Source organism: Salvelinus fontinalis, chromosome 14, assembly GCF_029448725.1.
Source record: "Salvelinus fontinalis isolate EN_2023a chromosome 14, ASM2944872v1, whole genome shotgun sequence".
Taxonomy (NCBI): Eukaryota; Metazoa; Chordata; class Actinopteri; order Salmoniformes; family Salmonidae; genus Salvelinus; species Salvelinus fontinalis.
Window position 1 is genome coordinate 14,839,758 of NC_074678.1, and position 72,089 is coordinate 14,911,846.

Sequence of the window (72,089 nt, forward strand, 5' to 3'; positions counted from 1 at the left end):
TGTGCATTCGCTATACTTGTACTGTTTTGTCAGTATATGTAATGACATTATTATATGATTGAGTATATGAGGGACATAGAGGGTAGCCTACTGATGGTATTTGAAGTCTTCTCAGTTATAAAACTGAGGTTAAGCCTGCACTATATGTTTCTTTTTGACCTCTGACCTGTTGCTTTCCAGACAACATACTTCTCCACCATCAGTCAGGTGTACACCACTGGATATGCCACCTCCCTCGTCTCCCTCATATCAGCCATCTTTGTCTTCACTGTGTTCAGGTAACACTAGGACATACTCAGTCCAATATTCATTCCTTAGATACACACAGATACATGATAAAGCTGTGATGATAAATAGATAACACTGGAAGACTGGATTGCGGTCATATAGGCATTATAGTTCAATATGGACCATCTAACATGACAGGAAATGAGGTCAGTCTAACAGGAAGTTGACTCTCCTGTACAGGAAGTTCCACTGTACCAGGAACTACATCCACATCAACCTGTTTTCCTCATTCATCCTGAGAGCCAGTGCCGTCTTCATCAAGGACGGAGTTCTGTTCGCTGATGAGAACCTGGACCACTGCTTCATGTCCACCGTGAGTGTCATGCTGTCATCAACAAGCGGCACAAACTATACTGGACTTACTGTCTTAATACTGTTTATAATTCCCCATCACACTTTCACCTGTTATGCCACCATATATTTAGATATTCTATACCATATCTATATTACTGTCATATGTTCATATAGTGTATACCACCGATTTCTCCTAAGTTCCTGTGGTTTTATAGGTCTGTCTTCATCTGTGCACTTTCCTCTTTTGAATGTCATTGCCTTCAGATGTATGACTCATCTTGTTGTATGGGAAAAGCATCAGAGGGTGCTGTGAACGCTATCTGACTAGAGCACATTTTAGCTCATTGAAATGAATCTGTGAGAGACAGCGAGTCGAGACTTTCTCCTCCAAATACTTTTATGCTAAAACATTGGCCTGCTTCTAAAAAGAGTGAGTCGTCCAGTCGACTTTGGTCCTTTTCTGTGGCAGTGAGGCCATTGGATCAGAAGATCAGTGGTGACTCATTAAGAGTGATGGGAGAGAGAGAGAGAGAGAGAGAGAGACTGATAAGAGAGAGAGAATGATGAGAGGGACAAAGAGAGAGGGGAGAAAGAGAGGGGGGGAGAGAGACAGATAAGAGAAGACAGATAAAGAGAGAGAGAGAAATAGAAAGGAAGAGAGAGAGAGAGAGAGAGAGAGAGAGAGAGGAAGAGGGAGAGAGAGAGAGAGAGAGAGAGAGAGAGAGAGAGAGAGAAAGAGAGAGAGGGAGAGAGGTCTCTTGCACCCCAACAGGACACCAGGTTCTATATTTAGAAGCTAAATCCACAGCACAGAGAGGAGATAGGGGATTACAGAGACTACTGCAGAAGTAGAGAAGGGTGGTAGTGTGATTGTGGCTCAGGGAGTCACCAGAGGGGTACAGGGGAGGGGTGGAGGTGGCAGTGTGATTGTGGCTCAGGGAGTCACCAGAGGGGTACAGGGGAGGGGTGGAGGTGGCAGTGTGATTGTGGCTCAGGGAGTCACCAGAGGGGTACAGGGGAGGGGTGGAGGTGGCAGTGTGATTGTGGCTCAGGGAGTCACCAGAGGGGTACAGGGGAGGGGTGGAGGTGGCAGTGTGATTGTGGCTCAGGGAGTCACCAGAGGGGTACCGGGGAGGGGTGGAGGTGGCAGTGTGATTGGGGTTCAGGGAGTCACCAGAGGGGTACCGGGGAGGGGTGGAGGTGGCAGTGTGATTGGGGTTCAGGGAGTCACCAGAGGGGTACAGGGGAGGAGTGGAGGTGGCAGTGTGTGTGTGTGTTTGGGGGTGATGCGGGGTTAAATAATTGAGGAGTGGTGCTCCTGGCTGATAGCTGTCCCTCCTGACCCTCACCCCCATATCGACCGAAACCTGAATGGGCCCAACCTCACACAAGAGGACATATTGAGTCTGACCCTGATTAGAGTGTAATTACAACTCTCATAGACAAGCACACACACACACACACACATACACACACAATTTTAGGCAAAAAAAATGATTGTTGTCTATCAACAATGACAAGCCACCGTGGTCTAACAACTTGGATGGAAAATTACTGAGGATAATAGTGGATGATATTGGCACTCCTATTTACCATGTTTTCAATTTAAGCCCACTAGAAAGTGTATGCCCCCAGGCTTGGAGGGAAGTAAAAGTCATTCCGATACCTAAGAATAGTAAAGCCCCCTTTACTGGCTCAAATCAGCCTGTTACCAATCAGCCTGTTACCAACACTTAGTAAACTATTGAAAAAATGGTGTTTGACCAAATGCAATAATATTTTACAGTAAACACATTGACAACAGACTTTCAGCACACTTATAGGGAAGGACATTCAACAAGCACAGCACTTACACACATGACTGATGTTTGGCTGAGAGAAATGGATGATAAAAAGATTGTGGGGGCTGTTTTGTTCGACATCAGTGAGGCTTTTGACATTATTGATCAGTCTGCTGCTGGAAAAGCATATTTATTATGGCTTTACACCCCCTGCTATATTGTGGATAAAGAGTTACCTGTCTAACAGAACACAGAGGGTGTTCTTTAATGGAAGCCTCTCCAACATAATTGTAACGGCTGTCTAATTCCTCCTCCTCGGATGAGTAGAAGGAGTAAGGGTCGGACCAAAACGCAGCGTTGTATGATGACATACTGATTTATTTAAATAAAGACGAAACACGATGACGAAGCACACTTTAGAAATTACAAAATAACAAAACGAACTAAACAGACCTGAACATGAGAACTTACATAACACGAAGAACGCACGAACAGGAACAGACTAAACAAACAAAACAGTCCCGTGTGGTGACGAACACAAACAGGGAAGACAATCACCCACAAACAAACAGTGAGAACAGCCTACCTTAATATGGTTCTCAATCAGAGGAAACGTCAAACACCTGCCTCTAATTGAGAACCATATCAGGCAACACATTAAACCCAACATAGAAACACATAACATAGAATGCCCACCCAACTCACGCCCTGACCAACTCAACACATACAAAAACAATGGAAAACAGGTCAGGAACGTGACAGATCCCCCCCTCAAGGTGCGAACTCCGGGCGCACAACCAAAGTCTAGGGGAGGGTCTGGGTGGGCATCTGTCCACGGTGGCGGCTCCGGCTCCGGACGTGGTCCCCACCCCACCATAGTCAATCCCCGCTTCCGTAGCCTCCTCCCAATGGCCACCCTCCAAATTAACCCCACTGGATTAAGGGGCAGCACCGGACCAAGGGGCAACACCGGAATGAGGGGCAGCTCCGGACTGAGGGGCAGCTCCGGACTGAGTGGCAGCTCCGGACTGGCTGGCGGATCCTGGCTGGCTGGCGGATCCTGGCTGGCTGGCGGATCCTGGTTGGCTGGCTCTGGCGGATCCTGGCTGGCTGGCTCTGGCAGATCCTGGCTGGCTGGCGGCTCTTGCTGCTCATGGCTGGCTGGCGGCTCTTGCTGCTCATGGCTGGCTGGCGGCTCTTGCTGCTCATGGCTGGCTGGCGGCTCTGGCTGCTCATGGCTGGCTGGCGGCTCTGGCTGCTCCTGTCTGGCGGACGGCTCTAGCGGCTCCTGTCTGGCAGATGGCTCTGAAGGCTCATGACAGACGGGCGGCTTTGAAGGCTCAGTACAGACGGGCGGCTTTGAAGGCTCAGTACAGACGGGCAGTTCATGCGGCGCTTGGCAGACGGACAGTTCAGACTGCGTTGGACAGACGGGCAGTTCAGGCGCCGTTGGGCAGACGGGCAGTTCAGACGGCGTTGGGCAGACGGGCAGTTCAAGCGCTGCTGGGCAGACGGCAGACTCTGGCCGGCTGAGACGCACTGTAGGCCTGGTGCGTGGTGCCGGAACTGGAGGTACCGGGCTAAGGACACGCACCTTCAGGCTAGTGCGGGGAGCAGCAACAGGACGCACAGGACTCTGGAGACGCACAGGAGGCTTGGTGCGTGGTGTAGGCACTGGTGGTAATGGGCAGGAGACACGCACCATAGGGCTAGTGCGTGGAGGAGGAACAGGGCTCTGGAGACGCACAGGAGGCTTGGTGCGTGGTGCCGGAACTGGTGGTATCGGGCTGAAGACACGCACCATAGGGCTAGTGCGTGGAGGAGGAACAGGGCTCTGGAGACGCACAGGAAGCCTTGGTGCGTGGTGTAAGCACTGGTGGTACTGGGCTGGGGCGGGGAGGTGGCGCCGGATATACCGGACCATGCAGGCGTACTGGCTCCCTTGAGCACTGAGCCTGCCCAACCTTACCTGGTTGTATGCTCCCCGTAGCCCGACCAGTGCGGGGAGGTGGAATAACCCGCACTGGGCTATGTAGGCGAACCGGGGACACCATGCGTAAGGCTGGTGCCATGTATGCCGGCCCGAGGAGACGCACTGGTGGCCAGATGCGTTGGGCCGGCTTCATGACATCCGGCTCAATACTCAATCTAGCCCTGCCAGTGCGGGGAGGTGGAATAACCCGCACCGGGCTATGCACACGTACAGGAGACACCGTGCGCTCTACCGCATAACACGGTGTCTGCCCGTACTCTCGCTCTCCACGGTAAGATCGGGAAGTTGGCGCAGGTCTCCTACCTGACTTCGCCACACTACCCTTTGCCCCCCCCCCCCCCCCCCCCCCCCCAAAACACATTTGGGCTTGACTAACAGGCTCCCTACCGCGTCGTCGTGCTGCCTCCATTCGCCGGTATCCCTCCTCACACTGCGCCAGAGAATCCCAGGCGGGCTCCGGCGCTCTCCTTGGGTCGATCGCCCACCTGTCGATCTCCTCCCACGTAGTGTAGCCCAGATCCTTCTCCTGCTTCCGAGCTAGCTCCTCAAAACGCCGCCTCTCTGCTTTTGCTGCCTCCAGCTCAGCTTTGGGGCGGCGATATTCTCCTGGCTGTGCCCATGGACCTTTACCGTCCAATATTTCCTCCCATGTCCAGAAATCCTGCGATCGCTGTTGCTTTCTCCCACGCCGCTTGGTCCTTGGTTGGTGGGTGATTCTGTAACGGCTGTCTAATTCCTCCTCCTCGGATGAGTAGAAGGAGTAAGGGTCGGACCAAAACGCAGCGTTGTATGATGACATACTGATTTATTTAAATAAAGACGAAACACGATGACGAAGCACACTTTAGAAATGACAAAATAACAAAACGAACTAAACAGACCTGAACATGAGAACTTACATAACACGAAGAACGCACGAACAGGAACAGAGTAAACAAACGAAACAGTCCCGTGTGGTGACGAACACAAACACGGAAGACAATCACCCACAAACAAACAGTGAGAACAGCCTACCTTAATATGGTTCTCAATCAGAGGAAACGTCAAACACCTGCTTCTAATTGAGAACCATATCAGGCAACACATTATACCCAACATAGAAACACATAACATAGAATGCCCACCCCAACTCACGCCCTGACCAACTCAACACATACAAAAACAATGGAAAACAGGTCAGGAACGTGACAATAATCCAGATAGAATCAGGAATTCCCCAGGGCAGCTGTCTAGGCCTTTTTTCAATCTTTACTAATGAGATGCCACTGGCTTTGACTAAAGTGTCTAAGTATGTGGAATAAGTTAGTCCTAACTGCAACTCTTAACAAAGAACTGCAGTTAGTTTCAGAGTGGGCAGCAAGGAATAAGTCAGTCCTAAGTATTTCTAAAACTAAAAGCATTGTATTTGGGACAAATCATTCACTAAACCCTAAACCTCAACTAAATCTTGAAACAAATCATATGTAAATTGAGCAAGTTGAGGTGACTAAACTGCTTGGAGTTGGCTGGATTGCCTGGATTGTAAAATGTCATGCTCAAAACATGTTGATACAACAGTAGCTAAGATGGGGAGAAGTATGTCCATAATAAAGCACTGCTCTGCCTTCTTAACAACACTATAACCAAGGCAGGTCCTACAGGCCCTAGTTTTGTCACACCTGGACTACTGTTCAGTCATGTGGTCAGGTTCCACAAAAAGTGACTTAGGAAAATTGCAATTGGCTCAGAACAGGGCAGCACAGCTGGCCCTTGGATGTACACAGAGAGCTAATATTAATAATATGCATGTCAATCTCTCCTGGCTAAAAGTGGAGGAGAGATTGACTTCATTACTACTTGTATTTATGAGAAGTATACCATGAAATGCTTACTTACAAGACCTTAACCAACAGTGCAGTTCGAGAAGAGTTAAGAAAATATTTACCAAATAAAATAAAATAAAAAATAATAAAAAGTAACTCAATAAAATAACAACAAAGAGGCTATATACTTTCTCCTCCAAATACTTTTATGCTAAAACATTGGCCTGCTTCTAGAGTACTGGTACCGAGGCAACGTGCGGGGGTACAGGTTAGTTGAGGTAATTTATACATGTAGGTAAGTGACTATGAATAGATGATAAACAGCGAGTAGCAGCAAAACAAACACATGGAGGGTGGGGGGGGGGGGGGGTCAATGTGAATATTCCGGTGGCCATTTGATTAATTGTTCAGCAGTCTTATGGCTTGGGGGTAGAAGCTGTTAAGGAGCCTTTTGGTCCTAGACTTGTCGCTCCGGTACCGCTTGCCGTGCGGTAGCAGAGATAACAGTCTATGACTTGGGTGATTGGAGTCTCTGACAATGTTATGGGCTTTCCTCTGACACCACCTATTATATAGGTCCTGGATGGCAGGAAGCTTGGCCCCAGTGATGTACTGAGCCGTACGCACTACCCTCTGTAACACCTTACGGTCCGATGCTGAGCAGTTGCCATACCAGCGTTGATACACCAGTACATCAGGATGCGCTCGATGGTGCAGCTGTAGAACTTTTCACAGTAATGACAAGAGGAAAAGGAGAGAAGTTACCTCGACATCACCTTACAGATTAACATTAGTTGATGTACATTAGTGATGTAATTCACACTGTACATTAGTGATGTAATTCACACTGTACATTAGTGATGTAATTCACAATGTACATTAGTGATGTAATTCAGACTGTACCTTAGTGATGTAATTCAGACTGTACATTAGTGATGTAATTCACACTGTACATTAGTGATGTAATTCACAATGTACATTAGTGATGTAATTTACACTGTACATTAGTGATGTAATTTACACTGTACATTAGTGATGTAATTTACACTGTACATTGGTGATGTAATTCACACTGTACATTAGTGATGTAATTTACACTGTACATTAGTGATGTAATTTACACTGTACATTAGTGATGAAATTACACTGTACATTAGTGATGTAATTTACACTGTACATTAGTGATGTAATTTACACTGTACATTGGTGATGTAATTTACACTGTACTTAACACTGTACATTAGTGATGTAATTTACACTGTACATTAGTGATGTAATTCACAATGTACATTAGTGATGTAATTCACACTTAACATTAGTGATGTAATTCACAATGTACATTAGTGATGTAATTTACACTGTACATTAGTGATGTAATTCACACTGTACATTAGTGATGTAATTTACACTGTACATTAGTGATGTAATTCACACTGTACATTAGTGATGTAATTCACACTGTACATTAGTGGTGTAATTCAGAGAAACTTGCAATCAATGCATAAGGTGAGCTTTTATTTCCGATGGGACGTTAAATGGGTGTCCTGACTCTCTGTGGTCACTAAAGATCCCATGGCACTTATCGTAAGAGTAGGGGTGTTAACCTTTCACGAGTATCTACCCCGGGTCCGGGAGCACACCCCACCCCCCCAACACTGAGTAGCATAGCCTAGCATAGCATCACAATTAAATAGTAGCATCGAAATATCATTAAATCACAAGTCCAAGACACCTAATGAAAGATACAGATCTTGTGAATAAAGCCACCATTTCAGATTTTTAAAATGTTTTACAGGGAAGACAAAATATGTAAATCTATTAGCTAACCACGTTAGCAAAAGACACCACTTTTCTAACTCCATCAGTTTCTTACTCCATCAGGTGCTATCACCAATTCGGCTAAACTAAGATATTGATAGCCACTAACCAAGAAAAAACCTCATCAGATGACAGTCTGATAACATATTTATGGTATAGGATAGGTTTTGTTAGAAAAATGTGCATATTTCAGGTAGATATCATAGTTTACAATTGCACCCACCGTCACAAATGGACTAGAATAAATACATAGAGCAACGTGTTTACCTAATTACTAATCATCAAACATTTCGTAAAAATACACAGCATACACTAATCGAAAGACACAGATCCTGTGAATACAGACAATATTTCAGATTTTCTAAGTGTCTTACAGCGAAAACACAATAAATCGTTAAATTAGCATACCACATATGCAAACGTTACCAGAGCATTGATTCTAGCCAAAGAGAGCGATAACGTAAACATCGCCAAAATATATTAATTTTTTCACTAACCTTCTCAGAATTCTTCAGATGACACTCCTGTAACATCACATTACAACATACATATACAGTTTGTTCGAAAATGTGCATATTTAGCCACCAAAATCATGGTTAGACAATGACAAAAGTTGCCCAGCTGGTCAGACAATGTCGTGCGCCATATTAGACAGTGATCTAGTCGTATACATAAATACTCATAAACGTGACTAAAAAATATAGGGTGGACAGTGATTGATAGACAATTTAATTCTTAATACAATCGCTGATTTACATTTTTTAAATTATCCTTACTTTTCAATACAGTTTGCGCCAAGCGAAGCTACGTCTAAAAAGATGGCGTCATAAGCGATTAACATTTCTCGACAGAAACACGATTTATCATAATAAATTGTTCCTACTTTGAGCTGTTCTTCCATCAGAATCTTGGGCAAAGAATCCTTTCTTGGGTCTAATCGTCTTTTGGTCGAAAGCTGTCCTCTTGCCATGTGGAAATGCCAACTGCGTTCGGCATGAACTGGAAACCTGCCCGGCGCTTCAAAGTGTCTCAGAAATAAATGTCCCAAAATGCGCACTAAACGGATATAAATTGCTATAAAACAGTTTAAATTAACTACCTTATGATGTTTTTAACTCCTATAACGAGTAAAAACATGACCTGAGAAATATTACTGGCTACACTAATGCTTGGAAAAAGAGCAGGTCGGTGTCCACCGCGCGCCCGACGCATCTGGAAAAGAGTTCCTACCTACAGGTTTTTTTCATTTATAGTGGCTGTGATTGTGCAATCGATACCATTCAAAGCGTCATCACGTAAAGGCATCCAGGGGAAGACGTAAGCAGTGTCCGTATCCTGATAGCGTTCACAGTGGCCTTTAAACTGACTCCAGATCAGGGGCCAAAATGTGTGAAATCTGACTCCATGTCAGGGAAATTGCTGTAGAATGAGTTCTGTTCCACTCAGAGACAAAATTCCAACGCCTATAGAAACTAGAGACTGTTTTCTATCCAATAATAGTAATAATATGCATATTGTACGATAAAGAATTTAGTAGGAAGCCGTTTAATCTGTAATGCAATTATGCTAATGAGAAAACAGCACCCCCTGTAGTCGCAAGAAGTTAACCCCAGTGTCCTGGCGAAATTCCCAACCTGGCCCTCATACCATCATGGCTACCTAAACATCCTCAGCTTCCAATTTGCTCACTCATCCCCCCTCCTCTCCCATGTAACTATTCCCCAGGTCGTTGCTGTAAATGAGAATGTGTTCTTCGTCAACTTGCCTGGTAAAATAAGTGTAAAATAAAAAATAAAAGAGCTGAGAAAGCTCTGATATTGATGTTGCTATATGGTGTGTGTGTGTGTACTGTAGATGGCGTGTAAGTCAGCGGTGGCCTTCTTCCAGTTTAGTATCCTGGCTAACTACTTCTGGTTGCTGGTGGAGGGCATGTACCTCCAGACCCTCCTGGCCCTCACCTTCGTCTCACACAAAAAGTACTTCTGGTGGTACACACTCATCGGCTGGGGTAGGTGGCCTTCTCTTTTTATCTCTCTCCATGTCCTCGTCTCACTCCTTCTTTTCTCCTTCCCTTTGTCCTTCTCTTTTTACGTCTTTCCCTCTGTACTTCTCTTGTTACTTCCTTCTCTCTTCTCAGCAACTCAAAGAGGAATGGTTTAGTAAGGACACCTGGCTGATATTGTCCTCTGCATCTGTTAGGTCTCCCAACTACAATACTGTTGGTGTGGGTTCTGACACGCAACTTCTATGATGACCGGGGGTAAGGATAGAAACTTATGTTTACTATAATCTTACTCTGAATTGATATTGTCATGTGGCCTATATACATGAATACTAATGTATTGTTGGCGGTTGGAATACTACTGTACTGTATAATATCATGTGGTTCTGTCCTGATGTAGTTGCTGGGACGACACTGATGTGGCCTTCATCTGGTGGATCATCAAAGGGCCAATAACAGCATCACTACTGGTGATTGGCCTAACCCTAACCTAACCCTAACCCTGGTTTCATGTCCACATCCCAGTTCTTCCAACCCAAATCCTAACTCCACTCTAACCCTAATCCACCCAGTGTTGTAAAGTATCCAGCCCTAACTCCTCCTCTTCCTCCTCTTCCTCCACTGCTCCAGGTCAACTTCATCATCTTCATCAATGTGATCCGTATTCTGGTACAGAAGCTCAAGTCTCCAGGCGTGGGGGGCCACGACACTGGCCACTTCATGTGAGTCTCAGAGAAACACACACACACACACACACACACACACACACACACACACACACACACACACACACACACACACACTCACACACACACACACACACACACACACACACACACACACACACACACACACACACACACACACACACACACACACACACACACACACACACACACACACACACATGTAAAGGTGGTTTGGGGAGCCAGACACAAAGACATTATTGTGACTCTTATCTGTGTGTGTGTGTGTGTGTGTGTGTGTGTGTGTGTGTGTGTGTGTGTGTGTGTGTGTGTGTGTGTGTGTGTGTGTGTGTGTAGGAGGCTGGCTAAATCCACTCTGTTCCTGATCCCTCTGTTTGGGATGCACTACATGGTGTTTGCCTTCCTACCAGAGAACACAGGAGAGGAGGCCCGTATCTTCATAGAGCTGGGCCTGGGATCCTTTCAGGTAGGGGCGTGGTAGGGGCGTGGTGGGGGCGTGGTAGGGGTGTGGCTGTGTGCCTGCGTGCCTGCATACTACTGCATAGGGGAATGTGTGTTACAAAGTAAGGTACATTTGACATCCAGTAGTATATTATTTTGTAATAATGTAGCTCGTTAATATAACTGGAAAACTCACTTTCTATTCCTTCTTCTTCCTCAGGGCTTTGTGGTGGCTCTGCTCTACTGTTTCCTAAATGGAGAAGTAAGCAGTAACCAACAAAATTATAATGACAGAATTAGAATCTAGAATTACAGTGATTTTGATTGAATAACTCGCAGTGTTCTTACTGCAGAGACAAAGATGAAAATCCATAATCGTTTCTGATTGACTGCTATCTCAAGTCTCTGATGTCAAGATTATTTCATGTACTGAACACTGTGTACAGACCTCTCAATGTGCTTTCAAATGACAGAGTGCTCTCTCTCTTTCTCTCTCTCTCTGTGTGTATGTTTGTGCCTGTGTGCGTGCATGCGTATGCGCGTGTGTGTGTGCGTGCATATGCATGGGTGTGCGTGCATTCGTGTGTCAAGGTGCAGGCAGAGCTGAAGAAGCATCTATGGAAGTGGCAGATCCAAGGTTATCTGAGCTACAGTAGGAGAAGACGTACCCTCTTCACAGAGAGCTCCACCGTCACACAGATCTCTGTTCTGGAGAAGTCCTCCCCCAAGGAGCTACCCTGCATCAGCGACACACACACACTCACGCACATCGACAAACACACACTCACACACACTTCTGTCCCGAGCTACACTGACACAAAAACACTCACACACACTGACACACAAACACTCACACACAGCTCTGTCTCAATCTGTGACGACACAAACACCCTCACACACAACACCGACTCACTCACACACAACTCAACAGTCTGAGAGAACAAAAAATCCCGCTATCTTTCTCTATTCCCAATCCTCCCTCTTCTTTTCTTCCTCCCCTCTCTCAAGGATGGACTACACCTTGACTCTGCAGTGCCCAAATCTCAGAAAGGCCTCTCAGTCTAGAGAGATCTAAATGTGGTTCTATAGACTGAGCTGTCTGTTGTGTTGACTCACTGGCTTGGCTGTGGGGTTTCATAGACTGAGCTGTCTGTTGTGTTGACTCACTGGCTTGACTGTGGGGTTTCATAGACTGAGCTGTCTGTTGTGTTGACTCACTGGCTTGGCTGTGGGGTTTCATAGACTGAGCTGTCTGTTGTGTTGACTCACTGGCTTGACTGTGGGGTTTCATAGACTGAGCTGTCTGTTGTGTTGACTCACTGGCTTGGCTGTGTGGTTTCATAGACTGAGCTGTCGGTTGTGTTGACTCACTGGCTTGACTGTGGGGTTTCATAGACTGAGCTGTCTGTTGTGTTGACTCACTGGCTTGGCTGTGTGGTTTCATAGACTGAGCTGTCGGTTGTGTTGACTCACTGGCTTGGCTGTGGGGTTTCATAGACTGAGCTGTCTGTTGTGTTGACTCACTGGCTTGGCTGTGGGGTTTCATAGACTGAGCTGTCTGTTGTGTTGACTCACTGGCTTGACTGTGGGGTTTCATAGACTGAGCTGTCTGTTGTGTTGACTCACTGGCTTGGCTGTGTGGTTTCATAGACTGAGCTGTCTGTTGTGTTGACTCACTGGCTTGGCTGTGGGGTTTCATAGACTGAGCTGTCTGTTGTGTTGACTCACTGGCTTGGCTGTGGGGTTTCATAGACTGAGCTGTCGGTTGTGTTGACTCACTGGCTTGACTGTGGGGTTTCATAGACTGAGCTGTCTGTTGTGTTGACTCACTGGCTTGACTGTGTGGTTTCATAGACTGAGCTGTCTGTTGTGTTGACTCACTGGCTTGGCTGTGGGGTTTCATAGACTGAGCTGTCTGTTGTGTTGACTCACTGGCTTGGCTGTGGGGTTTCATAGACTGAGCTGTCTGTTGTGTTGACTCACTGGCTTGGCTGTGGGGTTTCATAGACTGAGCTGTCTGTTGTGTTGACTCACTGGCTTGGCTGTGTGGTTTCATAGACTGAGCTGTCTGTTGTGTTGACTCACTGGCTTGACTGTGGGGTTTCATAGACTGAGCTGTCGGTTGTGTTGACTCACTGGCTTGGCTGTGTGGCTCCATAGACTGAGGAAGAGTTATACAGAAAAAATAGCAAATTATCGCAATGGCCACAGATTGACCAGATTCCCAAATGAAGCAAACTTTATAGTGTCTACAATATACTGTATCTTCCATAGTACAAGTAAATACACAGCCTTGTCTGTCAGGGCTTTCTAAATGGACTGTGCTGTGTTTGGGTGGGTTGCTGTTATTGTTGCCAGACATGGACTTGCTGGCTGTGTGGTCTGGTCACTAGACACTAGCGGACTCTAGTGGATGCTAGTGGACTCCAGTGGACTGCACTTGTGTCCAGAGTAGAAATGGACTGGACCCGGTGTGTTAGAAATGCAGAGCAGTGATAAATTGAACATATTGGTTGAGAGGAACAGGTTCAACTGAACTCTCTCATAAACCTGAAGGAAGAGGTTCAACTGACCTCTCTCCCCTCATCAACCTGAAGGAAGAGGTTCAACTGACCTCTCTCCCCTCATCAACCTGAAGGAAGAGGTTCAACTGACCTCTCTCCCCTCATCAACCTGAAGGAAGAGGTTCAACTGATCTCTCTCCCCTCATCAACCTGAAGGAAGAGGTTCAACTGACCTCTCTCCCCTCATCAACCTGAAGGAAGAGGTTCAACTGATCTCTCTCCCCTCATCAACCTGAAGGAAGAGGTTCAACTGACCTCTCTCCCCTCATCAACCTGAAGGAAGAGGTTCAACTGATCTCTCTCCCCTCATCAACCTGAAGGAAGAGGTTCAACTGACCTCTCTCCTCTCATCAACTTGAAAGAAGAGGTTCATCTGACCTCTCCCCCTCATCAACCTGAAGGAAGAGGTTCAACTGACCTCTCTCCCCTCATCAACCTGAAGGAAGAGGTTCAACTGATCTCTCTCATCAACCTGAAGGAAGAGGTTCAACTGATCTCTCTCCCCTCATCAACCTGAAGGAAGAGGTTCAACTGATCTCTCTCATCAACCTGTAGGAAGAGGTTCAACTGATCTCTCTCATCAACCTGAAGGAAGAGGTTCAACTGACCTCTCTCCCCTCATCAACCTGAAGGAAGAGGTTCAACTGATCTCTCTCCCCTCATCAACCTGAAGGAAGAGGTTCAACTGACCTCTCTCCCCTCATCAACCTGAAGGAAGACGTTCAACTGATCTCTCTCATCAACCTGTAGGAAGAGGTTCAACTGACCTCTCTCCCCTCATCAACCCAAAGGAAGAGGTTCAACTGATCTCTCTCATACACCTGAAAGAAGAGGTTCAACTAATCTCTCTCATCAACCTGAAGGAAGAGGTTCAACTGATCTCTATCCCCTCATCAACGTGAAAGAAGAGGTTCAACTGACCTCTCTCCCCTCATCAACCTGAAGGAAGAGGTTCAACTGATCTCTATCCCCTCATCAACGTGAAAGAAGAGGTCCAACTGATCTTTATCCCCTCATCAACCTGAAGGAAGAGGTTCAACTGATCTCTATCCCCTCATCAACGTGAAAGAAGAGGTCCAACTGATCTTTATCCCCTCATCAACCTGAAGGAAGAGGTTCAACTGATCTCTCTCATCAACCTGAAGGAAGAGGTTCAACTGACCTCTCTCCCCTCATCAACCTGAAGGAAGAGGTTCAACTGATCTCTATCCCCTCATCAACGTGAAAGAAGAGGTCCAACTGATCTCTATCCCCTAATCAACCTGAAGGAAGAGGTTCAACTGATCTCTCTCCCCTCATCAACCTGAAGGAAGAGGTTCAACTGACCTCTCTCCCCTCATCAACCTGAAGGAAGAGGTTCAACTGACCTCTCTCCCCTCATCAACCTGAAGGAAGAGGTTCAACTGATCTCTCTCATCAACCTGAAGGAAGAGGTTCAACTGACCTCTCTCCCCTCATCAACCTGAAGGAAGAGGTTCAACTGATCTCTCTCATCAACCTGAAGGAAGAGGTTCAACTGATCTCTCTCATCAACCTGAAGGAAGAGGTTCAACTGACCTCTCTCCCCTCATCAACCTGAAGGAAGAGGTTCAACTGATCTCTCTCATCAACCTGAAAGAAGAGGTTCAACTGACCTCTCTCCCCTCATCAACCTGAAGGAAGAGGTTCAACTGACCTCTCTCCCCTCATCAACCTGAAGGAAGAGGTCCAACTGACCTCTCTCCCCTCATCAACCTGAAGGAAGAGGTTCAACTGATCTCTCTCATCAACCTGAAGGAAGAGGTTCAACTGACCTCTCTCCCCTCATCAACCTGAAGGAAGAGGTTCAACTGATCTCTCTCCCCTCATCAACCTGAAGGAAGAGGTTCAACTGACCTCTCTCCTCTCATCAACTTGAAAGAAGAGGTTCATCTGACCTCTCCCCCTCATCAACCTGAAGGAAGAGGTTCAACTGACCTCTCTCCCCTCATCAACCTGAAGGAAGAGGTTCAACTGATCTCTCTCATCAACCTGTAGGAAGAGGTTCAACTGACCTCTCTCCCCTCATCAACCTGAAGGAAGAGGTTCAACTGATCTCTCTCCCCTCATCAACCTGAAGGAAGAGGTCCAACTGACCTCTCTCCCCTCATCAACCTGAAGGAAGAGGTTCAACTGATCTCTCTCCCCTCATCAACCTGTAGGAAGAGGTTCAACTGACCTCTCTCCCCTCATCAACCTGTAGGAAGGGGTTCAACTGACCTCTCTCACCCTCATCGACCAGAAGGAAGAGGTTCAACTGATCTCTCTCATCAACCTGAAGGAAGAGGTTCAACTGATCTCTCTCATCAACCTGAAGGAAGAGGTTCAACTTATCTCTCTCCCCTCATCAACCTGAAAGAAGAGGTTCAACTGACCTCTCTCCCCTCATCAACCTGAAGGAAGAGGTTCAACTGACCTCTCTCCCCTAATCAACCTGAAGGAAGACGTTCAACTGATCTCTCTCATCAACCTGAAAGAAGAGGTTCAACTGATCTCTCTCATCAACCTGAAAGAAGAGGTTCAACTGACCTCTCTCCCCTCATCAACCTGAAGGAAGAGGTTCAACTGACCTCTCTCCCCTCATCAACCTGAAGGAAGACGTTCAACTGATCTCTCTCATCAACCTGTAGGAAGAGGTTCAACTGACCTCTCTCCCCTCATCAACCCAAAGGAAGAGGTTCAACTGATCTCTCTCATACACCTGAAAGAAGAGGTTCAACTAATCTCTCTCATCAACCTGAAGGAAGAGGTTCAACTGATCTCTATCCCCTCATCAACGTGAAAGAAGAGGTCCAACTGATCTTTATCCCCTCATCAACCTGAAGGAAGAGGTTCAACTGATCTCTATCCCCTAATCAACCTGAAGGAAGAGGTTCAACTGACCTCTCTCCCCTAATCAACCTGAAGGAAGAGGTTCAACTGATCTCTCTCCCCTCATCAACCTGAAGGAAGAGGTTCAACTGACCTCTCTCCCCTCATCAACCTGAAGGAAGAGGTTCAACTGATCTCTCTCATCAACCTGAAGGAAGAGGTTCAACTGACCTCTCTCCCCTCATCAACCTGAAGGAAGAGGTTCAACTGACCTCTCTCCCCTCATCAACCTGAAGGAAGAGGTTCAACTGATCTCTCTCATCAACCTGAAGGAAGAGGTTCAACTGACCTCTCTCCCCTCATCAACCTGAAGGAAGAGGTTCAACTGATCTCTCTCATCAACCTGAAGGAAGAGGTTCAACTGATCTCTCTCATCAACCTGAAGGAAGAGGTTCAACTGACCTCTCTCCCCTCATCAACCTGAAGGAAGAGGTTCAACTGATCTCTCTCATCAACCTGAAAGAAGAGGTTCAACTGACCTCTCTCCCCTCATCAACCTGAAGGAAGAGGTCCAACTGACCTCTCTCCCCTCATCAACCTGAAGGAAGAGGTTCAACTGATCTCTATCCCCTCATCAACGTGAAAGAAGAGGTCCAACTGATCTCTCTCCCCTCATCAACCCGAAGGAAGAGGTTCAACTGATCTCTGTCTTCTCATCAACCTGAAGAAAGAGTTTCAACTGACCTCTCTCCCTTCATCAACCTGAAGGAAGTGGTCCAACTGACCTCTCTCCCCTCATCAACCTGAAGGAAGAGGTTCAACTGACCTCTCTCATCAACCTGAAGGAAGAGGTTCAACTGACCTCTCTCCCTTCATCAACCTGAAGGAAGAGGTTCAACTGACCTCTCTCCCCTCATCAACCTGAAGGAAGAGGTTCAACTGATCTCTCTCATCAACCTGAAGGAAGAGGTTCAACTGACCTCTCTCCCCTCATCAACCTGAAGGAAGAGGTTCAACTGATCTCTCTCATCAACCTGAAGGAAGAGGTTCAACTGACCTCTCTTTTCTCATAAACCTGAAGGAAGAGGTTCAACTGACCTCTCTCCCCTCATCAACCCGCAGGAAGAGGTTCAACTGACTTCTCTCCCCTCATCAACCTGAAGGAAGAGGTTCAACTGACCTCTCTTTTCTCATAAACCTGAAGGAAGAGGTTCAACTGACCTCTCTCCCCTCATCAACCCGCAGGAAGAGGTTCAACTGACTTCTCTCCCCTCATCAACCTGAAGGAAGAGGTTCAACTGATCTCTCTCATCAACCTGAAGGAAGAGGTTCAACTGACCTCTATCTCCTCATCAACCTGAAGGAAGAGGTTCAACTGACCTCTCTCCCCTCATCAACCTGAAGGAAGAGGTTCAACTGACCTCTCTCCCCTCATCAACCTGAAGGAAGAGGTTCAACTGACCTCTCTCCCCTAATCAACCTGAAGGAAGAGGTTCAACTGACCTCTCTCCCCTCATCAACCTGAAGGAAGAGGTTCAACTGACCTCTCTCTTCTCATAAACCTGAAGGAAGAGGTTCAACTGACCTCTCTCCCCTCATCAACCCGAAGGAAGAGGTTCAACTGATCTCTGTCTTCTCATCAACCTGAAGAAAGAGTTTCAACTGACCTCTCTCCCTTCATCAACCTGAAGGAAGTGGTCCAACTGACCTCTCTCCCCTCATCAACCTGAAGGAAGAGGTTCAATTGACCTCTCTCATCAACCTGAAGGAAGAGGTTCAACTGACCTCTCTCCCCTCATCAACCTGAAGGAAGAGGTTCAACTGACCTCTCGCCCCTCATCAACCTGAAGAGTACAGAGAAGAACAACCACTTCTACCTAATGGATTGTAATGCAACATGTTGCACAGTGCACTAGCATGTATGGAGCACTACACTGTAAAGATGATTATTTATGTGGACCTTGTTTTTTGTTGTTATTAATTGTCTTAAAGCCAGTTGACCTGACAGCCGTTTTGTACTGTTTCGCTATGGCTTTAGTCATTCATCTAGTAAGAGGGCAATGATGTAGTGTTGTTCCCCCCCAGAAAGCTGTGATCTTTAGCTTTCACCTGGAAATGTTTATCTATGTCTGAGAAAAAAAACACTTTTCAACCCATATGATCTAGTACACAGTAAAAGTATACTAAAACAAATACAAAAATTATGATATGATAAAATGACATACAGTTGGGAATGAATAAGCCTTTTCATACTTTATAATATGTCCATATATAGTTATAATCTGTTATCGGGACATCTACCCAAAATATTTCACATTCTTTATTACATTATTACTTTATTACTTTACTACTTTATTACTTTACCAAACATACAGTGCCTTCAGAAAGTACTTTCTCCACATTGTGTTACGTTACAGCCTTATTCTAAAATGGATGAAATTAAACTAAATCCTCAGCAATCTACACACAATACCCTTTAATGACAGAGCAAAAACAGGTTTTTAGACATTTAGCAAATTTATAAAAATGTTTAAACAGAAATACCTGATTTACATAGGTATCCAGACCAGGTGCATCCTGTTTCCATTGATCATCCTTGAGATGTTTCTACAACTTGATTGGAATCCACATGTGGTAAATTCAATTGATTGGACATGATTTGGAAAGGCACACGCCTGTCTATATAAGGTCCCACAGTGGTCAGTGCATGTCAGAGCAAAAACAAAGCCATGAGGACAGAGACAGGATTGTGTCGAGGCACAGATCTGGGGAAGGGTACCAAAAAAATGTCTGCAGCATTGATGGTCCCCAAGAACTCAGTGAAGTTTGGAATGGCCAAGACTCTTCTTAGAGCTGGCCACCCGACCAAACTGAGCAATCAGAGAGAAGGGCCTTGGTCAGGGAGGTGACCAATAACCAAATGGTCACTCTGACAGAGCTCTAGAGTTCCTCTATGGAGATGGGAGAACCTTCCAGAAGGACAAGGACTCCGCAGTACTCCACCAATCAGACCTTTATGGTAGAGTGGCCAGATGGAAGCCACTCCTCAGTAAAAGGCACATGACAGCCCACTTGGAATTTGCCAAAAGGCACCTAAAGACTCAGACCATGAGAAACAAAATTCTCTGGTCTGATGAAACCAAGATTGAACACTTTGACCTGAATGTCAAGCGTCACGTCTGGAGGAAACCTGACACCATTCCTATGGTGAAGCATGGTGAAGGCAGAATTATACTGTGGGGATGTTTTTCAGCGGCAGGGACTGGGAGACTAGTCAGGATCGAGGCAAAGATGAACGGAGCAAAGTACAGAGAGATACTTGATGAAAATCTGCTACAGAGCTCTCAGGACCTCAGACTAGGGCGAAAGTTGACCTAACAGGACAACAACACTAAGCACACAGCCAAGACAAGGCAGGAGTGGCATTGGGACAAGTCTCTGAATGTCCTTGAGTGGCCAGCCAGAGCCCGGACATAAACCTGATTGAACCTGAAAATAGCTGTGCAGCAACGCTCCCCATCCAACCTGACATATCTAGAGAGGATCTGCAGAGAAGAATGGGAGAAACTTCCCATATACAGGTGTGCCACGCTTGTAGCATCATACCCAAGAAGACTTGCGGCTGTAATCGCTGCCAAAGGTGCTTCAACAAAGTACTGAGAAATAGTCTGAATACTTATATAAATGTAATATTTCTGTTTTTAAAAAATGAATTAGCAAAAATTTCTAAAAACATGTTCATGCTTTGTCAATATAGGGTATTGTGTGTAGATTGATAAGGGGAAAAAACAATTTAATCAATTTTTAGAATAAGGCTGTAACGTAACAAAATGTGGAAAAAGTCAAGGGGTCTGATTACTTTTCCGAAGGCACTGTATCATGACATTAGTGATCGTCAAAATCTGTTACATTTGTGAACGTCTCAATCAACATTTGGGCCATTTAAACAGCGTGCGTCCCTCTTATAGACAAGGGGAGAAGGGCTGTGTAAAGGCATCGATTATGTCGCTCTGATCATATGCAATGTGTCTGCCTCCAAAGTAAAACAAATGTTTGACTTCCACACAAAATTACTTCTTTACTTATTTTAGGTTTAAGGAAGTGTGTAGATTGCGTTCTTTATCGTAGAGCTATGTTGTATTTAGATCCGCCTGCTCGAGACAAATTCAGCGTGCTGTGCTGTGAAGCAGTCGAGCTGAATAAATGTTTTTCTAAGGACCGCCCCTTTGTCACTTTACAGTGAAGTGATATATATATGCCAATAAAGCCCCTTGAATTGAATTGAATTGATATACATTGATGTAATGATGAAACCGACCACCAGAGGGAGGCAAATACAAGTTTAACCGTCAGAGGAAGGTCTGCATTGCTGTCTGACAAAACAGTGGGAAGTCAATAAAATAAGTAAGGTAAACATTTACATATTTTTTAAGTATTTCTAGTGCACAATTTCAGGGACTGTCAGTTTAAGAGGTTTTAATGTAGAAGTGTACATAGACATGAATGAATGAGATAATAGATTGTTGATAAGAGATTATAGATTATAGCGATATAGAGATGTATAGATTATAGAGATAATAGAAATTATAGAGATGATAGATTATATAGATTAGATTATTGAGATGATCGATTATAGAGATTATAGAGATAATAGAAATGATAGAGATGATAGATTATAGATAGTCTAGATTGGTTTTACTTTTGAAACTTTGTGCTCCCGTTTTCTTGGATTACATTGCATTTATTTCGAGATTTTATTAACACCAAAGTGAGCGTATTTATATTAAAACTGTTTCAAAGTGTTCTATATTTTTGAGCAATCTGTACAACATATACCCATTACACATCTTAATTATTTAATTTTGAACATGTTAATATTTTGTATCATATACACATATATGTAGGTACTAGGTTTACAGTGTAACAAGATTTAGTTGTATAATAAAATTAGTAAATTAACCAAATATAATACAACTTGCATTTCAATAGAATTATATAAATTGTATATCAATTTATTGACAAATTGCAAAAATGTGTTGTTACATACTTCGTGTACTATCAATACTTTTTAGGGAAAGGACATTTTATTGACAGATGGATTTGTCAAGAGGTTGTAACTGTACAGTATGTGTATGTTTTCAGATATTTGTATTGTGTAGTTGGGAAAATGTACAGGTTTTGGATGATCTTGTCTGTTTATTTCTTGATGTCAATAATTGCATCTCTCCACAAGGGAGCCCTGTAGAATCATATTTTATGGGGGCCATTTTAGTACCTTTCCAGAAGATAAACAAATCAGAAGTAAATGGGTATTGTACATGGTTAAAGTATTCAGTGTATATATACATGAAACACTGTATTAAAAAGCCATTCATGCTTTGGAGCTTGTGACCTGCTACGTGAATCTGTGATTGTGGGAAAAGGCAGTTACGGCTCAGACGATGACCTCTGGTACCTTTACGGGTCTGTGTTGCTCATATATGCATCTGACATGTAAGGCAATCACCCCGTGTATTCATATCATGAATTATATCAATTATAATATGTCATTTTTTGTGGAATATGATAAGCATACTATGCTAACATATACTGCACTTTGATTGATTTGATATAAAAAAAGCTGTATACTCTATTATAACATGGGCAGCATAATATAATAGTGTGCATGCTTCTTTGTTGGGTTCATATTGTGACAAGAACATGGAACTGATCTGAACAAGACTTTTATTGACTGTGAGACTGTAAGCTACTGAAAGGATCAATGGATGCAGCACTTTGACTTCTAAACAGCTTTGTGTTATTGTGGAGTTGAGATGGTGTAATATTCACATCTGTATGCAAACTGTGTTCTCTCTCTTCTGAAGCTGTAAAAAGCTGAAAGCTCTTTCCCCCCTAACAAGTTCCTGGCTACAACATTACTGAACATTTCTGATGTGATGCTGTTTATTTAGAGGGCTAGCCTGGTGCCTGATCTGTTTGTGCTGTTTTGCCAACTCCTATTGTCATGTCATGTTTGGCATGACATTGGACATACGAGTTGGCAAAAAAGCACAATCAGATCTGGCACCAGGCTAATACAGGGCTGTACTATAAGTCCAAATAACAAACACACATACACAACATCAATGAGTCAACAAGTCCAAAACATTTATTGCGACTTAAAGTCAATAATTCAATAATAATGTACAAAACCTCTTTATTCCAGGGGTAGGCAACTCTGGTCCTGGAGAGCCACAGGCACTTCATGTTTTTGATTTAACCTGGAAGACCAGGTGTGTTGAATTTAGTCCAATAACTGAACGGATCAATAAGCTCAGTTGGTCCAGCGTGGTGCCTAGATGGATCAAAATCCTGCTGTACCTGCGGCACACCAAGAACAGGGTTTCCTACCTCTGTTTTAATATATACATCAAAACAAGAAGACATTTATACAGCGCAGCGGTGAAACAGAAGATCAAATGAAAACATGAGTTTAAAAACAGACTGAAGCAGGCAGTGGTCAGATCACCAGAATTGTGGCAAATTCCATTTAAATTCAAACTGAAACTCTTAATTCCATTTGTTTTTCATTAAAAAGCATTGAGAAAATGTTTGTTTGCTTCTGGCATTGACTGAATTGAAATGTAATTGAGCCCAACCCTTCAGACCACAGATACAACAGTTACATTACATTCAGTGTACAGTACCTTTGTCCTGGGCTATGTTAGGTAGGCAAATGTGGAACGTTGCAGAAAGAAATGTCATGAATAGAGCTGACGTGAGTCCTTACATTACTTTACATTTCAAAGTTACATGATGTATTTCTGTCTGAGTGTTCCACAACATGGTGCCCTGCTGAACACAGCCCTGTTGTCTCTTTTCCATCCAAAACAGAGCCAGCTTTCTAAATGTCATCTTGTGATGGTTGGAAACTATACAAGGTATTGGCTATTTATTTAGAAATGTAGTATAGCAATTACCCTCATGTCAAAGGACTCTAAAACGTATTAACATTCAATAGAAATTGAATGAACAGGGTGGTTGTGACTAGGCCCGATCATAGATGTTTTAAAATGCCCCTTCTTAATGACAATTGACCAGCAACTCTGTTTTCAAACAGAAAAATATTATTCACATTTTAGTGGATGGCTTTCTAACCCTATGCCCCTTTCTGGTTAAATAGTTTAAAATAATTATTCACTATTGAACACCATTGTATTTTCCTTCCTTGGAGCTGCTTTTTCCTTGAAATAGCTGACTACATGATCAGAATGCAGTAAAACGAATGTCACACTCAGAATTCTGTTAATTCTGTGAACTGTTAAAAACATGTCGATAAAAGGTTCCATCATCTCCCAGTAAGATTTCATCTGCAGAATAATCAACACAGCTTGGTGAAAGGGATCAAACCATCAAGAGATGCATGCATCAGTCTACAAGAGATTATAGGTAGCAATACAATATGCTTCATATTTGAACAATCACTATCACCAAAATAATACTAAAATGATAACAACCACGGAGAAAAACTCTAATGACTGCTAATATTCACTTTGCACCACGGACGACTCCATCTACGAGATACTGTCTTACACAATGAAACGGCACAATTCAGTTTGACCATTTATAAGCCACAATGGTAGACTACACATATTTGTAAAACACAGTCTCCATTCCAAATGGCACCCAATTCCCTATTTAGTGCATAACTTTGTCCCTATGGGCCCTGGTCAAAAGTAGTACACTATACAAGGATTAGAGAAAAGGGTGCAATTTGGGACACATCTAAACTACTGTACATGTATGTAGATAACTACTTCATTATTTATTATAACAACAGATTTAATAAACAATATACTGTATTCTTAGAATGATTACATCTCTAATTGACATCACATTGACCGGCGATATAAGGCTATGTATTTTTTTTATATTTCATAACATAAATACTCTTGAAAAGGTATTCATACTCTTAAAATTGGCTCATGACATGCTTAGACTGTCATTATGGTTTTAATAAGGAACTCCTGCTAAACATTCAACTTGGTGTGGAAACCAAAAGCAGATCATCTTTTTCTGATTGTCCAACCTGTTTCACAGTGAAACAGGGACACCTTTTGGCCATCTGTATTCGCACACGCATGGATGGACCCATATTAAAGGCCAGTGTAAAGCATCTCAAGAGTAGGAGTGCTAAAGACAGGTCCAGACCTAAGAAAAACACAGCACATTACTGCATTCTGTCTGTCCTCCTTGTCATTCTTCTTCATCTCAACCAGCCTCTATATGCTTCTTTAATGAACAATGGGAAACTATTCCTAACAGGAAGTTTTGTGTTTCTGATCAGATAGTACTGTTAAAGAGCTGTGCTTTTTCAGGTGGGCTGGGGAGTTGTGGAGTCCTCAACTGTTCATCAAACGTTTGACACGCTAACACACTGTTTACAGATATGCATTGTTGCATTATCTATAGTTTATAGTATACAGTACATCGACAAGTAAATCAAATAATATGACAAAACGTTGTTTTTTTTCCGTTTCAGTTTGAGAAAAGGCAATTATTCGTACTGTACGTGACCAAACCAAATTGAGAATATATATATATATATATATTTTTTTATCTTTCTCTCCAGTTAAAAAGCACAGCATTTGCCTGCAGTCACAAACGGTGCACAGTCACTTAATTAAATCAACCAGTGTCCCATTATTTTGATATACAAAAAATATTATGAGTATAAAGGACTGAATGCTGTAAAATAGAACAGAGTCAATCAATCATACCTATTATTGTGTATATGATATAGATAGACCATAGTAGATATTTACTCAAAATAAAAGTGGCTTATTTCAAAAGGTAATCGGTCATAGGTTATAGGTCGTAGGTTATAGGTCGTAGGTTAAAGTTCATAGGTTACGCCCATCTTAAACCAGAAATGAGCTCTAGGTACTTCAAAGGCCTCCAGGTTAATAAAATACTGATTCAGTGTAACATCATAAAAGCACTTTTGTTGACCACATGTTTTTACATACTTTGCAGTTTCGTTTAAAAAAGAATGTCTAAAAAAAATCTCAGATTAACAGAAATACTTGCCGTTTTGTGCATAAAGGCACTTTGGAGACTAAAGTATACTAGGAGAGATTAACATGGGATTAGGATTAACATGGGATTAGAATATAGAATAAAAATAGTTAAATCAGACCAAAGGATCAAATCTGTAGTGACATCAGTTGCAAAGCTTTTACTCAGCCTTTGCAAATGTATACGGCCGTGCAAACTCAGTGTGGAGTCTAGTGTTCATCTTTGGAATGAGAGAAATACCCCAAAATAATACTTTAAAAAAACACAATTCAGGAAGGTGTTTATCAAAACTCAATGTGGTAAAATACTTTCTGTCGGTCTAAGTTATCTATTTTGTTAGATATACAAATTGAAGCTAGCTGAGAGACTGCTGAAGAAACTAAGTAAAATCTAGATTGGACTGCATTGCCTTTTCAGCATCAGGTACAGTAATAATCTCACAAAACAATTGTAAACAGATTCAAAAGAAGAAAGAAAAATACAATTCATGCAGACAGTGTAACACAGTTATACATTGAACTCATGATACCCATTCATGAGTAAGTTGTCGTTGACATTTTCTGTACTACCGGCTGTTTAAAACTAGTGGCAATATCGATCCTCTCCCGAAATGAACCAAGGCATCTTCTCATCATAAGCAATGCTAAGATTTAAAGAGGTTTGGTGTGTAATGGTCGTAGTTGGCAAACCTTAGCATTGTTCATCCTTCTAAAATAACTTCTAAAATAGATGACCATCTTACCTTAACGGATGTTTTATTTTTGGCATTTCATTCCTCATAATTGAACTGTAGAAAATATACCTTTCACATAAATACTGGTTTTACCCATGTCATCTGTCTTCCTCAGAAGAATCACACTGGGCACAGACGTCAATTCAACGTCTATTCCACTTTGGTTCAACATAATTTAATTGAAATTACATGGAAACAACATTGATTCAACTAGTGTGTGCCCAGTGGGAAGAATTCCTCAATCTCTAGTAACAGTGGTACATATAACAAGGAGGAAGTAACATCATCATCTTCCTGTCACTCCACCAATCACAGCTTACACAGGTAAAGGTGGCCTGTTCCATTGGCTGACACATAGCTGTTGACGTCATATACGGTCATACAAAGCACTATGATGCTCTACTTCTGGTCGTGGTTGACTCTTATCTTCATATTTTAAGAGATATTGTTTCTACTGTTGGTCCAGTAATCATTTATTTTGCCTTGATCCTGGCGTGAGTCTCCAGGCCTGAATAGTATCCCATGATGCAGTGTGTTAGCCTCCATTTTGTGTCCTTTCACTGTTCATTATTTTACAGTAACCTCACATGATCATTCTCCCTCTACCATAGACTTAGATAGACAACACTAGTGCCCAAAAGCCTTTTTTAGCATGGGCAGTGCCATTGGGGACTTTCACCATTTTTAAGTAGTCAACTGGGTGGAACTTCCTATGGGTTAAGAAAGGATCCCATAATTCTATGCAGGTCATCAGGAGGGACCAGCCTATTAATTATTCTTGTGAGCAAACATTCCATAACTGCAGGTGGCAGTAAATCGGCAACATTTATACCTGTTCAAATAATAGTCCAGATCACAGTATGCACCCTTTCAGTTTGTTTGCCAACTCATAGAAGTAGTAAACTAGTAAAGTGACTACTTCAAACTGGACATGGTCTCAATGGTGTTGCCTTTTCTCTCACAGATGCCATAGTGGGACAGATACAAAGATGCAATGTCTATCTAAATCTATGCCCTCTACAAACAGGCTCACACTTGCAACCTGATTGGTCAGCTGATAAGTATTTACATTAGGTCAGTCTGTCTCGATTGGCCGGTTGGTTGCTTCTCCTGTACAGGACGTGTAAAGCTTAATTCAGAGTCAAACAGACTCAGTGACACGATAGTCCGGCCACAGACTTAGTGACCCGATAGTCCGGCCACAGACTTAGTGACGCGATAGTCCGGCATCTCATTGTGACAGACTGTAGCTACGTGGCTCTGAGACCACAATTCGCGGGGGATGCACAGCCCGAACGCGCACCGTGCCAAAATTCCCAACCAAAGTGCTCTACTGAGAATTCAAAAAGTATGAAAGCCAACGGTCCGATATTCTAGAACACTGCTGTGCGTACATATGCACATTTTGTACTCTGATAGAGGCTTTATGGTTTTGTTACTGCTCCGTAAGTGAGTTGCCATAACAACAACAATACCCAGAACAACAAAACACAGTCTTAACTTGAGTCTGTAACAAGCTGAAAGACAGACTGAGGAAAGAGAGGAGCAGGAGTCGTTAAATACTTATTGTCAATCTTCGGACATGATGATATGATTGCAATGACCGGTGGTATTACATGGATGCTCCAGCAGCACTGGGCCACCTCTCCTGCTCTACGTGATAAACCTAACGAGGGGAATCTTTTTGACATAATACCATGATGATATGTACAGACCATTAACCATGCTTTTCCTTCATAGCCTTCTGCCTTCCTTGTAAAGATCCTTGTCTGATGGTTTCTGAATGGTGATTGACATTCACTGCTAGGCCACTAACACTGACGGTGGTTTGCTCCATGATGGAGACACTGTAGTTGTATCAGTTTAAAGGTGGATTCACCTACAACTGCTCGTGAACAGGTGCTGCTGGTGAGGTGTTAGGTGTTCTGTTCCTGTCTGGTAGAGTTGGGTTTTAATGTTGGAGTAGGTTAAGTCAGGGCTGGCTGGGTTAGTTTACATAGTGATAGGCTGGTTTGGATAGAAATAGGAGTCAGGTTAGTTTAGGTATGGATGAGTTGAATTGCTAAGGACTAGGTGTTGGGTTAGTTTGGATAGCGGTGGGTTGGGGTTTGGTTAGGAATAGGACTAGGTGTTGTGTTAGGTTGGATATGGATGGGTTGGATTGGTTATCGGCATGGGTTTGAATCAGTTCTGCTCAACCTACATCTTTCACCACTAGCATCATTTACCTGTTCAATAAAGTCAGAAAATTCCTTCAAATACAGACAAAAATAGGCTAATTAGGCAGTTACAGGGTTGGCATAAACAGGACTAGGGTTAGGGATTGGGTTAGTTTGGATTCTAATGGGTTGGTGTTGTTTTGGATAGGGCTAGGGGCTGGGTTAGTTTGGATTGCATTGGGTTGGGTTAGTTTGAATTGTATTGGGTTGGGTTAGTTTGGACAGGGCTAGGGCTTGGGTTAGTTTGGATTTGTATTGGGTTGGTTGGTTTGGATAGGGCTAGGGGTTGGGTTAGTTTGCATAGGGCTAGGGGTTTGGTTAGTTTGGATTGTATTGGGTTGTTAGTTTGAATAGGGTTAAGGGTTGGGTTAGTTTGGATTGTATTGGGTTGGTTAGTTTGGTTAGGGTTAGGGGTTGGGTTAGTTTAGATAGGGCTAGGGGTTGGGTTAGTTTGGATAGGGCAAGGTGTTGGGTTAGTTTGGCTTGTATTGGGTTGGTTAGTTTGGCTAGGGCTAGGGGTTGGGTTAGTTTGGATAGGGCTAGGGTTTGGTTAGTTTGGTTAGGGTTAGGGGTTGGGTTAGTTTAGATAGGGCTAGGGGTTGCGTTAGTTTGGATAGGGCTAGGGTAGGTTAGTTTGAATAGCGTTAGGGGTTGGGTTAGTTTGGATTGTATTGGGTAGGTTAGTTTGAATAGCGTTAGGGGTTGGGTTAGTTTGGATAGGGCTAGGGGTTGGGTTAGTTTAGATTGTATTGTGTAGGTTAGTTTGAATAGCGTCAGGGGTTGGGTTAGTTTGGATAGGGCGAGGGGTTAGTTTGGATTATATTGGGTATGTTAGTTTGAATAGGGTTTGGGGTTGGGTTCGTTTGGATTGTATTGGGTAGGTTAGTTTGGATAGGGCTAGGGGTTGGGTTAGTTTGGATTGTATTGGGTAGGTTAGTTTGAATAGGGTTTGGGGTTGGGTTTGTTTGGATTGTATTGGGTAGGTTAGTTTGAATAGGGCTTGGGGTTGGATTAGTTTGGATTGGTTAGTTTGGATAGGGCTAGGGATTGGGTTTGTTTAGGTGTGATTGATTCGGCATGGCTTTATTAGGATTGAGTTGTTGATCCAGTTCGTTATATGAAGGGCTCAGTTGGGCTTTTGGGTGCAGTGCAGTTAGGAGGGTCCGGGATGCGTTCTCCAGAGTCCAGGATCAGGGTTGTGTCAGGGTACGGGTTGGTTGTCTCTGGGTATGGGTTGGTGGTGTCTGGATATGGGTTGGGGAAAGGGTATGGGTTGGTGAGGCTGGTCACTGGTAGTGGTCCGTGGTTGGGTGTGGGTATAGGGGTGAGGTTGGGTGTTGGGGTTAGGTTGGTCATAGTATCAGGTCCAGTGTGGAAGTGGCTGATGGGTCTTGGTGTAGGGGTGATAGAAGTAGTAGTAGTAGTAGTAGTAGTAGTAGTGGTGGTGGTCTCTCCCTGGCTCTGGCCCTGGGCTTCACCGTTGAAGTTCAGGTGGCTTAGGTGGCTGGCGACTCGGCCTGTAGGCTGGACATGCGGATCTGAGAGCTGCTCTTGCTGAGGATGGAGAGCTGCGTTCCCCCGTTCACCCCACTGCTGGCCAACGAAGGGTGCCGGTGCTTCAGGTCCACAGCAAAGTACCTGTTCACCGTCCAGCTGCGCCATTTCCTCTTGATCTCCGACTGCACCTTCAGGGAGATACTTCACAAGGTCATTATTAATGGACCTCGCTGGAAAGACTCAGCATGCCTCTCTCTCTCTCTCTCGATCTCAATATAGAGATGCTGTATTTATCAGTGCCTAAAGCAACAAGTGGTTAGTTTAAAAGAGAGCTTACCTCTCCATTCAGAAAGCAGTAGAGAACAGCCACAACGAAGCCCTACGTGGACACAAAGAACGCAAGCAGAGAAAACTGTCTTTCAGGTATGCACAGGAATCTACATTGTCAAACATCAGAAAGCACACATAGACACACACACACGCAGACACACACACACGCAGACACACACACGCAGACACACACACGCAGACACGTAGACACGCAGACACACACACACACACACACACACACACACACACACACACACACACACACACACACACACACACACACACACACACACACACACACACACACACACACACACACACACACACACACACACACACACACACACACCTGGAAGGAGCCTAGGCCTAGCTCAAACACCAGCCTCTCCCTCTTGCTGACGTCTTCGGGTGAGAAGGCGAACACAGTGTAGTGGATCCCAAACAGAGGGATCAAGAGCAGGGTGGAACGCGCCAGACGCCTGCCAATCAAACAACACAACACATATTACAGTGGACCAACATACTCATGACGTCATCAGCAGTGGGTCAATAGATTCAGACATCATCAAAGTGGACCAATATACTCATGACATCATCAACAGTGGACCAACATATTCATGACTAGGAATTAACATGGGTAACATGGATCCCGGGACTGTCCCGGGATCACTCTTCACATTTCCCCCAAAAATTAAATGACAAGACCCGGGAAATTACAACATTTTCCCCCAATGTCGCACTAATGCAGGCCCTACAGTTAACTCCCAACAACAACTGCTCCCCAGGTGCCTATGACATGGACATCAATTAAGGCAGAGGGGTTGGGTTCAGAGGGGTTGGGTTAAATGAAGAACACACATTTCGGTTGACGGCATTCAGTTGTACAACTGACTAGGTATCCTTTCCCTTTCATGTGCAGCATCAGATTAGCAAAACATTTAATAGCACACTATCCAAACAGGTTATATCATGGAAGCCTTTAGCCTAGATTATGTACTTCACACAAAGTCGTCATAAATTCAAAGCGCACGTATGATTGACACCGCCGGGCTGCACACGCAACCCGAATCTAGTCAATAAACCCGACAGGAAACCCCTACAGTAGACCTACAGGCTAGGCGAGCTGTCATTGTGAATCTTCAGACAGTCACACATTTGATAGGCCTATGCACAATTCACTACATAGGCATCTCTGTCACAGACATGAAGTTTGTTAACAATTCAGAGGCATAAGGGAAAATTCTAGCCTAGGCTATTTTCCTATCCAGTCCCAATCCCACTGAAACCCAAAATCGTGTCTCGCATGACAATTCCTAATTTTATTCTGTAATCCATAGGTTGCATAATAACAGCATGTCTCTTGCCAATGCATGTCAAAATAGCGATATAACGTTTAGGGATGCACGATATATCGATGAACATATCCGAATCGGCTGATATCATCTAAAAATGCCAACATCGGTATCAGACCGATATGTAGTTTAACGCCGATGTGAAAAACCGATGTCAAAGCTGACGTGCACACCTAAATAAGTAGGGACATGACGTAATGACGCCCCATAACATTTTGCGCTACATGTGCAACACAGCATTCCTAACCCACAATGTCTGCTGTGTGGATCGAGCAGTCATCAAGTTGAGCAGTCATTTGAAAGAGCAAGAAAATTTCAGCGAGACACGTCAAAAGCGAAATCCATTAATGCCAAGATACTGGAATTCATTGCCCTTGACAATCAACCATTCTCTTTCGTGGGTGATGTTGGTTTCGCGACTGGTCGAGCACTGGTACACACTAACGTTACCAAGTGCGCTATTGTTCAGATGTTGCCCTACTGGAGCTACACAGTAATAGCTTCACTGCTATTAGCTTCAAGACATTCTATGGAAAGCCGTTTGGGTCTTTGCATGTCAAAAAAGATACACATCAAATAACAGTATTTGACAATAACACTATTTCACGCATTAAATAAGCTTATAATTTGACACGTCAAATAACACAGTTCTATATTACATTTACATTACATTTAAGTCATTTAGCAGACGCTCTTATCCAGAGCGACTTACAAATTGGTGCATTCACCTAATGACATCCAGTGGAACAGCCACTTTACAATAGTGCATCTACATCTTTTAAGGGGGGGGGGGGGCAGAAGGATTGCTTTATCCTATCCTAGGTATTCCTTGAAGAGGTGGGGTTTCAGGTGTCTCCGGAAGGTGGTGATTGACTCCGCTGTCCTGGCGTCGTGAGGGAGTTTGTTCCACCATTGGGGTGCCAGAGCAGCGAACAGTTTTGATTGGGCTGAGCGGGAACTGTACTTCCTCAGTGGTAGGGAGGCGAGCAGGCCAGAGGTGGATGAACGCAGTGCCCTTGTTTGGGTGTAGGGCCTGATCAGAGCCTGAAGGTACTGAGGTGCCGTTCCCCTCACAGCTCCGTAGGCAAGCACCATGGTCTTGTAGCGGATGCGAGCTTCAACTGGAAGCCAGTGGAGAGAGCGGAGGAGCGGGGTGACGTGAGAGAACTTGGGAAGGTTGAACACCAGACGGGCTGCGGCGTTCTGGATGAGTTGTAGGGGTTTGATGGCACAGGCAGGGAGCCCAGCCAACAGCGAGTTGCAGTAATCCAGACGGGAGATGACAAGTGCCTGGATTAGGACCTGCGCCGCTTCCTGTGTGAGGCAGGGTCGTACTCTGCGGATGTTGTAGAGCATGAACCTACAGGAACGGGCCACCGCCTTGATGTTAGTTGAGAACGACAGGGTGTTGTCCAGGATCACGCCAAGGTTCTTAGCGCTCTGGGAGGAGGACACAATGGAGTTGTCAACCGTGATGGCGAGATCATGGAACGGGCAGTCCTTCCCCGGGAGGAAGAGCAGCTCCGTCTTGCCGAGGTTCAGCTTGAGGTGGTGATCCGTCATCCACACTGATATGTCTGCCAGACATGCAGAGATGCGATTCGCCACCTGGTCATCAGAAGGGGGAAAGGAGAAGATTAGTTGTGTGTCGTCTGCATAGCAATGATAGGAGAGACCATGTGAGGTTATGACAGAGCCAAGTGACTTGGTGTATAGCGAGAATAGGAGAGGGCCTAGAACAGAGCCCTGGGGGACACCAGTGGTGAGAGCGCGTGGTGAGGAGACAGATTCTCGCCACGCCACCTGGTAGGAGCGACCTGTCAGGTAGGACGCAATCCAAGCGTGGGCCGCGCCGGAGATGCCCAACTCGGAGAGGGTGGAGAGGAGGATCTGATGGTTCACAGTATCGAAGGCAGCCGATAGGTCTAGAAGGATGAGAGCAGAGGAAAGAGAGTTAGCTTTAGCAGTGCGGAGCGCCTCCGTGATACAGAGAAGAGCAGTCTCAGTTGAGTGACTAGTCTTGAAACCTGACTGATTTGGATCAAGAAGGTCATTCTGAGAGAGATAGCAGGAGAGCTGGCCAAGGACGGCACGTTCAAGAGTTTTGGAGAGAAAAGAAAGAAGGGATACTGGTCTGTAGTTGTTGACATCGGAGGGATCGAGTGTAGGTTTTTTCAGAAGGGGTGCAACTCTCGCTCTCTTGAAGACGGAAGGGACGTAGCCAGCGGTCAGGGATGAGTTGATGAGCGAGGTGAGGTAAGGGAGAAGGTCTCCGGAAATGGTCTGGAGAAGAGAGGAGGGGATAGGGTCAAGCGGGCAGGTTGTTGGGCGGCCGGCCGTCACAAGACGCGAGATTTCATCTGGAGAGAGGGGAGAGAAAGAGGTCAAAGCACAGGGTAGGGCAGTGTGAGCAGAACCAGCGGTGTCGTTTGACTTAGCAAACGAGGATCGGATGTCGTCGACCTTCTTTTCAAAATGGTTGACGAAGTCGTCTGCAGAGAGGGAGGAGGGGGGGGGAGGGGGAGGAGGATTCAGGAGGGAGGAGAAGGTGGCAAAGAGCTTCCTAGGGTTAGAGGCAGATGCTTGGAATTTAGAGTGGTAGAAAGTGGCTTTAGCAGCAGAGACAGAAGAGGAAAATGTAGAGAGGAGGGAGTGAAAGGATGCCAGGTCCGCAGGGAGGCGGGTTTTCCTCCATTTCCGCTCGGCTGCCCGGAGCCCTGTTCTGTGAGCTCGCAATGAGTCGTCGAGCCACGGAGCGGGAGGGGAGGACCGAGCCGGCCTGGAGGATAGGGGACATAGAGAGTCAAAGGATGCAGAAAGGGAGGAGAGGAGGGTTGAGGAGGCAGAATCAGGAGATAGGTTGGAGAAGGTTTGGGCAGAGGGAAGAGATGATAGGATGGAAGAGGAGAGAGTAGCGGGGGAGAGAGAGCGAAGGTTGGGACGGCGCGATACCATCCGAGTAGGGGCAGTGTGGGAAGTGTTGGACGAGAGCGAGAGGGAAAAGGATACAAGGTAGTGGTCGGAGACTTGGAGGGGAGTTGCAATGAGGTTAGTGGAAGAACAGCATCTAGTAAAGATGAGGTCAAGCGTATTGCCTGCCTTGTGAGTAGGGGGGGAAGGTGAGAGGGTGAGGTCAAAAGAGGAGAGGAGTGGAAAGAAGGAGGCAGAGAGGAATGAGTCAAAGGTAGACATGGGGAGGTTAAAGTCACCCAGAACTGTGAGAGGTGAGCCGTCCTCAGGAAAGGAGCTTATCAAGGCATCAAGCTCATTGATGAACTCTCCAAGGGAACCTGGAGGGCGATAAATGATAAGGATGTTAAGCTTGAAAGGGCTGGTAACTGTGACAGCATGGAATTCAAAGGAGGCGATAGACAGATGGGTAAGGGGAGAAAGAGAGAATGACCACTTGGGAGAGATGAGGATCCCGGTGCCACCACCCCGCTGACCAGAAGCTCTCGGGGTGTGCGAGAACACGTGGGCAGACGAAGAGAGAGCAGTAGGAGTAGCAGTGTTATCTGTGGTGAGCCATGTTTCCGTCAGTGCCAAGAAGTCGAGGGACTGGAGGGAGGCATAGGCTGAGATGAGCTCTGCCTTGTTGGCCGCGGCTCGGCAGTTCCAGAGGCTACCGGAGACCTGGAACTCCACGTGGGTCGTGCGGGCTGGGACCACCAGGTTAGGGTGGGCGCGGCCACGCGGTGTGAGGCGTTTGTATGGTCTGTGCAGAGAGGAGAGAACAGGGATAGACAGACACATATTTGACAGGCTACAGAAGAGGCTACGCTAAAGCAAAGGAGATTAGAATGACAAGTGGGCTACACGTCTCGAATGTTCAGAAAGTTAAGCTTACGTAGCAAAAAATCAATAAAATTACAAATCTTATTGACTAAAATGATATAGTACTGCTGGCTGGTGAAGTAGCCTGGCTAGCAGTAGCTGCGTTGTTGAAAGTGAAGCTGGCTAGGTGACCTCGACAGTTTCTCTAAATTTCTCTAAACTACACAATTATCATGGATACAAGGACAGCAAAGACAACTAGCTAACACTACGCTAATCAAGTCGTTCCGTTGTAATGTAAGTTTCTACAGTGCTGCTATTCGGTAGAAGTTGGCTAGCTAGCAGTGTTAGCTAGCAGTGTTGGCTAGGTAGGAGGACAGCAGCGCGGCAGGCGAAACTAGCTGGCTAGCTAACCGATAATTACTCAAAGTTACACAATTATCTTAGATACAAAGCTAGCAAAGAAAACTATGTAGCTAGCTAACACTACACAAAACAAGTCGTTCCGTTGTATTGTAATCGTTTCTACAATGCTCTTCGGTGGCAAGCTGGCTAGCTAGCAGTGATGGCTACGTTGCGTTAATTTCGAACGAAAATAGCTCGCTAGCGAACCTCAATAACGACGCAATTATGTTTGATAAAAGACGGCTATGTAGCTAGCTAAGATCAAACAAATCAAACCGTTGTACTGTAATGAAAATGAAAATCAGACCGTTGTACTATAATGAAATGTAATGAAAAGTTATACTACTATTCGGTAGACGGTGGACGTTTGCTAGCTGCTGGGCAGATAGCAGTGGACAACGAGACGACGAAATACGATAATTACGCAGTTATCTTTGATACACAGACGGCTATGTAGCTAGTTAAGAAGAAATTGCTAAGGTTGGACAAATTAAATCGTTGTACTATAATGAAATGTAATGAAAAGTTATAAAAGTTATACTACCTGCAGAGCGAATGCAGAGCGAATGCAAATGCGACCGCTCGCCCCAAACCGGATGTCATACATACATATTAGAATGTTGTGTGTTCTGAATTTGCACGTGCAAGTCAAGTGCCACCAATACTATCAGTAGCACTGTCAAAGCTGTACAAAAAAAGTCTGCAAACAAGCAAACACCGAACGATGTGTTTACAATACAGCGTTGGTAATAAAGCATTATTTTAATTGTTCAACCGCAACTTCTGGGGTAGCTAACTAGCTTTAGCTTGGTCCCTAGCTAGCACCAATACAACCAGCCTGAAAACAATGACCAGTAGAAACTGCAGTCAGTTTCACTATTCTTAGCAATGATTTAGGAATCCTTGTGGGTAAGTATTAGGTAGGTAGCCACTTGTTGTTAGCCTATTGAAATTGAACTTCAGTTCATGAAAATAAATAGCTAGCCAGCTACTTAACCCTGTTGCCCAAAGCTAACATTATAAGCAGCCAGCTTGCTTCATCTGGCTAGTGAAGCTCGACCTGACCGGGTTATGTGTTGTGAAGCTAGCCACGATAAGGATTAGGCACAATAGTGGAATTTGCAGTTTGCCTTCAAAATAAAATGACCTCTTTGAAAGTGATGCAGAAGTTTACAATTGGTGGAATCATGCCATATTTAGACTAGATAATGTTAAAGAAGGTTGGAATGTGAAGCAATGAAATTAGGTAGTCTACTCGCTGACACCCACAGAACACAACTGTGAAGAGTTTACGCAAATATTAGCGTTATAGCACTTATCGCGGGACTATGACTGTGTGAAATCACCTCCCCAGTCAGCCCATTGTGTGTGTTGACATTCATATTGCACTGTACAGCTTTACCTAAGGATTGGGGATCAATGAAATGGGGTAACAGTTTACTCAATACCCAATATATTTTTTCCCAACGTCCTCCTCAGAGTTATCAGACTATAGTGTTCAATACACATAGGTTGACAATAAATATGTCTCAATTCACAGCTCTTTCAGAGTCCCGCAATAAGTGGTACAATGCTAACGTTCTCTGGGTGTCACTGAGTAGACTGATACCCCATGTCATTTTAGTTTAGTTTATTAATTAGACCATTTTAAAAAACAAGCACACATAAAACTTAAAAGCCATACATGCACATTAATAAAATCATCGAGGATAACACACAATAATGTCTGGGACTTATTTCCATTGTGGTCCTCTTGAGACAAGATGGCTATACAAGATCGAACACAGTATGGCAGTGAAATAATAAAACAAAAACATAAAAGAAGAACTTCTATCTCATCATTCCAGTTACATCATAGGGGTTATTCATATGGGCACAGAGGACATCAAACATATTTTTACTTTATTTTTAAAGCTGTCCAGAGAGGACGTTGTTTTTATAGGCAGAGGCAACTCATTCCATTCTGAGGCTCCAGTATACAAGAAAGTACCTTTCCCAGCATTACTCCTGAACCTGTATAAGCACACATCAGCAACACCTGATCTGGTGCTGTGATTGTGTGCATCCCTAACACGAGGAAAGTAATCACTTAAATATCTGGGCGCAGGACCATAAATAATTCTGTAAACCAAACCTAGTCTAATCTGGGACAACCTAGCCTCAACAGGCAACCAGTTTAGTACCTGAAAGCAGCTCCTGCCTTTGTGAGTACGTGGACTCACCTTCAATACTACCCTGATCAACTTATTCTGGGCTATCTGAAGCTTCCCCTTCATAAGTTTAGATAAGCCCCCAAACCAGGAAGTACTAGCATAGTCAAAATGACATTGAATGAGGGCAGTAGCTAGCACTTTCCTTATCAAGCAGCTTGGACTTTCTAGCCAAAAACTTAGTCCTGGCATTAACCTTCCCTAGCACCTTATTGGCCATGCACACACCTCCCAAGCTTCCATCAAGGATACATCCCAAGTAGCTAACAGAGGTTTTAGTAGTCAGCACCTCACCCCCTAACTCCACTCTGATTTCAGACAACCTGAAATTTAGTTCTGGATCCAAAAATAATTGCTTCAGTTTTCCCTAAGTGCAGAGATAGCTTATTATCTCCAAGCCATTTGCTAATGTTAGTAAGCTCTGTGCTAAGTATGCTCTCCAACATAGTTTTACTTTTTTGAGACACCAGAAGTGTAGAGTCATCCGCATAAAGAAAAAGATGGCAAGAACAAGCATCTTTCATATGATATATATATACAATAAAAACAGCAAGGCCCAAGCACGCTCCCTTGCGGAACACCACAACTCATTGGTTTTGCCTGAGACAGTGAACCATTAATCTCTACTACTTGCTCCCTTCCTGATAAATAGGACTTTACCCAGCCTAGAGGGATACTGCTTAACCCCAGTGCCTCCAGTTTGGAGATTAGGAGACAGTGGTTAACTGTATCAAAGGCCTTCTGTAGGTCAAGCAGTACCATTCCACGCAGATTTCCCTCATCAATTTCTTTCCTGATGAAGTCAGTCAAGTAAAGTAGACATCAATCAGTGGAGTATGTTTTTCTAAAACCCGACTGAAAATCATATTAACTTCTTAATAGGAGGCGCCATTTCCACTTTGGGAAAAAATAGTGTAATATTATTATTAAACGGCCTCATACTCTGTTCTAGATCATATGATATGCATATTATAATTACTATTGGATAGAAAACACTCTGAAGTTTCTAAAACTGTTTGAATTATAACTGTGAGTAAAACAGAACTCATTTGGCAGGCAAACTTCCAAACAGGAAGTGAAAATTCTGAAATGGGTCTCTGTGAAGGGCTGCTCCTATTCAATTTCCTTGTATTTATGGATATGTATGCACTTCATACGCCTTCCACTAGATGTCAACAGGCAGTACAACGTTGAATGAGGTGTCTAGCCTGATGTGGGACCAAATGAGAGCCTTTGGAGTGACAGGTCAGACATATTGGCAGTATTTTGCTGCGCACCTGGGAGCACCATATCATTTTCTGCAAGGCGTTAGGTAGGCACGAAGAAATGCTCCGTCTGGGACGTTATTGGATACATATGAGAAAAACATCATAAAGATGGATTTTCAACTGAGTTTGACCAGTTTATTCGACTTTTATTATGACTTTTGGAATTTTTAGTTCCATGCGCCAAACGTTCATGGACACGTGAGCACCGTTATGCTAGCCAAAGTTGCTAATTCGACAGAAGAAATGGACATTCTAAAACAAAACAACGATTTATTGTGGAACTAGGACTCCTGGCACTGCATTCTGATTAAAGTTCATCAAAGGTAAGAGAATATTTATGATGTTATTTCGTATTTTTGTTGAATATGTTGCCTCCAACATGGCGGAGAATGGCTGAGCGCTGTCTCTGATTATTGCATGCTGTGCTTTTTACTAAAGTCTTTTTTTAAATCTAACACAGCGGTTGCATTAAGAACCGGTGTATCTTTAATTATATGTCCAACATGTATTTTTCAGCAAAGTTTATGATGAGTTTTGTTCGATTCCGTGACTCTTCAAAATTTCTCCAGAGAATTTGGAGCATTTTTGCGCCATGTTCACAATGTAAAACCAGGATTTGTAGCTATAAATATGCACATTTTCGAACAAAACATAAATGTATTGTATAACATGATGTTATAAGACTGTCATCTGATGAAGTTGTTCAAAGGTTAGTGATTAATTTTATCTCTATTTGTGGGTTTTGTGAAAGCTATCTTTGCGGTGAAAAAATGGCGTTGTGTGTTGCGCTATTGTGGTGAGCTAACATAAATATATGTTGTGTTTTCGCTGTAAAACATTTAAAAAATCGGACATGTTGGATGGATTCACAAGATGTTTATCTTTCATTTGCTGTATTGGACTTGTGATTTCATGAAATTATTTTAATTGATATTCCCAGTGGCGCTAGGTTAGGCTATGCTAGTCAGCGTTTCTGATGAGGAGGATCCCGGATGCGGGAGGGTGGGTCGGTAGAGGTTTTAACATATTCATACATTTGCTCATGTACAATTCTCTCCAGGAAATTTGATGTTACACAGAGGATAGATACAGGCCTATAATTCCTAGGGTCAGACTTTATCCCCTTCTTATACAGAGGTATAACTTTAGCTTGTTTCATGTCCCTGGGAAAGGTGCCTTGTTCAAGAGAGAGATTAACAATATGCATAATACAAGGGCCAATTTGCTCAGCAGAATCTTTTAGAAACCTTGCAGGAATATTATCCAGACCTGTGGCTTTGGAGCATTTAAGCTCTGCCTGCATACTGACTATTTCGGCTGTTGCTACCTTTGCAAAAGAAAACGAGTTTGGCTGAACCCCTAACTCTACATGATACCTCTTGACTTGGTTGCCTCCATACAAACCAGAACTGGTGGACAGCTTGCTAACCAGCTTGCTGGCAACAGAAGTAAAAAAAAAGAGTTGAATCCATTGGCAACCTCTGCTTTTTCATATACCATCTCCCCTTTGATGTTCAGTCCAATACTGTTTAGTTTGTTTTTGTTAGCACTACTACAGCCTAGTTCCTTAAATGATTTCCAAAGCTTTTTAGGGTCATTTTTGTTTTCAATTATTTCCTCAGCAAAGTAACCCCTCTTAGCTTCATCCATCCTGCTCTGTGCTTCATTTCTGGGACGTTTATATAGGACAAAATCATGCTGCTCTTGAGAGTTCTTAAATTTCTTAAAGGCCTTATTCCTTGCTTGGATAGATTCTAGAATCTCATGATTAAACCAAGGACTAGATCTCTTTACCCTGACCCGTCTAATGGGAGCCATCACATTCACCACATCAAGGAATCTACATTTAAAGGCTTCCCAAGCACTGTCTACCCCTACACTATCTAGCACAGGTGACCAGTCAATTTTACCCACTTCCTCCCTAAACTTTTCTACACAGTTTTTTTGAGTCCTCTGATTCTAATGGTTTTGTGACACTTAAATATATCTTTAAAAATCCTCCTTGTGCAAAATGTAATAAAATGATCACTGATTCCATAGACTATTACTCCACTCTGCGATATTTTAGATTTATCAGACACCAATATTAAGTCAATTGTACTTTGCACTGTTTCACATATCCATATTCAACAGATTTTTGTCAAATTAACAAATCATTGTCTTTTGTTGATTTTATATAACAACATTCCAACCTCGTTTAGCATGATCTATTCAATTATGGCATAATTCTACTATTTGTATTCATTTGCATCACTGTCAATTACATACTTTTATTTTGAAGGCTAACCGCATAGTCTACTATTGTGGCTAATCCTCATTGTGGCTAGCTTCACATAGATGGGTCCGACCACCATTAATCAAATAAGAACTGTTTGGAATGTAATTTCCATGGCACAAAGAATACATTGATTTGCAAACAGGCCATAAAGAAATGCCCAGACGGCGGACGTAAAGGTAACGTAAAGGTAATGGCGGACTGAACGAAGTTATGTAGAGCGCCTCAAGATAAAACATAATATTCGAAATATCTGCTAAATTAGACTAAAATATTAGCACTAAATAATCTGGTGGGTGATAACCTTCAATCTGGATAATAACACAAAACAAATCCTAAGACTAGAGACATTTATCGACAAATATTACGAAAACAAGCAACACCCAAACATGACGGAGAATAAGACAGGGGAACCGAATCAAAAACGAAAACGTGACTCCTCAACCGACACGGATGATCTAATATTCTCAACACCGGCAATGGTAAAGGTCGAAACCGATCTGTTAAAATCAATAAATGACAAACTGGGTATACTTGAATTAGTTAGTAAAGATATAAAAGAGTTGAAGGCAAACCTAGAGATGAGTGATGAAAAAGCTACGGCTTTGGAGAAGGAAACACACGCGCTAAAAGGGACGGTCAATAAGATTGAAACCGAAATTAATGAATTTAAAAAGGAGAACAAAGTTCTGAAGGAATGCTTACTGGACATACAAACTAGATCCATGAGAGAGAATTTGGTACTTACAGGTATCCAAGAGAAAGGAGAGGTTCCTGAATCTGTAGTTAGAGAGTTCCTTTTTGCAGCGCTTCAGATACCGCGCGAAGTTATCGATAAGATCCAACTTGAACGTGTACACAGCCTCGGACAGAGAGGGCAGAGGTACGAACGCCCAATCGTTGCCAAATTTGCTTCATTTAAAGATAAAATAATGGTTAAAAGCCTAGGTAAAAGACTTGCTGGGACCAAAATTGGCATGAATGATCAGTTTCCGAAATAAATTGCAGAACGGCGCAAAGTTCTGTATCCAATTTTCAAAGAAAATAGATTAAAAGTGAAACGAGTAGCTCTCGTCGTTGATAAACTATATATTGATAACCAGTTGTTCAGAGACACAAAGATTACTCCATGGTTATTTTAAAAATTACAAAGTTCTCATAGATGAGGAAAATAAACACAATTCAAGCCCGGTTACTGATTGTAACAATACAATACAAAATATAGATTTTCTATAAATCTTCACATATAATTTATTGAACACAAGCACTATTTCTATATAGTGAAGATAAAAACTAAGTAAACAGAAGGCACAGTATGTGTGGATGGTGTGGTGTGTGTTTATTTTTATTTGTTATGTTTGGAAAGTTGAGTGAGTGAGTAATGAAATAGTTGCATAACCCAGAGCCAGTGTATTGCTGTGGGCCGGGTATGAGAGGGCTTTCAATGTTGTTCAGATGATGGATATACTTTTATAATGAATTACACGTCTTATTTATTTATTGTCCTATCATGGGCAACTACATTTTTAAAATAAATTATATCTAATTATTTATTATCCTATTTTAATGGTACGGTCCATGGCCCTATACCCTAGACACCCACATGAATGGCCAAGATACTAAGAAGAAGTCCCTAACTGTTTTATGTGCATGCTGTATGCGGTCTGTATGCAGCCAAAATGAGGTCAGGGACCAAGAGCAGCACTGCCCCCTCAAGATTCTGAGCCTGCTTGGCAGGGTTGGTCCTGCAAAGCCAAAGCCCCCTAAAGGGAGAGCATAATAAACAAGGAAATTCTCAAAGCTGGTAATGAGAACCTTGATGACCTTGTACCTAGCCGGTGGGGATTCCGGTGGGGTGCCCCCACCCAGGCAGTGGCAGTGCTGGCAACACTAGCTGCAGTAACCCATGGGGAGGGGGTCACACTCGGACATTCAGAGAGGGGGTATATTATTGTGGCCCTGGTGGCACGAAACCAATTGGACTGCATGGAGATGCTTGGGAACATGGTCAAAATGGACGACCGTATTGTGGGTGTTTCAGGAAGAAGGTGTACATTTGACCTCCATCATCTAGGATGTGACAATGGTAAATAAATCTCTACATTTATGCTCATTTTTTGCGCGGTCTTGCAGGCCTTCTCATGCAGCTGCAACTGCAAGTACATTTGTAAATCATGACCCATCTTGAGTTGGGCTCTGGGATGGTGCAATTGTTGAGAGGGTGAGCTTATGGTTGTGTGGGGGTAAGGGCTGAATGTGTGTGGGTGTATGTGTGTATCCCACAACTGTTGCGAAGGAAGAAGTAAAAGATGTTAGGGACTATAGAAGATGATTCACAGCAATATGTAATAAAAATCGAGGTGAGGGCGATGGAAATGCATTTGGCAATGGATCTGCTTTGGTTCGGTGGATGGTGCTGTGTGCACTTTTCGAAGGATGGATCCCAGTCGGTCCGGGGCTGTGCGATGCGGGGGGTCGGGGGTGGTCTGCCGGGCATTGGGATGACAACCCAACTCGAGATGGGGGCTTTTGGCGGGTGGAATAGTGGGGACCAATTGTAGGTTTGCTTAGTGGAGATGCAAATGTCATGGTACAACTATATAGACACTCAATCATTATGTTACTTTTTAATAGGACGTTTACAAACATATATTTTGATAAAAATAATTGAAAGGTGTGTCTCATTATGGTAAGTGGTGAAATAAGTATAGCCAGTTACAATTGTAATGGCTTAGCAGATAATAAGAAAAGACGATCAGTATTTACCTGGCTAAAAGAGAAGGATTATAATATCTACTGTTTACAGGAAACCCATTCAACAGTTTTAGATGAAGTTTTGTGGAAAAAGAACTGGGGGGCGAAATATATTTCTCCCATGGGCAAAGAAATTCAAAAGGGGTGATGGTTTTAATTAATAATAACTTTGATCCAAATGTGCAACTTGTCCAAACAGATCCTCAAGGTAGATGGATTATTTTAAATATGTTATTGGACAATAAACATATATGGCTTATTAACCTATACGGTCCGAATAATGATGATCCAAGCTTCTTTGACAATATATATAAGAATGTATCAACTCTACAAGCAACACTAGACTCTATTATTATAGTGGGAGATTTTAATACGGTCTTAAATACCTCTATGGACCGGAAAGGAAATCACACTACAAACTATCACCCTCAGGCACTTAAGGAAATCAGGAATGTCATGGACATATTGGAATTTGTGGATATATGGAGACTTAAATACCCTGACCTAGTGAGATATACACGGCGGAGGCTTAATCAAGCTAGTCGCCTTGACTACTTTCTTATATCATTCTCTCTGGCACCAAAAGTTAAAAAGTGTTTGATAGGGGACAGAATGCGGTCGGACCATCACATAATTGGCATATATATTACTCTTACAGAATTTCCACGTTGGCGAGGATATTGGAAATTTAATCAAAGCCTACTAGATGATAAATTGTTTAGAACTAGGACAGAAGAATTTATAACTGACTTTTTTAGACATAACATAGGTACAGCAGATCCCCATATTGTATGGGACACTTTTAAGTGTGCCTTTAGAGGCCATGCAATTCATTACTCATCTATAAAACAAAAGCAATTTCGATCAAAAGAGTCCATATTAACAAAGGAAATTGAAGGACTAACAGTACAGTTAGATAACAATAAAAACGGTACCATAGAGGCACAGAATAAGTTAGAGGAAAAACAAAAAGAAATGGAGGAACTTATTCAAGAAAGATCCAGTGTAATATATTATAAAAATAAAGCGAACTGGATGGAATATGGGGAAAAATGCACCAAATTCTTTTTCAATCTTCAATATAGAAATGCTCCCCAAAAAAACGTATTAAAACTTGTTACAAATGATGGAGTCACGCATGATTCACCAAATGATATTTTGAAAGAGGAAGTAAAGTACTTTAAGAATATGTTTTCGTTTCAGGCTCCTCCATCTCCACTAACTGAAACTAATTGTATGGATTTTTTCCCTAATAATAATGTAAAATTAACATCTGTACAGAAAGACTCATGTGAAGGCCTAATTACAGAGGAGGAACTACTTGATGCAATTGGGGCCTTTAAGGATGGGAAAACTCCAGGACTGGATGGCATACCAGTGGAAGTATACAAACATTTTTTTGATATACTCAAAGGACCATTATTAGCTTGTTTTAACCACTCCTATATAAATGATAGATTATCAGACACGCAACAAGAAGGTGTGATATCATTATTACTGAAACAGGACCCAAGTGGTATATATAAAGATCCAGTCCATTTAAAAAATTGGAGACCTCTTACACTTCAGTGTTGTGATGCAAAAATCCTAGCAAAATGCTTGGCACATAGAATAAAAAAAGTTTTGTCAGATATTATTCATCCTAATCAGACAGGTTTTTTACATGGACGATACATTGGAGATAATATAAGGCAAGTACTGGAAACAATAGAACACTATTAAATATCGGGGACACCAGGCCTGGTTTTCATAGTTGATTTTGAAAAGGCTTTTGATAAAGTACGACTGGAGTTTATATATAAATGCCTAGAATATTTAAATTTTGGGGAATCTCTTATAAAATGGGTAAAAATTATGTATAGTAACCCTAGGTGTAAAATAGTAAATAATGGCTACATCTCAGAAAGTTTTAAACTATCTAGAGGAGTAAAACAAGGTTGTCCACTATCGGCATATCTATTTATTATTGCCATCGAAATATTAGCTGTTAAAATTTGATCAAACATTAATATTAAGGGATTAGAAATCCAGGGCCTAAAAACTAAGGTGTCATTGTACGCTGATGATTCATGTTTTCTTTTAAAACCACAACTAGAATCTCTCCACGGCCTCTTAGAGGATCTAGATACATTTGTTATCCTCGCTGGATTAAAACCAAATTATGATAAATGTACCATATTACGTATTGGATCACTAAAAAATACACATTTTACATTGCCATGTAGTTTACCAATTAAATGGTCTGACGGTGATGTGGACATACTCGGTATACAAATCCCAAAAGAAAGAAATGATCTCACTCCAATACATTTTTATAGAAAGTTAGCAAAAATAGATAAGATCTTGCTACCATGGAAAGGAAAATACCTGTCTATTTGTGGGAAAATCACCCTGATTAACTCTTTAATCATATCACAGTTTACCTATTTGCTTATGGTTTTGCCTACACCTAGTGACCTGCTTTTTAAATTATATGAACAAAAAATATTCAATTTTATTTGGAACGGTAAGCCAGATAAAATTAAAAGGGCCTATTCATATAACGAATATGAATTCGGAGGGCAGAAATTATTAAATATTAAAGCATTAGACCTCTCACTAAAGGCATCAGTCATACAAAAGTTATACTTAAATCCAAACTGGTTCTCTAGTAGATTGGTACGAATGTCTCATCCTATGTTCAAGAAGGGCCTTTTTCCCTTTATTCAGATTACACCTGCTCACTTTCGGTTGCTTGAAAAGGAAATAATTTCCAAAATATCTTTATTTTTTAAACAAGCCTTAGAAAGTTGGTTGCAATTTCAGTTTAATCCACCTGAAAGGACGGAACAAATAGTACAACAAATCTTGTGGTTAAATTCAAATATAGTAATTGATAAAAAAACTGTATTTATCGAAGAAATGTTTAAAGGGGGTATAATTTTTGTGAATGATATCATAAATAGGACTGGTGGAGTAATGTCACACATGCAGCTAACACAGACATATGGAAATGTCTGCTCTACCCAAAATTACAACCAATTAATTGCAGCATTACCACAAAAATGGAAGAGGCAGGTGGAAGGGGATAAAAGTAAGGAACTTGTATGTCGGCCTTATATTAAAGAACATAAATGGTTAAAGAAAAGTGTGATAAATAAAAACATATACCAATTTCATTTAAGGACCAAAAAACTTACAGCTGTGCCATATAAATTGCAAAATAGTTGGGAAGAGATTTTCGATGTACCCATTCCATGGCACATGGTTTATGAATTGATACGCAAAACAACGCCGGATTCAAAACTTCGAATTTTTCAATTTAAATTATTGTACAAAATTCTTGCAACTAATAGAATGTTATATATATGGGGGATACAATCTTCTCAGCTCTGTAGATTCTGCTGTGAGGAGGCAGAGTCATTAGACCATTTATTTTGGTATTGTCCGCATGTAGCTCGTTTTTGGTCACAGGTCCAGGAATGGTTGAAGAATTGCAACATTTGCGTAGAACTAACGCTACAGATAGCAATACTGGGGGATTTGAAAAGCCATAGTCAATCAATCAATAATATAATAATTATTTTAGCAAAAATGTTTATTTTTAATTTACAATCCGTGGAAGCTATGAGAATAGGAAGATTCAAATCTTTTGTGAAGCCTCACAGCACAGTTGAAAAATATATGGCAAATAAAAATCCGAAATGGATGATGTTGGAAGATAGATGGGAAAGGTTGAGTGGAGCTGAAGGGTGGGACTAATAACAAGATAAACAATGTAGGACATACGGGATCTGTGAAATGTGTATAGGTGCGGAGCTATTGTGAAATAGCACAGTTACAAGTGGAAATCAAACTGGATGGACAACAGAAATAGAGGAAGGACTAAGAACAAACAAGAGAGAACTATTATAAAGTAGACTGTGTCTGTAAAATGTGTATAAGATGTATAAATTGAAGGTAAAAACAGAAATGTTTATCAGTTTACTCCAATTGGGGGATCGGTGGTAGGGTTTGCAGGGAATAATAATAAAGGTATACTCTTTAAAAAAAGTATGTATGTCTATGTAGGTATGTGTATGTATATATGTGTATATGTATGCATACGTGAATGGATATATATATTTACCCCCAAAAATATGGGGGATTGGAAATGATGCAGACAATTACATTGGAAGCAACATTCTTTCCGCAATATTAAGCTGATCCACAACCCCAAAAAAAAAAAAAAAAAAAAAAAAAAAGAAACTGTCTGATAAATTAGGGTAATTTTAGTTGATGACTAACGATAGCTACTGAAACAGATTATGTTGTTTTGCTATGTTTTTGGGGAAGAACATTGTTTGCATCCATCAGCTAGCTAGCTTTTTTTATGACCAGCACTGTACGTGCGCGAGACAACTTTACCAGCATCATAGCATACATATCGATGAATCGCTGTGACATATGAAATACGACTGAGTGTAATCAATGTGTAATAACTACGTAAAAAAATGTATGAACGCGTTAAATTATTATGTGACGTGCAGTAATATTCAGGTCCTGAATGGTCAACAAGCTTATTTGACACGTCAAATAGTGTTATTTAACATGTATTTTTTTTTGACAAAGACCCAAACGGCGTTCCATAGAAATCCTGGTTGAGAATGAAACGACTGAACAAATTAACAAGAAACAACACAGCAAGTAGGTGAAAGAAATAGGTTTTGAATATGTTTTACTGGTAATGGGGACATACATAAATGCCAACAAAAAAAGTTTTTGGTCAGTGTGGTATGTGTGCGTGTAACCTTTATTTAACTAGGCAAGTCAGTTAAGAAAAAAATTCTTTTTTACAAAGACGGCCTACCCCAGCCAAACCTGGACGACGTTAGGACAATTGTGCTCCGCTCACGGCCGGATGTGATACAACCTGGATTCGAAACAGGGACTGTAGTGACGCCACTTGCACCTAGATGCAGTGCCTTAGACGGCTTTGTCCATGTGTGTGTTAACTATTTAACTGTACTAGAATGCTTAAAAAGCCGCAAAAATTTTAAATAATGGTTACTGGTTCGGGTTTTTTGGCAAGGAAAATATTGGATATCGGTATTGACCAAAATGGTCATATCGGAGCATCAGTAATAACATTTCACCCGATTCTCTGCGCTGTCTCGTACTTGCTGCCCAAATGAGAGCTGCGCTGTCTCTTACTTGCTGCCCATATGAGAGCTGCGCTGTCTCTTACTTGCTGCACATATGAGAGCTTCGCTGTCTCGTACTTGCTGCCCATATGAGAGCTTTGCTGTCTCTTACTTGCTGGCCATATGAGAGCTACACTGTCTCTTACTTGCTGTCCATTCGAGAGCTGCGCTGTCTCTTACTTGCTGCCCATATGAGAGCTGCGCTGTCTCGTACTTGCTATCCATATGAAAGCTACGCTGTCTCGTACTTGCTGCCCTTATGAGCGCTTTGCTGTCTCGTACTTGCTGCCTATATGAGAGCTACACTGTCTCTTACTTGCTGCTTATATGAGAGCTGTGCTGTCTCATACTGGCTGCCCACATGAGAACTGTGCTGTCTCGTACTTGCTGCCCATATGAGAGCTTTGCTGTCTCGTACTTGCTGCCCATATGAGAGCTGCGCTGTCTCATACTTGCTACCCATATGAGAGCTGTGCTGTCTCGTACTTGCTGCCCACATGAGAGCTGCGCTGTCTTGTACTTGCTGCTTATATGAGAGCTGTGCTGTCTCGTACTTGTTGCCCATATGAGAGCTGCGCTGTCTCGTACTTGCTGCCCACATGAGAGCTGCGCTGTCTTGTACTTGCTGCTTATATGAGAGCTGTGCTGTCTCGTACTTGTTGCCCATATGAGAGCTGCGCTGTCTCGTACTTGCTGCCCATATGAGAGCTGCGCTGTCTCGTACTTGCTGCCCACGTGAGATCTGCGCTCTCGTACTTGCTGCCCACATGAGAGCTGCGCTGTCTCGTACTTGCTGCCCATATGAGAGCTGCACTGTCTCTTACTTGCTGCCCATTCGAGAGCTGCGCTGTCTCTTACTTGCTATTCATATTAAAGCTGGGCTGTCTCGTACTTGCTGCCCATATGAGAGCTTCGCTGTGTCGTACTTGCTGCCCTTATGAGCGCTTCGCTGTCTTGTACTTGCTGCCCATATGAGAGCTGCGCTGTCTCTTACTTGCTGCCCATATTAAAGCTGCGCTGTCTCGTACTTGCTGCCCATATGAGAGCTTCGCTGTCTCGTACTTGCTGCCCATATGAGAGCTGCGCTGTCTCTTACTTGCTGCCCATATGAGAGCTGCGCTGTCTCGTACTTGCTATCCATATTAAAGCTACGCTGTCTCGTACTTGCTGCCCTTATGAGCGCTTTGCTGTCTTGTACTTGCTGCGCATATGAGAGCTGCGCTATCTCTTACTTGCTGCCCATATTAAAGCTGTGCTGTCTCGTACTTGCTTCTCATATGAGAGCTGTTCTGTCTCTTACTTTTAGCCCATATGAGAGCTGCGCTGTCTCGTACTTGTTGCCCATATGAGAGCTGCGCTGTCTCGTACTTGCTGCCCATATTACAGCTTCGCTGTCTCGTACTTGCTGCCCACATGAGAGCTGCGCTGTCTCGTACTTGCTGCCCAAATGAGAGCTGGCTGTCTCTTACTTGCTGCCCACATGAGAGCTGCGCTGTCTCGTACTTGCTGCCCACATGAGAGCTGGCTGTCTCTTACTTGCTGCCCATATGAGAGCTTCGCTGTCTCTTACTTGCTGCCCATAGGAGAGCTTCGCTGTCTCGTACTTGCTGCCCATATGAGAGCTTCGATGTCTCGTACTTGCTGCCTATATGAGAGCTACACTGTCTCTTACTTGCTGCTTATATGAGAGCTGTGCTGTCTCATACTTGCTGCCCACATGAGAACTGTGCTGTCTCGTACTTGCTGCCCATATGAGAGCTTTGCTGTCTTGTACTTGCTGCCCATATGAGAGCTGCGCTGTCTCATACTTGCTACCCATATGAGAGCTGTGCTGTCTCGTACTTGCTGCCCACATGAGAGCTGCGCTGTCTCTTACTTGCTGCTTATATGAGAGCTGTGCTGTCTCGTACTTGTTGCCCATATGAGAGCTGCGCTGTCTCGTACTTGCTGCCCATATGAGAGCTGCGCTGTCTCGTACTTTCTGCCCATATGAGAGCTGTGCTCTCTTACTTGCTGCCCATATGAGAGCTGCGCTGTCTCGTACCTGCTGCCTACATGAGAGATGCGCTGTCTCGTACTTGCTGCCCACATGAGAGCTGCGCTGTCTCGTACTTGCTGCCCACATGAGAGCTGTGATGTCTCGTACTTGCTGCCCATATGAGAGCTGCGCTGTCTCGTACTTGCTGCCAAAATGAGAGCTGGCTGTCTCTTACTTGCTGCCCATATGAGACCTTCGCTGTCTCGTACTTGCTGCCCATATGAGAGCTTCGCTGTCTCGTACTTGCTGCCCATATGAGAGCTTCGCTCTCTCGTACTTGCTGCCTATATGAGAGCTACACTGTCTCTTACTTGCTGCTTATATGAGAGCTGTGCTGTCTCATACTTGCTGCCCACATGAGAACTGTGCTGTTTCGTACTTGCTGCCCATATGAGAGCTTTGCTGTCTCGTACTTGCTGCCCATATGAGAGCTTTGCTGTCTCGTACTTGCTGACCATATGAGAGCTTTGCTTTCTCATACTTGCTACCCACATGAGAACTGTGCTGTTTCGTACTTGCTGCCCATATGAGAGCTGAGCTGTCTCATACTTGCTACCCATATGAGAGCTTCGCTGTGTCGTACTTGCTGCTTATATGAGAGCTGTGCTGTCTCATACTGGCTGCCCACATGAGAACTGTGCTGTCTCGTACTTGCTGCCCAAATGAGAGCTGGCTGTCTCTTACTTGCTGCCCACATGAGAGCTGCGCTGTCTCGTACTTGCTGCCCACATGAGAGCTGGCTGTCTCTTACTTGCTGCCCATATGAGAGCTTCGCTGTCTCTTACTTGCTGCCCATAGGAGAGCTTCGCTGTCTCGTACTTGCTGCCCATAGGAGACCTTCGCTGTCTCGTACTTGCTGCCTATATGAGAGCTACACTGTCTCTTACTTGCTGCTTATATGAGAGCTGTGCTGTCTCATACTGGCTGCCCACATGAGAACTGTGCTGTCTCGTACTTGCTGCCCATATGAGAGCTTTGCTGTCTCGTACTTGCTGCCCATATGAGAGCTGCGCTGTCTCATACTTGCTACCCATATGAGAGCTGTGCTGTCTCGTACTTGCTGCACACATGAGAGCTGCGCTGTCTTGTACTTGCTGCTTATATGAGAGCTGTGCTGTCTTGTACTTGTTGCCCATATGAGAGCTGCGCTGTCTCGTACTTGCTGCCCACATGAGAGCTGCGCTGTCTTGTACTTGCTGCTTATATGAGAGCTGTGCTGTCTCGTACTTGTTGCCCATATGAGAGCTGCGCTGTCTCGTACTTGCTGCCCATATGAGAGCTGCGCTGTCTCGTACTTGCTGCCCACGTGAGATCTGCGCTCTCGTACTTGCTGCCCACATGAGAGCTGTGCTGTCTCGTACTTGCTGCCCATATGAGAGCTGCACTGTCTCTTACTTGCTGCCCATTCGAGAGCTGCGCTGTCTCTTACTTGCTATTCATATTAAAGCTGGGCTGTCTCGTACTTGCTGCCCATATGAGAGCTTCGCTGTGTCGTACTTGCTGCCCTTATGAGCGCTTCGCTGTCTTGTACTTGCTGCCCATATGAGAGCTGCGCTGTCTCTTACTTGCTGCCCATATTAAAGCTGCGCTGTCTCGTACTTGCTGCCCATATGAGAGCTTCGCTGTCTCGTACTTGCTGCCCATATGAGAGCTGCGCTGTCTCTTACTTGCTGCCCATATGAGAGCTGCGCTGTCTCGTACTTGCTATCCATATTAAAGCTACGCTGTCTCGTACTTGCTGCCCTTATGAGCGCTTTGCTGTCTTGTACTTGCTGCGCATATGAGAGCTGCGCTATCTCTTACTTGCTGCCCATATTAAAGCTGTGCTGTCTCGTACTTGCTTCTCATATGAGAGCTGTTCTGTCTCTTACTTTTTGCCCATATGAGAGCTGCGCTGTCTCGTACTTGTTGCCCATATGAGAGCTGCGCTGTCTCGTACTTGCTGCCCATATTACAGCTTCGCTGTCTCGTACTTGCTGCCCACATGAGAGCTGCGCTGTCTCGTACTTGCTGCCCAAATGAGAGCTGGCTGTCTCTTACTTGCTGCCCACATGAGAGCTGTGCTGTCTCGTACTTGCTGCCCACATGAGAGCTGGCTGTCTCTTACTTGCTGCCCATATGAGAGCTTCGCTGTCTCTTACTTGCTGCCCATAGGAGAGCTTCGCTGTCTCGTACTTGCTGCCCATATGAGAGCTTCGATGTCTCGTACTTTCTGCCTATATGAGAGCTACACTGTCTCTTACTTGCTGCTTATATGAGAGCTGTGCTGTCTCATACTTGCTGCCCACATGAGAACTGTGCTGTCTCGTACTTGCTGCCCATATGAGAGCTTTGCTGTCTTGTACTTGCTGCCCATATGAGAGCTGCGCTGTCTCATACTTGCTACCCATATGAGAGCTGTGCTGTCTCGTACTTGCTGCCCACATGAGAGCTGCGCTGTCTCTTACTTGCTGCTTATATGAGAGCTGTGCTGTCTCGTACTTGTTGCCCATATGAGAGCTGCGCTGTCTCGTACTTGCTGCCTATATGAGAGCTGCGCTGTCTCGTACTTTCTGCCCATGTGAGAGCTGCGCTCTCGTACTTGCTGCCCATATGAGAGCTGCGCTGTCTCGTACCTGCTGCCTACATGAGAGATGCGCTGTCTCGTACTTGCTGCCCACATGAGAGCTGCGCTGTCTCGTACTTGCTGCCCACATGAGAGCTGTGATGTCTCGTACTTGCTGCCCATATGAGAGCTGCGCTGTCTCGTACTTGCTGCCAAAATGAGAGCTGGCTGTCTCTTACTTGCTGCCCATATGAGACCTTCGCTGTCTCGTACTTGCTGCCCATATGAGAGCTTCGCTGTCTCGTACTTGCTGCCCATATGAGAGCTTCGCTCTCTCGTACTTGCTGCCTATATGAGAGCTACACTGTCTCTTACTTGCTGCTTATATGAGAGCTGTGCTGTCTCATACTTGCTGCCCATATGAGAGCTGCGCTGTCTCTTACTTGCTGCTTATATGAGAGCTGTGCTGTCTCGTACTTGTTGCCCATATGAGAGCTGCGCTGTCTCGTACTTGCTGCCCATATGAGAGCTGCGCTGTCTCGTACTTTCTGCCCATGTGAGAGCTTTGCTGTCTTGTACTTGCTGCCCATATGAGAGCTGCGCTGTCTCATACTTGCTACCCATATGAGAGCTGTGCTGTCTCGTACTTGCTGCCCACATGAGAGCTGCGCTGTCTCTTACTTGCTGCTTATATGAGAGCTGTGCTGTCTCGTACTTGTTGCCCATATGAGAGCTGCGCTGTCTCGTACTTGCTGCCCATATGAGAGCTGCGCTGTCTCGTACTTTCTGCCCATATGAGAGCTGTGCTCTCTTACTTGCTGCCCATATGAGAGCTGCGCTGTCTCGTACCTGCTGCCTACATGAGAGATGCGCTGTCTCGTACTTGCTGCCCACATGAGAGCTGCGCTGTCTCGTACTTGCTGCCCACATGAGAGCTGTGATGTCTCGTACTTGCTGCCCATATGAGAGCTGCGCTGTCTCGTACTTGCTGCCAAAATGAGAGCTGGCTGTCTCTTACTTGCTGCCCATATGAGACCTTCGCTGTCTCGTACTTGCTGCCCATATGAGAGCTTCGCTGTCTCGTACTTGCTGCCCATATGAGAGCTTCGCTCTCTCGTACTTGCTGCCTATATGAGAGCTACACTGTCTCTTACTTGCTGCTTATATGAGAGCTGTGCTGTCTCATACTTGCTGCCCACATGAGAACTGTGCTGTTTCGTACTTGCTGCCCATATGAGAGCTTTGCTGTCTCGTACTTGCTGCCCATATGAGAGCTTTGCTGTCTCGTACTTGCTGACCATATGAGAGCTTTGCTTTCTCATACTTGCTGCCCACATGAGAACTGTGCTGTTTCGTACTTGCTGCCCATATGAGAGCTGAGCTGTCTCATACTTGCTACCCATATGAGAGCTTCGCTGTGTCGTACTTGCTGCTTATATGAGAGCTGTGCTGTCTCATACTGGCTGCCCACATGAGAACTGTGCTGTCTCGTACTTGCTGCCCAAATGAGAGCTGGCTGTCTCTTACTTGCTGCCCACATGAGAGCTGCGCTGTCTCGTACTTGCTGCCCACATGAGAGCTGGCTGTCTCTTACTTGCTGCCCATATGAGAGCTTCGCTGTCTCTTACTTGCTGCCCATAGGAGAGCTTCGCTGTCTCGTACTTGCTGCCCATAGGAGACCTTCGCTGTCTCGTACTTGCTGCCTATATGAGAGCTACACTGTCTCTTACTTGCTGCTTATATGAGAGCTGTGCTGTCTCATACTGGCTGCCCACATGAGAACTGTGCTGTCTCGTACTTGCTGCCCATATGAGAGCTTTGCTGTCTCGTACTTGCTGCCCATATGAGAGCTGCGCTGTCTCATACTTGCTACCCATATGAGAGCTGTGCTGTCTCGTACTTGCTGCACACATGAGAGCTGCGCTGTCTTGTACTTGCTGCTTATATGAGAGCTGTGCTGTCTCGTACTTGTTGCCCATATGAGAGCTGCGCTGTCTCGTACTTGCTGCCCACATGAGAGCTGCGCTGTCTTGTACTTGCTGCTTATATGAGAGCTGTGCTGTCTCGTACTTGTTGCCCATATGAGAGCTGCGCTGTCTCGTACTTGCTGCCCATATGAGAGCTGCGCTGTCTCGTACTTGCTGCCCACGTGAGATCTGCGCTCTCGTACTTGCTGCCCACATGAGAGCTGTGCTGTCTCGTACTTGCTGCCCATATGAGAGCTGCACTGTCTCTTACTTGCTGCCCATTCGAGAGCTGCGCTGTCTCTTACTTGCTATTCATATTAAAGCTGGGCTGTCTCGTACTTGCTGCCCATATGAGAGCTTCGCTGTGTCGTACTTGCTGCCCTTATGAGCGCTTCGCTGTCTTGTACTTGCTGCCCATATGAGAGCTGCGCTGTCTCTTACTTGCTGCCCATATTAAAGCTGCGCTGTCTCGTACTTGCTGCCCATATGAGAGCTTCGCTGTCTCGTACTTGCTGCCCATATGAGAGCTGCGCTGTCTCTTACTTGCTGCCCATATGAGAGCTGCGCTGTCTCGTACTTGCTATCCATATTAAAGCTACGCTGTCTCGTACTTGCTGCCCTTATGAGCGCTTTGCTGTCTTGTACTTGCTGCGCATATGAGAGCTGCGCTATCTCTTACTTGCTGCCCATATTAAAGCTGTGCTGTCTCGTACTTGCTTCTCATATGAGAGCTGTTCTGTCTCTTACTTTTTGCCCATATGAGAGCTGCGCTGTCTCGTACTTGTTGCCCATATGAGAGCTGCGCTGTCTCGTACTTGCTGCCCATATTACAGCTTCGCTGTCTCGTACTTGCTGCCCACATGAGAGCTGCGCTGTCTCGTACTTGCTGCCCAAATGAGAGCTGGCTGTCTCTTACTTGCTGCCCACATGAGAGCTGTGCTGTCTCGTACTTGCTGCCCACATGAGAGCTGGCTGTCTCTTACTTGCTGCCCATATGAGAGCTTCGCTGTCTCTTACTTGCTGCCCATAGGAGAGCTTCGCTGTCTCGTACTTGCTGCCCATATGAGAGCTTCGATGTCTCGTACTTTCTGCCTATATGAGAGCTACACTGTCTCTTACTTGCTGCTTATATGAGAGCTGTGCTGTCTCATACTTGCTGCCCACATGAGAACTGTGCTGTCTCGTACTTGCTGCCCATATGAGAGCTTTGCTGTCTTGTACTTGCTGCCCATATGAGAGCTGCGCTGTCTCATACTTGCTACCCATATGAGAGCTGTGCTGTCTCGTACTTGCTGCCCACATGAGAGCTGCGCTGTCTCTTACTTGCTGCTTATATGAGAGCTGTGCTGTCTCGTACTTGTTGCCCATATGAGAGCTGCGCTGTCTCGTACTTGCTGCCTATATGAGAGCTGCGCTGTCTCGTACTTTCTGCCCATGTGAGAGCTGCGCTCTCGTACTTGCTGCCCATATGAGAGCTGCGCTGTCTCGTACCTGCTGCCTACATGAGAGATGCGCTGTCTCGTACTTGCTGCCCACATGAGAGCTGCGCTGTCTCGTACTTGCTGCCCACATGAGAGCTGTGATGTCTCGTACTTGCTGCCCATATGAGAGCTGCGCTGTCTCGTACTTGCTGCCAAAATGAGAGCTGGCTGTCTCTTACTTGCTGCCCATATGAGACCTTCGCTGTCTCGTACTTGCTGCCCATATGAGAGCTTCGCTGTCTCGTACTTGCTGCCCATATGAGAGCTTCGCTCTCTCGTACTTGCTGCCTATATGAGAGCTACACTGTCTCTTACTTGCTGCTTATATGAGAGCTGTGCTGTCTCATACTTGCTGCCCATATGAGAGCTGCGCTGTCTCTTACTTGCTGCTTATATGAGAGCTGTGCTGTCTCGTACTTGTTGCCCATATGAGAGCTGCGCTGTCTCGTACTTGCTGCCCATATGAGAGCTGCGCTGTCTCGTACTTTCTGCCCATGTGAGAGCTGCGCTCTCGTACTTGCTGCCCATATGAGAGCTGCGCTGTCTCGTACTTGCTGCCAAAATGAGAGCTGGCTGTCTCTTACTTGCTGCCCATATGAGACCTTCGCTGTCTCGTACTTGCTGCCCATATGAGAGCTTCGCTGTCTCGTACTTGCTGCCCATATGAGAGCTTCGCTCTCTCGTACTTGCTGCCTATATGAGAGCTACACTGTCTCTTACTTGCTGCTTATATGAGAGCTGTGCTGTCTCATACTTGCTGCCCATATGAGAGCTTTGCTGTCTCGTACTTGCTGCCCATATGAGAGCTTTGCTGTCTCGTACTTGCTGCCCATATGAGAGCTTTGCTGTCTCGTACTTGCTGCCCATATGAGAGCTTTGCTTTCTCATACTTGCTGCCCACATGAGAACTGTGCTGTTTCGTACTTGCTGCCCATATGAGAGCTGCGCTGTCTCATACTTGCTACCCATATGAGAGCTTCGCTGTGTCGTACTTGCTGCCCTTATGAGCGGTTCGCTGTCTTGTACTTGCTGCCCACATGAGAGCTGTGATGTCTCGTACTTTCTGCCCACATGAGAGCTGCGCTGTCTCGTACTTGCTGCCCAAATGAGAGCTGGCTGTCTCTTACTTGCTGCCCACATGAGAGCTGGCTGTCTCTTACTTGCTGCCCATATGAGAGCTTCGCTGTCTCGTGCTTGCTGCCCATATGAGAGCTTCGCTGTCTCTTACTTGCTGCCCATAGGAGAGCTTCGCTGTCTCGTACTTGCTGCCCATAGGAGAGCTTCGCTGTCTCGTACTTGCTGCCTATATGAGAGCTACACTGTCTCTTACTTGCTGCTTATATGAGAGCTGTGCTGTCTCATACTGGCTGCCCACATGAGAACTGTGCTGTCTCGTACTTGCTGCCCATATGAGAGCTGCGCTGTCTCATACTTGCTACCCATATGAGAGCTGCGCTGTCTCGTACTTGCTGCCCACATGAGAGCTGCGCTGTCTTGTACTTGCTGCTTATATGAGAGCTGTGCTGTCTCGTACTTGTTGCCCATATGAGAGCTGCGCTGTCTCGTACTTGCTGCCCACATGAGAGCTGCGCTGTCTTGTACTTGCTGCTTATATGAGAGCTGTGCTGTCTCGTACTTGTTGCCCATATGAGAGCTGCGCTGTCTCGTACTTGCTGCCCATATGAGAGCTGCGCTGTCTCGTACTTGCTGCCCACGTGAGATCTGCGCTCTCGTACTTGCTGCCCACATGAGAGCTGTGCTGTCTCGTACTTGCTGCCCATATGAGAGCTGCACTGTCTCTTACTTGCTGCCCATTCGAGAGCTGCGCTGTCTCTTACTTGCTATTCATATTAAAGCTGGGCTGTCTCGTACTTGCTGCCCATATGAGAGCTTCGCTGTGTCGTACTTGCTGCCCTTATGAGCGCTTCGCTGTCTTGTACTTGCTGCCCATATGAGAGCTGCGCTGTCTCTTACTTGCTGCCCATATTAAAGCTGCGCTGTCTCGTACTTGCTGCCCATATGAGAGCTGCGCTGTCTCGTACTTGCTGCCCATATGAGAGCTGCGCTGTCTATTACTTGCTGCCCATATGAGAGCTGCGCTGTCTCGTACTTGCTATCCATATTAAAGCTACGCTGTCTCGTACTTGCTGCCCTTATGAGCGCTTTGCTGTCTTGTACTTGCTGCGCATATGAGAGCTGCGCTATCTCTTACTTGCTGCCCATATTAAAGCTGTGCTGTCTCGTACTTGCTTCTCATATGAGAGCTGTTCTGTCTCTTACTTTTTGCCCATATGAGAGCTGCGCTGTCTCGTACTTGTTGCCCATATGAGAGCTGCGCTGTCTCGTACTTGCTGCCCATATTACAGCTTCGCTGTCTCGTACTTGCTGCCCACATGAGAGCTGCGCTGTCTCGTACTTGCTGCCCAAATGAGAGCTGGCTGTCTCTTACTTGCTGCCCACATGAGAGCTGCGCTGTCTCGTACTTGCTGCCCACATGAGAGCTGGCTGTCTCTTACTTGCTGCCCATATGAGAGCTTCGCTGTCTCTTACTTGCTGCCCATAGGAGAGCTTCGCTGTCTCGTACTTGCTGCCCATATGAGAGCTTCGATGTCTCGTACTTTCTGCCTATATGAGAGCTACACTGTCTCTTACTTGCTGCTTATATGAGAGCTGTGCTGTCTCATACTTGCTGCCCACATGAGAACTGTGCTGTCTCGTACTTGCTGCCCATATGAGAGCTTTGCTGTCTTGTACTTGCTGCCTACATGAGAGATGCGCTGTCTCGTACTTGCTGCCCACATGAGAGCTGCGCTGTCTCGTACTTGCTGCCCACATGAGAGCTGTGATGTCTCGTACTTGCTGCCCATATGAGAGCTGCGCTGTCTCGTACTTGCTGCCAAAATGAGAGCTGGCTGTCTCTTACTTGCTGCCCATATGAGACCTTCGCTGTCTCGTACTTGCTGCCCATATGAGAGCTTCGCTGTCTCGTACTTGCTGCCCATATGAGAGCTTCGCTCTCCTGTACTTGCTGCCTATATGAGAGCTACACTGTCTCTTACTTGCTGCTTATATGAGAGCTGTGCTGTCTCATACTTGCTGCCCATATGAGAGCTGCGCTGTCTCTTACTTGCTGCTTATATGAGAGCTGTGCTGTCTCGTACTTGTTGCCCATATGAGAGCTGCGCTGTCTCGTACTTGCTGCCCATATGAGAGCTGCGCTGTCTCGTACTTTCTGCCCATGTGAGAGCTGCGCTCTCGTACTTGCTGCCCATATGAGAGCTGCGCTGTCTCGTACTTGCTGCCAAAATGAGAGCTGGCTGTCTCTTACTTGCTGCCCATATGAGACCTTCGCTGTCTCGTACTTGCTGCCCATATGAGAGCTTCGCTGTCTCGTACTTGCTGCCCATATGAGAGCTTCGCTCTCTCGTACTTGCTGCCTATATGAGAGCTACACTGTCTCTTACTTGCTGCTTATATGAGAGCTGTGCTGTCTCATACTTGCTGCCCATATGAGAGCTTTGCTGTCTCGTACTTGCTGCCCATATGAGAGCTTTGCTGTCTCGTACTTGCTGCCCATATGAGAGCTTTGCTGTCTCGTACTTGCTGCCCATATGAGAGCTTTGCTTTCTCATACTTGCTGCCCACATGAGAACTGTGCTGTTTCGTACTTGCTGCCCATATGAGAGCTGCGCTGTCTCATACTTGCTACCCATATGAGAGCTTCGCTGTGTCGTACTTGCTGCCCTTATGAGCGCTTCGCTGTCTTGTACTTGCTGCCCACATGAGAGCTGCGATGTCTCGTACTTTCTGCCCACATGAGAGCTGCGCTGTCTCGTACTTGCTGCCCAAATGAGAGCTGGCTGTCTCTTACTTGCTGCCCACATGAGAGCTGGCTGTCTCTTACTTGCTGCCCATATGAGAGCTTCGCTGTCTCGTGCTTGCTGCCCATATGAGAGCTTCGCTGTCTCGTACTTGCTGCCTATATGAGAGCTACACTGTCTCTTACTTGCTGCTTATATGAGAGCTGTGCTGTCTCATACTTGCTGCCCACATGAGAACTGTGCTGTCTCGTACTTGCTGCCCATATGAGAGCTTTGCTGTCTCGTACTTGCTGCCCATATGAGAGCTGCGTTGTCTCATACTTGCTACCCATACGAGAGCTGTGCTGTCTCGTACTTGCTGCCCACATGAGAGCTGCGCTTTCTTGTACTTGCTGCTCATGAGAGCTGTGCTGTCTCGTACTTGTTGCCCATATGAGAGCTGCGCTGTCTCGTACTTGCTGCCCATATGAGAGCTGCGCTGTCTCGTACTTGCTGCCCATATGAGAGCTGCGCTGTCTCGTACTTGCTGCCCAGGTGAGATCTGCGCTCTTGTACTTGCTGCCCACATGAGAGCTGCAATGTCTCTTACTTGCTGCCCATTCGAGAGCTGCGCTGTCTCTTACTTGCTATCCATATTAAAGCTGGGCTGTCTCGTACTTGCTGCCCATATGAGAGCTTCGCTGTGTCGTACTTGCTGCCCTTATGAGCGCTTCGCTGTCTTGTACTTGCTGCCCATATGAGAGCTGCGCTGTCTCTTATTTGCTGCCCATATTAAAGCTTCGCTGTCTCCTACTTGCTGCCTATATGAGAGCTACACTGTCTCTTACTTTCTGCTAAAATGAGAGCTGGCTGTCTCTTACTTGCTATCCATATGAGAGCTTCGCTGTCTCTTACTTGCTATCCATATTAAAGCTGCACTGTCTCTTACTTGCTGCCCATTCGAGAGCTGCGCTGTCTCTTACTTGCTATCCATATTAAAGCTGCGCTGTCTCGTACTTGCTGCCCATATGAGAGCTTCGCTGTCTCGTACTTGCTACCCATATGAGAGCTGCGCTGTGTCGTACTTGCTGCCCATGTGAGAGCTGCGCTCTCGTACTTGCTGCCCATATGAGAGCTGCGCTGTCTCGTACCTGCTGCCTACATGAGAGCTGCGCTGTCTCGTACCTGCTGCCTACATGAGAGATGCGCTGTCTCGTACTTGCTGCCCACATGAGAGCAGCGCTGTCTCGTACTTGCTGCCCACATGAGAGCTGTGATGTCTCGTACTTGCTGCCCATATGAGAGCTGCGCTGTGTCGTACTTGCTGCCCAAATGAGAGCTGGCTGTCTCTTACTTGCTGCCCACATGAGAGCTGGCTGTCTCTTACTTGCTGCCCATATGAGAGCTTCGCTGTCTCGTGCTTGCTGCCCATATGAGAGCTTCGCTGTCTCGTACTTGCTGCCTATATGAGAGCTACACTGTCTCTTACTTGCTGCTTATATGAGAGCTGTGCTGTCTCATACTTGCTGCTCACATGAGAACTGTGCTGTCTCGTACTTGCTGCCCATATGAGAGCTTTGCTGTCTCGTACTTGCTGCCCATATGAGAGCTGCGCTGTCTCATACTTGCTACCCATATGAGAGCTGTGCTGTCTCGTACTTGCTGCCCACATGAGAGCTGCGCTTTCTTGTACTTGCTGCTCATATGAGAGCTGTGCTGTCTCGTACTTGTTGCCCGTATGAGAGCTGTGCTGTCTCGTACTTGCTGCCCATATGAGAGCTGCGCTGTCTCGTACTTGCTGCCCAGGTGAGATCTGCGCTCTCGTACTTGCTGCCCACATGAGAAATGCGCTGTCTCGTACTTGCTGCCCATTTGAGAGCTGCGCTGTCTCTTACTTGCTGCCCATTCGAGAGCTGCGCTGTCTCTTACTTGCTATCCATATTAAAGCTGGGCTGTCTCGTACTTGCTGCCCATATGAGAGCTTCGCTGTGTCGTACTTGCTGCCCTTATGAGCGCTTTGCTGTCTCATACTTGCTGCCCATATGAGAGCTTCACTGTCTCATACTTGCTGCCCATATGAGAGCTTCGCTGTCTCGTACTTGCTGCCCATATGAGAGCTTCGCTGTCTCGTACTTGCTGCCCATATGAGAGCTTCGCTGTGTCGTACTTGCTGCCCTTATGAGCGCTTCGCTGTCTTGTACTTGCTGCCCATATGAGAGCTGCGCTGTCTCTTATTTGCTGCCCATATTAAAGCTTCGCTGTCTCCTACTTGCTGCCTATATGAGAGCTACACTGTCTCTTACTTTCTGCTAAAATGAGAGCTGGCTGTCTCTTACTTGCTATCCATATGAGAGCTTCGCTGTCTCTTACTTGCTATCCATATTAAAGCTGCACTGTCTCTTACTTGCTGCCCATTCGAGAGCTGCGCTGTCTCTTACTTGCTATCCATATTAAAGCTGCGCTGTCTCGTACTTGCTGCCCATATGAGAGCTTCGCTGTCTCGTACTTGCTACCCATATGAGAGCTGCGCTGTGTCGTACTTGCTGCCCATGTGAGAGCTGCGCTCTCGTACTTGCTGCCCATATGAGAGCTGCGCTGTCTCGTACCTGCTGCCTACATGAGAGCTGCGCTGTCTCGTACCTGCTGCCTACATGAGAGATGCGCTGTCTCGTACTTGCTGCCCACATGAGAGCAGCGCTGTCTCGTACTTGCTGCCCACATGAGAGCTGTGATGTCTCGTACTTGCTGCCCATATGAGAGCTGCGCTGTGTCGTACTTGCTGCCCAAATGAGAGCTGGCTGTCTCTTACTTGCTGCCCACATGAGAGCTGGCTGTCTCTTACTTGCTGCCCATATGAGAGCTTCGCTGTCTCGTGCTTGCTGCCCATATGAGAGCTTCGCTGTCTCGTACTTGCTGCCTATATGAGAGCTACACTGTCTCTTACTTGCTGCTTATATGAGAGCTGTGCTGTCTCATACTTGCTGCTCACATGAGAACTGTGCTGTCTCGTACTTGCTGCCCATATGAGAGCTTTGCTGTCTCGTACTTGCTGCCCATATGAGAGCTGCGCTGTCTCATACTTGCTACCCATATGAGAGCTGTGCTGTCTCGTACTTGCTGCCCACATGAGAGCTGCGCTTTCTTGTACTTGCTGCTCATATGAGAGCTGTGCTGTCTCGTACTTGTTGCCCGTATGAGAGCTGTGCTGTCTCGTACTTGCTGCCCATATGAGAGCTGCGCTGTCTCGTACTTGCTGCCCAGGTGAGATCTGCGCTCTCGTACTTGCTGCCCACATGAGAGCTGCGCTGTCTCGTACTTGCTGCCCATTTGAGAGCTGCGCTGTCTCTTACTTGCTGCCCATTCGAGAGCTGCGCTGTCTCTTACTTGCTATCCATATTAAAGCTGGGCTGTCTCGTACTTGCTGCCCATATGAGAGCTTCGCTGTGTCGTACTTGCTGCCCTTATGAGCGCTTTGCTGTCTCATACTTGCTGCCCATATGAGAGCTTCACTGTCTCATACTTGCTGCCCATATGAGAGCTTCGCTGTCTCGTACTTGCTGCCCATATGAGAGCTTCGCTGTCTCGTACTTGCTGCCCATATGAGAGCTTCGCTGTCTCGTACTTGCTGCCTATATGAGAGCTACACTGTCTCTTACTTTCTGCTTAATTGAGAGCTGTGCTGTCTCATACTTAATGCCCACATGAGAACTGTGCTGTTTCGTACTTGCTGCCCATATGAGAGCTTTGCTGTCTCGTACTTGCTGCCCATATGAGAGCTGCGCTGTCTCATACTTGCTACCCATATGAGAGCTGTGCTGTCTCGTACTTGCTGCCCACATGAGAGCTGCGCTTTCTTGTACTTGCTGCTCATATGAGAGCTGTGCTGTCTCGTACTTGTTGCCCATATGAGAGCTGTGCTGTCTCGTACTTGCTGCCCATATGAGAGCTGCGCTGTCTCGTACTTGCTGCCCAGGTGAGATCTGCGCTCTCGTACTTGCTGCCCACATGAGAGCTGCGCTGTCTCGTACTTGCTGCCCATATGAGAGCTGCGCTGTCTCTTACTTGCTGCCCATTCGAGAGCTGCGCTGTCTCTTACTTGCTATCCATATTAAAGCTGGGCTGTCTCGTACTTGCTGCCCATATGAGAGCTTCGCTGTCTCGTACTTGCTGCCCATATGAGAGCTTCGCTGTCTCGTACTTGCTGCCCATATGAGAGCTGTGCTGTCTCATACATTCTGCCCATATGAGAGCTGGCTGTCTCTTACTTGCTGCCCATATGAGAGCTTCGCTGTCTCGTACTTGCTGCCCATATGAGAGCTGCGCTGTCTCGTACTTGCTGCCCACATGAGAGCTGCGCTGTCTCGTACTTGCTGCCCACATGAGAGCTGCGCTGTCTCGTACTTGCTGCCCACATGAGAGCTGCGATGTCTCGTACTTGCTGCCCACATGAGAGCTGCGCTGTCTCGTACTTGCTGCCCAAATGAGAGCTGGCTGTCTCTTACTTGCTGCCCATATGAGAGCTTCGCTGTCTCTTACTTGCTATCCATATGAGAGCTTCGCTGTCTCGTACTTGCTGCCCATATGAGAGCTGTGCTGTCTCATACTTTCTGCCCACATGAGAGCTGTGCTGTCTCGTACTTGCTTCTCATATGAGAGCTGTTCTGTCTCTTACTTTTTGCCCATATGAGAGCTGCGCTGTCTCGTACTTGTTGCCCATATGAGAGCTGCGCTGTCTCGTACTTGCTGCCCATATTACAGCTTCGCTGTCTCGTACTTGCTGCCCACATGAGAGCTGCGCTGTCTCGTACTTGCTGCCCAAATGAGAGCTGGCTGTCTCTTACTTGCTGCCCACATGAGAGCTGCGCTGTCTCGTACTTGCTGCCCACATGAGAGCTGCGCTGTCTCGTACTTGCTGCCCATTTGAGAGCTGCGCTGTCTCTTACTTGCTGCCCATTCGAGAGCTGCGCTGTCTCTTACTTGCTATCCATATTAAAGCTGGGCTGTCTCGTACTTGCTGCCCATATGAGAGCTTCGCTGTGTCGTACTTGCTGCCCTTATGAGCGCTTTGCTGTCTCATACTTGCTGCCCATATGAGAGCTTCACTGTCTCATACTTGCTGCCCATATGAGAGCTTCGCTGTCTCGTACTTGCTGCCCATATGAGAGCTTCGCTGTCTCGTACTTGCTGCCCATATGAGAGCTTCGCTGTGTCGTACTTGCTGCCCTTATGAGCGCTTCGCTGTCTTGTACTTGCTGCCCATATGAGAGCTGCGCTGTCTCTTATTTGCTGCCCATATTAAAGCTTCGCTGTCTCCTACTTGCTGCCTATATGAGAGCTACACTGTCTCTTACTTTCTGCTAAAATGAAAGCTGGCTGTCTCTTACTTGCTATCCATATGAGAGCTTCGCTGTCTCTTACTTGCTATCCATATTAAAGCTGCACTGTCTCTTACTTGCTGCCCATTCGAGAGCTGCGCTGTCTCTTACTTGCTATCCATATTAAAGCTGCGCTGTCTCGTACTTGCTGCCCATATGAGAGCTTCGCTGTCTCGTACTTGCTACCCATATGAGAGCTGCGCTGTGTCGTACTTGCTGCCCATGTGAGAGCTGCGCTCTCGTACTTGCTGCCCATATGAGAGCTGCGCTGTCTCGTACCTGCTGCCTACATGAGAGCTGCGCTGTCTCGTACCTGCTGCCTACATGAGAGATGCGCTGTCTCGTACTTGCTGCCCACATGAGAGCAGCGCTGTCTCGTACTTGCTGCCCACATGAGAGCTGTGATGTCTCGTACTTGCTGCCCATATGAGAGCTGCGCTGTGTCGTACTTGCTGCCCAAATGAGAGCTGGCTGTCTCTTACTTGCTGCCCACATGAGAGCTGGCTGTCTCTTACTTGCTGCCCATATGAGAGCTTCGCTGTCTCGTGCTTGCTGCCCATATGAGAGCTTCGCTGTCTCGTACTTGCTGCCCACATGAGAGCTGCGCTGTCTCGTACTTGCTGCCCATTTGAGAGCTGCGCTGTCTCTTACTTGCTGCCCATTCGAGAGCTGCGCTGTCTCTTACTTGCTATCCATATTAAAGCTGGGCTGTCTCGTACTTGCTGCCCATATGAGAGCTTCGCTGTGTCGTACTTGCTGCCCTTATGAGCGCTTTGCTGTCTCATACTTGCTGCCCATATGAGAGCTTCACTGTCTCATACTTGCTGCCCATATGAGAGCTTCGCTGTCTCGTACTTGCTGCCCATATGAGAGCTTCGCTGTCTCGTACTTGCTGCCCATATGAGAGCTTCGCTGTGTCGTACTTGCTGCCCTTATGAGCGCTTCGCTGTCTTGTACTTGCTGCCCATATGAGAGCTGCGCTGTCTCTTATTTGCTGCCCATATTAAAGCTTCGCTGTCTCCTACTTGCTGCCTATATGAGAGCTACACTGTCTCTTACTTTCTGCTAAAATGAGAGCTGGCTGTCTCTTACTTGCTATCCATATGAGAGCTTCGCTGTCTCTTACTTGCTATCCATATTAAAGCTGCACTGTCTCTTACTTGCTGCCCATTCGAGAGCTGCGCTGTCTCTTACTTGCTATCCATATTAAAGCTGCGCTGTCTCGTACTTGCTGCCCATATGAGAGCTTCGCTGTCTCGTACTTGCTACCCATATGAGAGCTGCGCTGTGTCGTACTTGCTGCCCATGTGAGAGCTGCGCTCTCGTACTTGCTGCCCATATGAGAGCTGCGCTGTCTCGTACCTGCTGCCTACATGAGAGCTGCGCTGTCTCGTACCTGCTGCCTACATGAGAGATGCGCTGTCTCGTACTTGCTGCCCACATGAGAGCAGCGCTGTCTCGTACTTGCTGCCCACATGAGAGCTGTGATGTCTCGTACTTGCTGCCCATATGAGAGCTGCGCTGTGTCGTACTTGCTGCCCAAATGAGAGCTGGCTGTCTCTTACTTGCTGCCCACATGAGAGCTGGCTGTCTCTTACTTGCTGCCCATATGAGAGCTTCGCTGTCTCGTGCTTGCTGCCCATATGAGAGCTTCGCTGTCTCGTACTTGCTGCCTATATGAGAGCTACACTGTCTCTTACTTGCTGCTTATATGAGAGCTGTGCTGTCTCATACTTGCTGCTCACATGAGAACTGTGCTGTCTCGTACTTGCTGCCCATATGAGAGCTTTGCTGTCTCGTACTTGCTGCCCATATGAGAGCTGCGCTGTCTCATACTTGCTACCCATATGAGAGCTGTGCTGTCTCGTACTTGCTGCCCACATGAGAGCTGCGCTTTCTTGTACTTGCTGCTCATATGAGAGCTGTGCTGTCTCGTACTTGTTGCCCGTATGAGAGCTGTGCTGTCTCGTACTTGCTGCCCATATGAGAGCTGCGCTGTCTCGTACTTGCTGCCCAGGTGAGATCTGCGCTCTCGTACTTGCTGCCCACATGAGAGCTGCGCTGTCTCGTACTTGCTGCCCATTTGAGAGCTGCGCTGTCTCTTACTTGCTGCCCATTCGAGAGCTGCGCTGTCTCTTACTTGCTATCCATATTAAAGCTGGGCTGTCTCGTACTTGCTGCCCATATGAGAGCTTCGCTGTGTCGTACTTGCTGCCCTTATGAGCGCTTTGCTGTCTCATACTTGCTGCCCATATGAGAGCTTCACTGTCTCATACTTGCTGCCCATATGAGAGCTTCGCTGTCTCGTACTTGCTGCCCATATGAGAGCTTCGCTGTCTCGTACTTGCTGCCCATATGAGAGCTTCGCTGTCTCGTACTTGCTGCCTATATGAGAGCTACACTGTCTCTTACTTTCTGCTTAATTGAGAGCTGTGCTGTCTCATACTTAATGCCCACATGAGAACTGTGCTGTTTCGTACTTGCTGCCCATATGAGAGCTTTGCTGTCTCGTACTTGCTGCCCATATGAGAGCTGCGCTGTCTCATACTTGCTACCCATATGAGAGCTGTGCTGTCTCGTACTTGCTGCCCACATGAGAGCTGCGCTTTCTTGTACTTGCTGCTCACATGAGAGCTGTGCTGTCTCGTACTTGTTGCCCATATGAGAGCTGTGCTGTCTCGTACTTGCTGCCCATATGAGAGCTGCGCTGTCTCGTACTTGCTGCCCAGGTGAGATCTGCGCTCTCGTACTTGCTGCCCACATGAGAGCTGCGCTGTCTCGTACTTGCTGCCCATATGAGAGCTGCGCTGTCTCTTACTTGCTGCCCATTCGAGAGCTGCGCTGTCTCTTACTTGCTATCCATATTAAAGCTGGGCTGTCTCGTACTTGCTGCCCATATGAGAGCTTCGCTGTGTCGTACTTGCTGCCCTTATGAGCGCTTTGCTGTCTCATACTTGCTGCCCATATGAGAGCTTCACTGTCTCATACTTGCTGCCCATATGAGAGCTTCGCTGTCTCGTACTTGCTGCCCATATGAGAGCTTCGCTGTCTCGTACTTGCTGCCCATATGAGAGCTTCGCTGTCTCGTACTTGCTGCCTATATGAGAGCTACACTGTCTCTTACTTTCTGCTTAATTGAGAGCTGTGCTGTCTCATACTTAATGCCCACATGAGAACTGTGCTGTTTCGTACTTGCTGCCCATATGAGAGCTTTGCTGTCTCATACTTGCTGCCCATATGAGAGCTGCGCTGTCTCATACTTACTACCCATATGAGAGCTTCGCTGTGTCGTTCTTGCTGCCCTTATGAGCGCTTCGCTGTCTTGTACTTGCTGCCCATATGAGAGCTGCGCTGTCTCTTGCTTGCTGCCCATATTAAAGCTGCGCTGTCTCGTACTTGCTGCCCATATGAGAGCTTCGCTGTCTCGTACTTGCTGCCCATATGAGAGCTTCGCTGTCTCGTACTTGCTGCCCATATGAGAGCTGTGCTGTCTCATACATTCTGCCCATATGAGAGCTGGCTGTCTCTTACTTGCTGCCCATATGAGAGCTTCGCTGTCTCGTACTTGCTGCCCATATGAGAGCTGCGCTGTCTCGTACTTGCTGCCCACATGAGAGCTGCGCTGTCTCGTACTTGCTGCCCACATGAGAGCTGCGCTGTCTCGTACTTGCTGCCCACATGAGAGCTGCGATGTCTCGTACTTGCTGCCCACATGAGAGCTGCGCTGTCTCGTACTTGCTGCCCAAATGAGAGCTGGCTGTCTCTTACTTGCTGCCCATATGAGAGCTTCGCTGTCTCTTACTTGCTATCCATATGAGAGCTTCGCTGTCTCGTACTTGCTGCCCATATGAGAGCTGTGCTGTCTCATACTTTCTGCCCACATGAGAGCTGTGCTGTCTCGTACTTGCTTCTCATATGAGAGCTGTTCTGTCTCTTACTTTTTGCCCATATGAGAGCTGCGCTGTCTCGTACTTGTTGCCCATATGAGAGCTGCGCTGTCTCGTACTTGCTGCCCATATTACAGCTTCGCTGTCTCGTACTTGCTGCCCACATGAGAGCTGCGCTGTCTCGTACTTGCTGCCCAAATGAGAGCTGGCTGTCTCTTACTTGCTGCCCACATGAGAGCTGCGCTGTCTCGTACTTGCTGCCCACATGAGAGCTGGCTGTCTCTTACTTGCTGCCCATATGAGAGCTTCGCTGTCTCTTACTTGCTGCCCATAGGAGAGCTTCGCTGTCTCGTACTTGCTGCCCATATGAGAGCTTCGATGTCTCGTACTTGCTGCCTATATGAGAGCTACACTGTCTCTTACTTGCTGCTTATATGAGAGCTGTGCTGTCTCATACTTGCTGCCCACATGAGAACTGTGCTGTCTCGTACTTGCTGCCCATATGAGAGCTTTGCTGTCTTGTACTTGCTGCCCATATGAGAGCTGCGCTGTCTCATACTTGCTACCCATATGAGAGCTGTGCTGTCTCGTACTTGCTGCCCACATGAGAGCTGCGCTGTCTCTTACTTGCTGCTTATATGAGAGCTGTGCTGTCTCGTACTTGTTGCCCATATGAGAGCTGCGCTGTCTCGTACTTGCTGCCCATATGAGAGCTGCGCTGTCTCGTACTTTCTGCCAATGTGAGAGCTGCGCTCTCGTACTTGCTGCCCATATGAGAGCTGCGCTGTCTCGTACCTGCTGCCTACATGAGAGATGCGCTGTCTCGTACTTGCTGCCTACATGAGAGCTGACTGTCTCGTACTTGCTGCCCACATGAGAGCTGTGATGTCTCGTACTTGCTGCCCATATGAGAGCTGCGCTGTCTCGTACTTGCTGCCAAAATGAGAGCTGGCTGTCTCTTACTTGCTGCCCATATGAGACCTTCGCTGTCTCGTACTTGCTGCCCATATGAGAGCTTCGCTGTCTCGTACTTGCTGCCCATATGAGAGCTTCGCTCTCTCGTACTTGCTGCCTATATGAGAGCTACACTGTCTCTTACTTGCTGCTTATATGAGAGCTGTGCTGTCTCATACTTGCTGCCCACATGAGAACTGTGCTGTTTCGTACTTGCTGCCCATATGAGAGCTTTGCTGTCTCGTACTTGCTGCCCATATGAGAGCTTTGCTGTCTCGTACTTGCTGCCCATATGAGAGCTTTGCTTTCTCATACTTGCTGCCCACATGAGAACTGTGCTGTTTCGTACTTGCTGCCCATATGAGAGCTGCGCTGTCTCATACTTGCTACCCATATGAGAGCTTCGCTGTGTCGTACTTGCTGCCCTTATGAGCGCTTCGCTGTCTTGTACTTGCTGCCCACATGAGAGCTGCGATGTCTCGTACTT

At 45.5% G+C, this 72,089-nt stretch overlaps 1 long non-coding RNA gene and 1 pseudogene across 1 annotated transcript; one reads left to right on the forward strand and one right to left on the reverse strand.

Annotated features, from left to right (window-relative positions):
- Positions 1-15,287, forward strand: part of LOC129869528 (pituitary adenylate cyclase-activating polypeptide type I receptor-like) — a 69,877-nt pseudogene extending 54,590 nt beyond the window's left edge.
- Positions 15,288-22,641: 7,354 nt separating this feature from the next.
- On the reverse strand, positions 22,642-32,320 carry LOC129869529 (uncharacterized). Its single transcript, XR_008761962.1, has 3 exons — positions 30,705-32,320; positions 30,363-30,404; positions 22,642-30,213 (listed from the first exon to the last, which is right to left on the reverse strand). It is a non-coding gene; the product is annotated as an uncharacterized LOC129869529 (long non-coding RNA).
- Between the last annotated feature and the right edge of the window lie 39,769 nt (positions 32,321-72,089).